We start from the raw sequence: 72,089 nt of genomic DNA, 5'->3' as shown, positions 1-72,089 counted from the left end.
TTTTCAGACCCCACGTGGTCTTTCGCTTCTCAGGTTAAACATGATACATAAGTCACTTAGATAACTTAAAAATGTTTTGGTTTGGCTTTTTTCAGTGTTTTATTTGTTTGTGAGTAAATGGGTTTGGCAGAGATTACAGCTGAATAAACGTCAAACAGAAAACTGATTAAAGAGAAATGTGAGATGAACGAGAATTTACGACAGTGTCCTGTTATACTTTAGATAGCAATGAGCATTGGGCTGAGATTATTAAACTACAATGAGATATGCAACACAATCTGTGTGTATCGGGCAATTTGTGTCCTTGTACTTAAGGTTTCATATTTGAGGTTGAGGAATGTTACGTGTAGTTTTAGTCATTTATTTGCACAGAAAACTTTTTCAAAGACAAAATTTTCTCATTCCTGAAGGTGAATTAAATAAATTGTACAGAAATAAATTTGTATTGAATTATTTGTACAATAGTTTTTCAGTTGCCTTTTATGTATGTGTGAATTAAAACAGAGGCTTGTGTAGCCTGTGTTTTACACATCAATCAATGATTTGTGTGTTTTTCACACAAATCATTTTACACATTTATAGATCTTAGTTTCCACTTGTGGATTGCACATGTAAGGCTGTTCAGATTCTCGTCTCACAACTCTTCTCCTATCCTGAGTCCTTATCAACTCTCCCACCCACTTTTCCCTTTTTGGACCACATAGGGTCTCAGACCTGGAGCCGCTCTTTGTCTCATCCACATAAAGATGCCCACTGAAAACACAATAGATTAGATTCCTTCTGCTGTATTATTCTAGTTTGTAGATCACTCGCTATATAACCACTTTAAGAAGCCTGGGAGAAATGAGGCAGGCTCAGGAAGAAAGAAACTGACCTGAACATCCCTGTAAATGTAATAAAGTCTAAAGAATTTCAGCCAAAGAGGAGGGAGGAACATGAATAACTGAACAATGGTCACTGAAGTTTGAGTGTTACCGATCATCACTGGTGGTAAACCACACCCACACACAACCAAATGGTTGTGTGTGGGTGCGGTTTTCAGGAGCCCCTACTGACAAATCAGGAAATGGATACTTCTGTGGAAGAAAATGCAAATATGACTTCATCAATGTCTCTTCACGAGAGCAAAGAAACTCTGTTTCATTCATTCTTTTTAACATTCTTGTTTTTTCACATATTTTTATGTATCTGATTTCATTTTAATGGTTGTCAGCTCTACAGCTAAAGTGTGCAATTTACATCAATAAAACAAGGATTTTAAATAGAGAAATGTCAGACCTTTGAAAAGTAGAAACATGCATATGTACTCAGTACTTGGGATGGCCCCCTTTTGCATGAATTACTGTCTCAATGTGGCATAGCATGGATGCTATGTAAAAAAAAAAAATTATAAATAATATATATTTTCAATTTTTGCTGCAGTTTATAAAAATTTGTGCACCTCAAAAAAAGAAATTATGAAGACACTCAAAATAAATTTCCTGTGGTTGGAAACTATTTTGTGCAACTGTTTTGCATTTACAGTTTTGAGTGATACACCTCCTGACATTTCTGTAGCTAGAAAAATGAGCAAAAATAAAAATGAATTTCTTTGTCATTTATTGCATGTTTTAGCAATTCATTTAGTTGCTGTGGATGTGCATAGTAACATACAATGCATAAATATTTGTTAACTTGGGGATATACAGTATACAACCTGGCCGGCTATGCACTGGGGCAAGAGGGGACAATGCCCCCTTAAACAAACGTCCTGCCCCCTTAAGTCAAACTTTTAGAAGTTTAGAAAGAAAATAATAAATTACCCACAAACTAATTATGGACAAGATTTACTACAGTAGCTGAAAAATTTACGGTGGCCCTGAGAGGCCAAACAGACTGCAACTTCAGAAAACACCAGCAATAAGAAAAACACTCCAAAAGCACACAAAACACAACGGAAATAAGAAAAATGACAACGGAAATAGGAAAAAAGAAGAACAAATAGGAAAAACGAAAACACAAAATAGGAAAAACCACAACGGAAGTGTTTCTGGGGAGACAATAACCCGACGGACCAGTTGCAGGAACCCAGAATCAGAATCAGAATACTTTATTAATCCCGAAGGAAATTATAGAAACAAAACATGGTAGGTGTGTTTTATTATGATTCATATAATACTGATGACGGATTTTAGGCTAATAGTTTTAGGCTAACACACTTATCTCTCATCTTTCCTCACAAAACCGATAGATCCTCCACTTCTTTTACAGTTTTTTCTGATGGCTTTAACCCTAACTGTGATTCTTATAGCACAATTCCTAAAACTATTAATACTTATAGCAAAACCACTCACTGAGTTTGCAAAACTAAAAGCAGAAACACTGCTTTGCACTCAGTTTGCAATTTTGTAACACACACTTTGCAAAACTGTAGGCACAATTCACTGCACAACACTCTTTTTGCAGAACTTTAAACACAACTCACTGCTTACACTCAATTACCAAATTTCCAACACACTCCTAGCAAAATTATACACATGTATGGCTATCATTAACACAATTTTGCCAACTGTCTGGCACACTTTCACATGTGAAAACTGTTTTAGATAATTAGTCCACTTTGAAATCAGCCTAAGCACTATAAACAGGCCGCAGGTAAGCTGTCTATGTGGAGTACAATGGAAGGAGCAGTAAGAGTGAGAAGAGTGAGAATCAGAGGAGGCCGAGGGAGAGGACGTGGAGGTGAAGAAGTTGGAGGAAGAGGATGTGGAGGTGAAGAAGCAAGAGGGTTAGAGGAAGTTAGAGGAAGAGGACAAGGAGGAGCAAGAAGAGGACGAGGAGGGGAAAGAGGAAGGGTAAGAAGAGTAAGAAACAGAATAACTGATGACATCAGAGCTACAATAGTGGACCATGTCATCAACCATGGGACGACCCTGAGGGAAACTGGCCAACGGGTTCAGCCTAAACTGAGCCGCTACACTGTGGCAAGCATCATTACAGTTTTTTTTAATTGGTTTGGTACTATTTTCACAACTAAAGTGTGCATTTTCAAATCTCTCAGTACAAAACTCACATTTGATCACATTTGTAACACCACTAGTCATTCTTTCAAATCTGATGTCATGAGTTCATTGTATTTGCACATATTTTCATTCCAGTTAATCATTGTTGCAGAACATATGATCATTGTGATATATTCTGAGAACATTTGCTTTACTCACCCAAACAAAACAGTAAGATCTTTTTTCAACGTAGTACTTTTACCAATCATTTCATACAGGAGCAAATAATACAAGGTAAGCGTTTCAAATTGTCCTTGGTGATGAATGAGTGTAACTGAACTGTAAAACTTTACACAGCAAATATTACACACCAAAATTATATATATATATATATATATATATATATATATATATATATATATATATACACAGACACACACACACACGAAAAAGGGAGAAAAAGCAACAAGTCATTTACATAAGCACAATATATTTTGTATTTTATTTTCATCACTTTTACACAATTAATCAAGCCGGTCATTAACATTGGGCCATAAATTTTCATCAACATCACAGTGGATGTCTTTGTTGTTCAGGCACCGTGGGAAAAATCTCCTGGCAAGACGAATCCAGGCTTGACATTGCTCAGCAGTTATATCACCACAAGCTTCACACATGGCTTGAAGAAGGGAGACATGCTCATGGGGATGGCGATCATACACCTTCCACCTCCATGTAGAGAAGAATTCCTCAATTGGGTTGAGGAAAGGGGAATATGGTGGAAGATAGAGTGTCATGAAGCGAGGATGTGTTTGAAACCATTCCTGAACCAGCTGTGCATGGTGGAAGCTGACATTGTCCCACACAACAACATAGACAATGTCTTCTCCCTGACAGGCCTGCTCCAGTTCATTTAAAAAAAACTATCAGGTGTTCAGTGTTGTATGACCCTAGAACTGGTCTACAGCCTACCACACCATCTTCAGATATAGCTGCACCCATTGAGATGTTTCCTCCACGTTGTCCAGGGACTTGGATGGTAGCCCTTTGTCCAATAAGGTTACGTCCTCTGCGTCTAGTTTTTGCCAGCTTGAAACCGGCCTCATCAACAAAAATATACTTGTGATGATTCACAGCAGCGTCCAGCTCCATCACCCTCTAAAATGATAATTTAGTTAGTTTTTTTTTACAACTAATAGTTGTCAGTACTGTTACAGTAATTGCATGCCAGTTTAGTGTTGTACCTGAATATATTCTGAACACAGTTGTTTCACCCAGACATTGTTCCTCTCAAAAGCAACCAAGTAAATTTGTTTCATGGAAACCTGGTGCTTCTTCAAAAGCCGGGCAATCGTTGGAAGGCTAATTGATGGCACATTGGCAAAGGTGTCATTGTTGTTCTCAATAGCCTGTTTGATTTCAGACAGCCGTATGTCATTCCTTGCCCTGACCATTTCCACCACAGCCAACTCCTGCTGGTCAGTCAAAACACGTGGGCGACCACCACCAGGTTGTCTCCTGTTAATTCTGAGGACAATCATATACTGTCAATATTGAAGTATTACAAATTACATTACTGTAAACTGACAATTACATGTTGTTCATCTATACAATAGAGTACTATATTTTAGAAGTGAAGTTGCTATAGCAGACATACCGGTTTTCTTGGCGAAAAGTTCTGATGATAGAGCTGAAAGTTGACCTTTGTAAATTAGGCTGTACCAACCTGGCAGCCTCAGCCATGGTAAAGCCTCTGTTAACCACATGGTCAACAATGATGGCCCGGACTTCATTAGAGATGATGGTGCGTTGTCTTTGCCTACATTTCTCTGAAGACCACCTCTCTGTCGAGGAGCACCACCACCTCTTGCTCTTGCAGCAATGTGTAACTTACAAATGACCAGACAACAATCAGTCAAGTTGAAAATCCATGGACATAATGAAGGATTCACTGATTAAACATTAAGATCAGTTGAATTAAATGATAGACAAATGTATTAAACTGAATAATAAGAGGTGCAAATCAAAAATTTGATAGTGATAACATTATGAAAGGCAGTAACTGTGAACAAAACATTTATTTAGATGAAACACTTATTTTGTGCAGTGAAAAGGATATTTTGTCATTATGTGTATTGTACTGACACAATTGGAAATATGCTGAAATGTTTGAAAAAGGTGCACTTTTGATGATCTGTTGTGATATAAGTACTAAGAGTTTTGAAAATGTACCAATTGCTTGTGAAAACTGCGCCAAACCAATAAAAAAAAACTGTAGGACATTTCGAAATGAGAATCGGTAAGTACTTTGTAGTACTGCCATACTCTAATGAGAAACACAACAGTACCATACATGCAAAACTACTGAAATTGTTACTTTACAGAATTGCTAGACGTCCAGATGTTGGGGGCAGAGGCAGAATGTTCACTCCAGAGCAAGAGACCCATATAGTGAACATGGTGATTGCAATAATGCAATAAGACTGCGCGAAATACAGCAGCGCATAACTGATAATGACACCATCTTTCAAAATATACACAGTGCAAGCATTTCTGCACTAAGTCGTGTACTTGTGCGCCACAGAATAAGAATGAAGAAAATTTACAGAGTTCCTTTCGAGAGAAACACAGAACGTGTAAAGCAACTGCGATATGATTATGTGCAGGTAAGCTAGTGTCATTGGTTCTGAATTTGGAAGTGCATACTGTAGTGCTGTGCATGGGCCTGATGTGTTGCATTTGTTTTGTCTTGTCCAGAGAGTGATGGAACTAGAAGCAGATGCAATAGGACATGAGCTACTTTTTGTAGATGAGGCCGGTTTTAACCTCAGTAGAACCAGGAGACGTGGCAGGAACATTATTGGATACCGTGCCATCATCAATGTCCCAGGACAACGTGGTGGTAACATAACCAGCCCAATTTTTACTCTTTAAGTGTGCGCGTGTGTGTATGTGTGTGTGGGTGGGGGGATATATGTGTATTGAGAGTGTGGGGAGTGAGTTGGAGGGTGGGGTGGGCTGCTTTTAACTATGTAAAGCACTTTGTGCTACATTTTCTCTGTATGAAAAGTGCTTTATAAATAAAGATTGATTGATTGATTGATTGATTGATTGATTGCAGCTATAAGCCAAAATGGTGTTGTTCACCATCATGCAACCATAGGCCCATACAACACTGCACACATTATTGCATTCCTGGACACCTTGCATGACATGCTCACTGTTCAGAGACCAGAGCAGACCCGATATGTCATCATATGGGACAATGTTAGTTTCCATAGGGCTGCTTTGGTCCGCAACTGGTTTACAGACCACCCATCCTTCATGGCACTCAACCTCCCTCCATACTCTCCATTCTTAAATCTCATCGAGGAGTTCTTCTCTGCCTGGCGCTGGAAAGTGTACGACCGTCATCCTCATCAACAGGTAGCCCTTTTACAGGCAATGGAGGAGGCATGTGGAGATATTGACCAGGCATCATGTCAGGCCTGGATATGGCATTCAAGGAGATATTTTCCCCGGTGCCTTGGACTGGAGGATATCGCATGCGATGTGGACGAAATTTTGTGGCCGGACCCAGAAAGACGACATGATGTAGGCTGATTGTCTTTTTTTTTTTTTTCCTTTTTTTTGTGAAATTCCTATTTTGTGTTCTGACTTTGTCTTGGTTTTGATGAGTGTGAATAAACACCAATACTTGAAGTTTGGATCCTTGTATGTTTACATGATACTATGACAAAAGTGTGACCTCAAATTGACATCTGTACACAGAGAAAGCAAAAGCCAGATGTATTTTGTATTCATACCATCAGTGTGCAGTTGGCGCATTGTGTGCTTGTGTGTACTGTTTGATACGAAAACACCATTTTTACGAAGGTGTGAAGAGTTAATCTAGCTGTGTTCGCTTTTGCAAGAGAACTACAATGTTTTGATAATTGGGTGACAGGTTTTCTTATTTGTGTGTAGAGTTTTGCAAAAATAGCCAATAGTTACAAAAAATGTGCTTAAGCAATCAGAAAAAACTGTAATTCAACAGCACGGTTTTCTTCATTACCTAAAAAAGAGATCCCAGTTTCTGGAGATCCACTTCAGTATTAGACTTTTATTAAATCATTTGAACACAACATAGAAATAAAAACCCTGGAGATGTCTTTATTATTTGAAACAATACACAAAAGGACAACCAAGAGAACTTGTGAGCAGTTGCCTAAACGTGACTTCAGAAGCAAGATTCAGAAAGGCAAAGTCTTTATTACAGCAGCATTTTGGCAACCAACATAAACTTGCCATGGCATACACGAACAAAGTTCTTTATTGGTCTTTAATAAAAGCAGAGGACACGAAAGCTCTTAAAGCCTAGACAATATTTCTCAGAGGTTCTTGTAATGCTATGGAAGATATCAGTTATAGGCAGGAGCTTGACATGCCTGCCAACATGCTAGCCATAACAAAGATGCTACCCTACATGCGGAGAGATACGTGGAGAGTGGCAGTCCATGACTTTCAGGAGGAAGTGTAATCGACAAGCTACATTTAAGGATATGGTGGATTTTCTGGAAGAACAAGTGAAGATTGCATCTGACCCAGTGTTTAGGGACATCAGAGATGTCTGCACGACAAACAGAGACACAAGAAAACTTAAGTCACAAGTTCACACAAGATTCAAGGAAGGTTATTTTGCTACTTCTGTGACAGCATTTGAAAAGGAAAATTACAAAGTTAAGGAAAAGGAAAGAGCCACAGAAATGAGGAGTTGCTTGTTTTGCAGAAAATTGTCAAGAGTTGGAAAGAAAAACACAAAAAACCAAATTGCTTTTCTAAAAGAAAATGTAGTCTGTTTTGGGTGTCTTTAGTAGAGACTGCAAAAAGCACCTCAGTTGCAAGACGTGTTTTACAGTTTTTTCTGATTGCTTAAGCACATTTTTTGTAACTATTGGCTAATTTTGCAAAACTCTTCACACAAATAAGAAAACCTGTCACCCAATAATCAAAACATTGTAGTTCTCTTGCAAAAGCAAACACAGCTAGATTAACTCTTCACACCTTCGTAAAAATGGTGTTTCCGTATCAAACAGTACACACAAGCCATCATCTACTAAGCACACAATGCGCCAACTGCACACTGATGGTATGAATACAAAACACATCTGGCTTTTGCTTTCTCTGTGCACAAGGTAGGCTATGTCAGTTTGAGCTCATACTTCTGTCATAGATCCATAAGCATAGAGGGATCCAAACTTCAAGTACTGGTGTTTATTCAAACACATCAAAACAAACACAAGTGTTTATTTCCAAGTATAGGATTATTTGCAATCGCCATAATGACTATATGGGTTACTTGGTCTGCAGTGAACATGCTTCCTCTGCCCCCAGCATCTGGTCATCTAGCAATTCTGTAAAGTAACAATTTCAGTATTTTTACATCACTGGTATTGGTGTGTTTCTCATTGGCATATGGCAGTGCTACAAATCTTTGTGCGAAGTGACTGTACTAACCGATTCTCATTTCAAGATGTCCTTATGGTACTTGCTACAGTGTAGCGGCTCGAGTTAGGCTGGACCCGTTGGCCAGCTACCCTCAGGGTCATTCCACGGTTGATTACATGGTCCACTATTGTAGCTCTGATGTCATCAGCAATTCTATTTCTTACTCTTCCTACCCTTCCTCTCCCCCCCTCCTCATCTTCCTCTCCCCCCTCCTCATCTTCCTCTTGCTCCTCCTTGTCCTTGTCGTCCTCTTCATCCTACTTCTTCACCTCCACGTCCTCTTCCTCGGCCTCCTCTACTTCTCACTCTTTCTGCTCCCTCCATTGTACTCCGCACACACAGCTTACCTGTATTATAGTGCTTAGGCTGATTGCAAAGTGAACTAATTATCTAAAAAAGTTTTCACATGTGAAAGTGTGCCAGACAGTTGGCAAATTAGTGTTAATGATAGCCATACATGTGTATACTTTTGCTAGGAGTGTGTTGGAAATTTGGTAATTGAGTGTAAGCAGTGAGTTGTGTTTAAAGTTCTGCAAAAAGAGTGTTGTGCAGTGAATTGTGCCTACAGTTTTGCAAAGTGTGTGTTACAAAATTGCAAACTGAGTGCAAAGCAGTTTTTGTGCTTTTAGTTTTGCAAACTCAGTGAGTGGTTTTGCTATAAGTCTGAATAGTTTTAGAGATTGTGCTACAGGAATCACAGTTAGGGTTTAAGCATTCAGAAAAAACTGTAAGCATCCTCAAATGCTACACATCTGTCAAAAGAAGATGAGCAAAGAACAAGAACCAAAGGAATAGGCTCAAGACCGTGCCATAGGCTCTATTCAGACGAGTGCTCTTACTGGCACACACATGTTCACTGCAGACCAAGTAACCCATATAGTCATTATGGCGATTGCAAATAATCCTATACTTGGAAATAAACACTTGTGTTTGTTTTGATGTGTTTGAATAAACACCAGTACTTGAAGTTTGGATCCCTCTATGCTTATGGATCTATGACAGAAGTATGAGCTCAAACTGACATAGCCTACCTTGTGCACAGAGAAAGCAAAAGCCAGATGTGTTTTGTATTCATACCATCAGTGTGCAGTTGGCGCATTGTGTGCTTAGTAGATGATGGCTTGTGTGTACTGTTTGATAAGGAAACACCATTTTTACGAAGGTGTGAAGAGTTAATCTAGCTGTGTTTGCTTTTGCAAGAGAACTACAATGTTTTGATTATTGGGTGACAGGTTTTCTTATTTGTGTGAAGAGTTTTGCAAAATTAGCCAATAGTTACAAAAAATGTGCTTAAGCAATCAGAAAAAACTGTAATAGTGCTTATGAAAGTTAAGTCCAAGATAGCAATGTAACATTGTACACCTGTGCATTTCTTGACCCAGGCAGTACTCTGTATCATTTGGCACAGTGAAGCTGATGAATAAGCTTGAACTTTCACGGAAGAAGAGCCAACATTCTGCTGAGAACTATGGGACAATATGAAGTTGTTGAAACTGATTATTTCTGATTCAGAAGTTGCTGAATCAGAAACTCTTGTATGACACTGGTATAAATTGACTGAAGATTGTATGTGGCGTTCCTCAAGGTTCTACTGTATATTGCTAATTGTAAATTTGTTGTCTGGTATGCGTTAGGACCTGGAGATAAATGTTAATTTGTTCCTTGGTTTATGGTGCCCACTTGTAATATTAGTTGGATCGCAGATAGGGGGCAGGGTTTAATAAGAATATTTTCTTCTTACTGCTCCTTTTCACGCATGGTTGCAGTGTTATACTGAGAGAAAGCATGGTTTGTGTGTATGAAAAAACAAAACTGTTGAAACTGTTGAACCAAGTGTGAAATAAATAAATGAAATGTGATCATTTAGAAATCATTAAATGGCAGAAATCATTGTCGTGCAAACAAGCCTGCATAACTTAATAAATACAGAATTTGAAAAATAACAAACCTAAAAAGTTACACTAGGTAGTAGTTACATGTTCTAATGAGTTTTGGAAAACAACCATTTGACTAACAGGTCTGTCTCACCTGGCTCTTGTTCCATCTCTGTTCTGTCCTCATTCTCCTCTCCATCTCCCTCTCTGTTACTCTCTCTCCCTCTTTGTGCTGACAATCAAGCCAAACACCAACATCATCAAATACACAGTGGAAACCAGATATTTACATACTCTTCAAACACTTTTGTAATAGTAAAACATCAAATCAGACTAAATGTTTATTTATTTATTTTTGATTGATAAATATAAAAAACATTTGTTAAATTTAAGAGTGAAGAGAGAAATTGTATGTATTTCTTAATTGCAAATGGCACCAAATTGTATTCAAAATTGAGCCACACTTATGGAGCTCCACGATTCTTTTCCTGGTGTTTTGGTTGATATCGCTTGATTTTCCCGTGTCAAAAAAACAGGCTCTGTGTTTTGCCTTATATGCATCCACAGGTGTGCCGCCAATTTACACACATGGACTCTACTAACCTATCAGAAGCTTCTTCAGCTCAGAATGGAATCGTCTGGAGTTTTCTTATTAATTAAAGACACAATAAACTTGGGAATATATGTATATATTTAATATATACACACTAAATTTGATGAAAGTGCAAAAAATAGACCTCTCTCTCTTTATTCTGACATTTAACTAATTCAAAAAGATTTCAATATTTATTTATCCAAAAGAAAGTTTTTACTCTAAATTGATGTTGAACAGTAAAAAAAAGTTCTTGTTTTTCCCTAAAGTGTATGTAAATATCTGGTTTCAACTGCGAATATACTGCTGTGTATTGAAATTCCTGTTGTTTTCCATAGAAATATTTTGAACAACACACAAACCATAATATATAAAATAACATTTACCTGAGTTTTTTCTTTGAAAGAAGCCCCTTATGTCCATTGTTATGTTCATCAGTACATAACTGAAACCGATTTAGAGTGCTTTATTTAGCCGTGGAGGGTAACAACTGAAAATATGAAGTAAACACACATGTAAGCCAAGACTCTCTAAAAAAATACAGCATTGTTGTTTGGCTTTTCATTTTGCCATTTATTGATTCACTCGAAGAGCAAGTAACGTAACATGGGTCAAGTGATCAGTTTGATATCTTTTGTGATACACCATCATATTTACATTATTTGTACAGTACAAATGATTTGCTTTGGTACCTGGTCAAACTTAAGCTCTCCTCTGTCTGCCTGGCTGCACTTCTCCTACAGCAAATTCGCAGGCAGCAGCTTCTCCCCCCCCTCAATCACAGAACTACCTGCTTGGATGTTATCACTCCATAAATGTTGGAGTTCTAACTGTATTTTCATAAGTTTTACAGCTTTGCCTACTGGTAAAACCCCCCTTATGGCTATTTCTTCTACATGAAGTAATTTAGCAATAAAGAATTAAATGATGGAAAAGTTTCTGTTTTTCATGTATTTGTCAGTGTATAGTTCTGTGTTTATGTGTCTATCTGTAAATATGTATATTTCTTTCCTTCGCTTTATGTGCCTGGAGAACTTACAAATAAAACAACACTTTAGAAAATTACAACAGTGACAACAGAAACCGCAATGTAGAAATTCAATATGAAGATATACATTTAATAACAAAATGAAAAGGGAAACTGCTCAAAAGCAGCTACTCACCATTTTGTAAATGCACAGGAAAAGAAAATTACTACCAACTAAAGGCCCTCCTCTTTAGTCAAAACACTCTAACTGGCTTCTTTGTCGTGAAAGCACTCTTTTATTCAAAGAGATTCTTTCAGGACATAATAAAATTATCTAGTCCTGTTAAAGATACTTCATTACAACCTCAAATGAACATAACACACTGTATTATTATTTAATCAACAAAAACAAAGCCAAATGCAAAAGCAGTGTGCAGAAAACTAACCACACCCCATGACTCAACAGCTTGTAGATCAGCTAACAGAAATAACTTGAAGTAATGTTTTCTGTATGACTTTGTCTGTCTCTCACATTGTTGGGGAGGAATTATGGCCCAGGCTCCTTTACAGCATCATCAACTCGATTGACACCTGGACTTTAACTGGGTCACTGCAGGATGATTGTCTTGTTGTTGTCATCATGTTCTATGTAAAAGAAACCGGTAACTAAATTCCTTAATATTAAGCATGTTGTGTCCTCTGCTTACCATCCAGAATCCAGGGTGCAGTAGAACGATGGCATCAGACCCTAAAGGCAATGCTACGAAAGTACTGCCTAGAGGATTAAAGGAGTTGGGATGAGAGGATCCCATTTGTGCGGTTTGATGCTCGTGAAGCTGTTCAAGAGTCACCCACTTGAAGTCCAGTTGAAGTAGTATTTGGCCACACGCTTCAGGGGGCCACTCACTCTGAAAGAGAAATTTGATTCCTAAAGAGAGCACCAAAACATTTGTGACTAAGTATGTGCAAAGCTTTCGTTAAAGTTTTACTCAGGCCTACGCTCTGGGTAAAAAGCAACTCGCTGTTTCACAGCGGAATATGAAACACAATTATGATAAAACTTCTGTTAAGAGAGATTTTCAAGTAGGTGACCATGTGCTTGTGTTACACCACTCCAGGACAACTTGGTGTAAACAGCAAACCGAGTTTATTTGGGTACCTCAGAACCGTGGCTTTTACATACAGAACCCAAGCATGCTCTTTTCTTTTTTTACAGAACATTTTCCTTTTCTTTTTGCCGTGACTGCCCTCTACTAGTGGAAACATATAGCAGCCAAAAAAACCCAAACATATAGCTGAATTGCCCAAATACCAAAAGATTTAGGCAATGTTTTAGACATATTTTAGCTTTACACTTTACCAAGTGCTACACTTTCTCTCTTACATGTTTTGGGCTCAGCCTTGTCTGCTAAGTATGATGGGCCTTTTGAGGTCCGTGATAAAATAGGAGAAAATTATTAGGTAATCTGTACCCCTGATCATAGACTCAAGTCGCGTGTCTGCCATATAAACATGCTAAAGTTGTAACACTGTCTACCTGCACTAGATTCAGATGGTGTGTGTGTGTGTGTGTGTGCTCCTATTACAACCTCGAGTCAACTAGAGGTGGAGAGTATGGATGATGCTGATGGTTTAAAAATGAATTATCCCAGCTGTTCTAGCCCCCATCTTGCAAACTCAGAGAACTGAAAAATAATAGTGGCATTTACCATAAACAAGAGACCAATACAAAAAAAACTTCAAACAAATCAAAATTAGCCTCATGGGCTAAAGCACAACTAATATTACTCGAGAATATCAGTTAAGACAAGGTTTCGCTAACAGCTCACAGACAGAAGCATACAGGGCAATCTGCACACTCAGTCCAAAACAGCAGACCCTGAATGAATGTTCTTCAGGCTTTTAAAGATGCAGGTGTGCCCAATTGCTGATTGGTCTGGCATCCCTCAGTTGGTCCACTAGATTTTCCCTGGAGATAACCACAGGTTCAAACAGACAGTTGTCTTTGTGGTTTGCCACATTCAAATCTGCTTGAAAGAAGGTTGGCTCACTACTTCCAAGGTGCCGTAACAAGCCTTTGTAACATTTCCATTCTTGTTCAGTCTTTTGTCCAGTGCCACTGGAAATGTTAATAGTTAATAGTCCCATTTTTAATGTTAATTACTCACCTTTCCATTTTATTGTTGGTGGGTAAACCGAAAATTTTTGTCCACGTAGGCCTCGATGAAAAGTTCAGTGTACTAATAATAATTATATGTAATGACAGCATAACCACATATAAACGTTTCCTGTCGCAATGAAAGCTACGTTATCTGTCCGTGCGACGCAAGGACTCAAATACCGAAAGATCAAAAGTGGGTTGGCTCCATGTCATGTGACTCTTGTCCCACACATCAGTTTGCATTGAATTAACAAATAATACTAATTTAATTCTAATAATGAAGCAAAAACTAGAAAATGTTAAGGCAATGTGTGACTTTGTTATTTCATGTATAAAATATAATCAAAATAGTATTGGCAGAAATATTTCTACGAGTTACAGTATGAAAAAAAATTATGAAACCTGTAATCAAAAGGCAAGATATTGTATAGGTAATTCAGAATATTAATGTTAAAGACAATGAGTGTCAGAGAAAAAGACAAAAGCATATTGCTTAAAATATATTGTAAAAGATGTGATTAAAGACTTTCATATAAATTATGAGAATTGAAAATTGTGTTTAAACTTCTAAGACTACTATTACTTAGAGTAACTTGAAAATTAACGAACAAGAAGGAAAATATTATTTTCTATTGAACAAGTGAGTTGAATTATATTTTCAATGTTTTTGCAGTTAACATATTTACTGAGACAATCAAAAATGAGCATGGAACAACATCTGTTACGTGCCATGGTACCCAGCTCTTTATTTTCTCTTACCTTTCAGGTGTCAAGCCTCATTCAATACTCAATACACTCAATACAAAGGTAATTGGCACGTCTCTATTGGCTGATCTGGGGAACAGTAGACCAATCACTTGCCTGGGATAATTTCAAAAAACCAGCTCCCAAGCCAGCAGGTTGGCTTCAGACTATCTTTGAACTTTTGTTAGTAGGTGTCTGTGTGTGTGAATAGAGTGTTTGGGTGTGAGGCTGGACAGATAAGATCGGGGTACCCCAAACACATTCAACTGAGCTTTAAGTGTTAAAAACACTAGGTTAGGCAGGTGATGACACCTTTGTATCCTGTGACTGACCTTATGTGTCAAGCAGTTACACAGGCCTTTTGTTTTGCATATTATTTTATTTCCACTTTAGGGAAGCTGTTGGCATCTTTTTGTTTTAGTAATGTCTTTGATCTGGCTCAGCCGCCCGGTTCTCGTCCCCATCATTTTTCTTTTGTTAAGCTTACTGTTATCAGGGCATGGTAAATGAACAGTAAACCTTGCCTGATGACTAATCTTCCCGTTTCCCTATCACTGATTTATTTGGGTTGTCATGGAAGAAGTATTAAACAATGCCTTTTATTAGAATATAAGCATTTAAATGCAGTAATTGTATTTGAATTAGTTAAATATGTGGGCAACTCTGACCATGACAAGACTGCATTTGCTTTAAGAAATTAATAAAAAAAATTTAGACATATTGTTGTCATTATTTTTACTCTTCAATTTAATGTGTTTTTTCTTTAAGATAGTATCAGAAGTTGCTCTTCCACCATGAAAAAAAAAAAACAACTGCATGTATTCTTTTACTACATCCATGATTCTCCTCTGTGGTCTTCCTCATTCATCCTGTTTGGAGCTTAATGTTCAACATCCTTTATCTATTAAAATTACAGAAGTAGAAGAACATAATCATCAGAGCAGGAATCATGATAAATGATAAATAGATTACCAGTACATAAAAACATAACATTTGCATAATTTCTCTGATAACCCTGCATTGGATGGGTTTGTTAACGGTGGGCTGAAATTGTACTACAGTCTGCTGATGAGGAACTTTTTTGAGTGTTGAATTAAATGTCCTACATAATCTGTATATGAATTGTCATTAAAACCATAGAAATTCTTACTTATAAAGGAAAGAAAAGTGTGACAATGCCCATCAACATATAGGATATATTTTTTTGAAACATTACAAAGATACATGTAATTCTGGGTTCACCTGAATTACAGATTAGACTGGTGGACAAACAGAGATGTTGTGTACAACTGGTGACAGCATCAGTGACAGGGATGCCAAAAGGAAGAACAAATTAATCAGCAAGGCTGGAAGCAGAATTAGGAGGCGTCATAGTCAGCGAGGGTCAGAGATCAATGAACAAATTGCCAACCTTCATGGATAATGCATCACCCTCAAAAGGATTCAAAATTTGGGCCATGAAGAACAGTTCAGGAAACCTATTTTATTGTTTTGTCTGTGAAACTGTAAATGAAATGTAAATTATGTTAAAGGCAAACACATTTGTAAGCCATAAGAAACAAACATGCTTTGCATTATGCCTTTAAACATCTGTATAGACTTGATAAAATATTTATTAATTGAATTTGCTAACATTGGCTCCCCGTGTGTTTCAGGATCGATTTTAAAGTTCTTTTATTGGTTTTTAAATGTCTTAATGGTCTTGGGCCTTCTTATCTCTCAGATCTGCTTTTACCATACGAACCCTCGCGGACCCTGAGGTCCTCTGGTGCTGGCCTTTTAATTGTCCCTAAAGTCAGGACACATACTCACGGAGAGGCAGCTTTTCAGTGGTATGGTCCTCGTCTGTGGAACAGCCTGCCGGAGGAGCTCAGGGCCGCAGAGAACGTACATGTTTTTAAGAATAGGCTCAAGACCCACCTTTTTAATTTAGCTTTTATTTATTTTATGCTTATTTATTCTATCCTGTTATTCTATTATTAATTTAGACTTTACCTAATATTTATTGATTTTATTCTTATTCATTTTTTAATCTTAATCTAAATTTATTTTATCATTTTACCCTGTATATATCCTATTGTGTCATATCTCCAGTGTTTCCTCAGAGGGCGCTCTCTGCACCGGGGCTGTGATAGACTGTGGCTGCTGGGTTTCTGGGGGTCCTCTCAGCCTGGCTGGGGGGCTCCTTGGCCTCCCTCCTGCTGTGTGCCCAGCCTGGAGGGTGCGGTCTGTGACCAGCTCCCGGTGCAGACGGCTCCCTGTTATAGTGTTTCCTCACTTGGCTCATGCGAGCCCAGCCCAATTTTTACTCTTTAAGTGTGCGCGTGTGTGTGTGTGTGGGGGGGGGGGGGATATGTGTGTATTCACATCATTTATGTTAATGAGAGTGTGGGGAGTGAGTTGGAGGGTGGGGTGGGCTGCTTTTAACTATGTAAAGCACTTTGTGCTACATTTTTTTTGTATGAAAAGTGCTTTATAAATAAAGATTGATTGATTGATTGTTTGACATGTCTTACATAGTGAGAGTATTTCTTTTACTGATGATATTTCAATGATATGTATTTTCTATGACTAAATGCTCTATCTAACACATGGCAATAACAGCAGATGTGACAATTTTGTAATTTGTTGTATAAATTTGATATTATTTTAGGCAGTATATTTTCTTAGCCTTTGTCATACTCTGTTAACACAGCAGTCTCAGAAACCGTACAGTATATTTGGCTGTGGATCACAGGGTGAAGAGTGGCAGCCTAGAGTCAGAATCCAGTGAAATATATGTGTCACCTCTTACAGTTTTCCTGTATTCTGAGGTCAAAGATGAGGACATTAAAAGTACAGTAGAGTATATTGGGTAAATTTTATTGTTAATTTTCTCTGAATCATACAGTAATTTGGGCTGTGGATCACAGGGGGAAAAGTGGAGATACACTAAAACTGGGAGTGGATTGTGAAGTAAAATAATGTCAGGACTATGGAACGCCGGGACTGCCATAATGAATTAATTAAATACACCATTAAATAATTAATTAAATGTGTCAATAATTAATTAAAATTGGAATTAATTAATTAAATAAATAGTTATGACACATTTAATTAATTAATTATTGACACATTTAATTAATTAATTATTGACACATTTAATTAATTATTGACACATTTAATTAATTATTTAATGATATATTTATTTATTTCATTTTGGCAGTCTTGGCGCCTGGCTCTCATCATGAAATAATTTTATTTGTCAGCCTCACCCATCAAACCCAGGGGGCGGGGTTAACGCTGCCCATGCAGCTTCTCTAACATTTGATTGGTTGCCGTGCAAAGTAAGTCAAAACAGGTCGATCCTAGATAATCGATTGCTTGTGTAGACTTGGGGCAGCCAGGTATCCCAGAATGCAGATCAAATCACAGGCAGCAATGGTGGTGGTGTAGTTTTAAAATACCCCGTTTTTCTGTCACCAGCTACACTTTTAACAGTGTTTTAGCCGCGAATGTCGCAACGTATGTCTGGTCAGGTTGTCAACATAGAACATGTTTGCAAAAGTGCTCAGATGTTTTCAGAGATTTCACTAGCTCTGCTAACAATTAGCATGCAGAGTGCACCGAGGGGGTAACGTTAACCGGTTTGTTTACATATTCCACTCTCCGTGTTCCACATGTTGCATTCGCAGATTCTCATTTTCACCGAACGATCGTCTCTTTCCGCCTGGTCTTGTATCTCTGTGCTTCTGTAACATAAATAACGAGCTGACATTTTTCTCACGAAACCAGCGATCAGCTCAACAGACCCTCAGTTTACCTGCATGCATTCTCCTCCTCATCTGCCAGCTGTTTAACACCTGCTAATTCAAGAAACACGCCTACGTTACCTGGTGATAGTCACAGTTTAACTGGGCAGCCGGTGCTCGATATAAAGCAATGTCAGCGCATTTTTCTGCACAAGATAAGTAAATATAGTGTTTTCCCCGAGTGCAGAGCTGCTGGAGCTTGTTTCCTTACAGAGCACTTTATAGGCGAACAGCTTCATCAGCGGCTGATGTCCAATCACCGGCACACAGCTTTGAAACCTCAGCTGAGTTTTAGCTCTCAGTGGTTAAACGCTGGACTTCATTCACTCAGGTTCTGTCTGTCGGTCACGTTTACTTCGCTGTTTTATTTACAACTGAGCAAATCGGTTTGGCTGAGGTTAAAGTTACGTTTCATAACTGCATAGTTTCACAGACGTTTAATGGTTCACTGGCACATGTGTTAGACTGAACTGTCATCTAAATATCATCAGTTTTTTAATAGTTATTCAACTGTATTCTAAGCACCAGCTGTCTGTTAGAATGTGATGATTTTTTTTCTCTCTCTGTTGGCAGAGGTATAAAAATGCGCAGGAAAATCTTACGTGCATGGCAAACTTCACTGACGATATTTAGGGAGGAATAAACAAACATCAAACATAAATGAACCATTTGCCTGTCTCCATAATTGAGAGTATTTTCTCTTCTTATGTCAACACTCTCTCTCTCTCTCTTTTTTTTTTTTTTTTTTGCTTTTTCGGTCATGTTATGTTTACCTGTCAAAGGCTTGTTACAAACTATGAAACACATCGTGCAGACTTCTGGATGTTAGAAGAAAACTAATACTGCTCATGAATGAGACTAAAGGCAGGAAGGTGTCCTTTAAAACTAAACATGTTAATAGGACCTCCCTATTTATATCATAGTTTATGATATAGCACGTGTATTTCAGTAATAGCCTGCTGATTTCAGTGTAGTGGTGAACAGTCGCACAGCTCACGTAGGCGTTATCTGTGATACTCCTTAACTATAATTTATCCAAGTTAACTTCAGTTAACCATTCAGACAGTTCTTTTGCAATGAAAAACATAAACACCCATGCTGCCGGGAGGTTTCCTCAGTGCCAGTTGTTAACATTATAGCTGCTTATGCAGTAACCATGGTAACCACAGACTCTGAGCGGCTGGATCGACGGAGGTCAGACAACAATTTTACATGTATGATCTTAAAACAGGACACAGCCACTATACGTGCTGGCCTCATATCAAATGTGAAGGCAGACTGAGTCTATGTTTGACGTTTTTTATATCTAATCTTCCTTTTCAAACATTTAAACAGCAGCGAGTCTGCAGCTGAGGGAATACAAACTCAAATTGTCAGAACAGGTTTTCTCGTTTCTTGGATTCATTTGGTGATTTATTAAATGTATAACTGTTATTCTAATCTGCTGCTGAGTCTCTTACACTTTTCTTTATGCTATATATTTTCACGTCTCTGGAATAGTTGGAAGTTAGATAGTCAGCTGGGAAACTTTGTGTTAACTCATGGAGCTGAGGATATCGTGGATATGCTGACCTCACTGCGTGGTGTACAGAGCGAGGTCAGCATGATTAACACATTAGAACATCAGGAAATAAAACACCGATAAATATAACCTCAGTAAAAGAAGTCAGCGGGGGTTACTACAGCTGTGTACCGGGGCCTGCGCTTTGTCGGTGGGATTGCTTGCGAGGCGAGCGGGTCTATCCCACGCTTTGCCGTGAGACTGGGCAGACATCTCCGAAATCATCGAAGCAGTTTTGCAAAGAGGCTGTATCTTGACAAACCGACCAGACACGTGAAGATTAAACCACTACATTCTCGGCTAAAAAAATATTAAAACGGTATTTGGTGACACACAAACAGGGTTTTTCAAAGTTCAGTTGTGTTAGCTTCCACATGCCGGTTGTTGTGTGCTAGAAACAATGGCCACCAGGCCAAAGCAATGGTTTTGACTCGATCAGCGTTAACCCCGCCCCCTGAGTTTGATGGGTGAGGCTGACAGATAAAATTATTTCATGATGAGAGCCAGGCGCCAGGACTGCCAAAATGAAATAAATAAATATATCATTAAATAATTAATTAAATGTGTCAATAATTAATTAAATGTGTCAATAATTAATTAAAATGTGAAATACATAAATAATTAATTAAATGTGTCAATAATTAATTAATTACATGTGTCATAACTATTTATTTAATTAATTAATTCCAATTTAATTAATTATTGACACATTTAATTAATTATTTAATGGTGTATTTAATTAATTCATTATGGCAGTCCTGGCGTTCCATACAGGACACAAAAGACTGCGTTTCTAAACCGGGCTTCACCCATACCGTAATATGCGTAAGAGTAGTGCAACCACATTTTCGGTGAGGCTGGCGGTGCAGCTAGCTTGACTGTGACTTCGTAAGTGAGGGCTCACTCATCAGTAATCCGGTGGATACAGCAGTGTGTACAGGTAAGGCCATTTAAACGGACAGAATGACTATTAAAAGTCAGCGAGTATCAATAATGTTAATGTGGTTATGTTAGTAATAAAGCGAGTGCTAATATAACAGCTTTAAGATGCATTTGTAGATATTACATGTTTTACCGTCTTTATGGTGCTAGCTTAAAGTTACGGTGTAAACGTTAGCTTATATTGGAGTAAAGCTGTTACTGTTTAAACGATGTTAGGACAGAAATATTAGCTTCTGTCATGACTGATGAAGTTACTAATTAATAAAGTTTCAAGTAAAGCGATTAACCGCAGCCACAGATTGACAGTAAATATCTTGATTAGCTTCAATGCGTCTAATAAATACGTGCAAGTTTCAGTGCTTCGTTTAAACTGTATGATACTTATACTGACCCAGGGTCAGTGTAAAATACAATCCTAGCTGTGTGAACAAAGCCTGGCTCCTTTAATCCTGCATGACAAACCTCAGGATGCAGGTTATTATTACTCTTTCCTGCTGGCACACCTGTCACACCTGAGAGTCAGCTTACAGTGACGTGGACATCATGCAAAGACTGGCAGACTGTGTAATACTGCAAATGATCAGTGACTCAGGTTAATACTAAACTTTAAACAGTACCTCTGTGTCTCTCTCTGTGTGCTGAACATTTAGAATCAGATTGAGTCATACTGTATCAGCTGAAACTGTTATATGTAACTATCAGTATTTTGTATTCAGGTGTGGGGAATATACCTATGAGTGCAGTGAAGCAACATCCCAGATTAATCTCTGGCCAAAGATATCGTATTTAAATCAGACTACTGAACCAGCCACATCAGCCTTTTGTGATATCTGTTTAAAGTAGACTAAAAATGGTAAATGGTAAATGGCCTGTATTTATATAGCGCTTTTCTAGTCCCTAAGGACCCCAAAGCGCTTTACACAACCTGTCATCCACCCATTCACACACTGGTGATGGCAGGCTACATTGTAGCCACAGCCACCCTGGGGCGCACTGACAGAGGCGAGGCTGCCAGACACTGGCGCCACCAGGCCCTCTGACCACCACCAGTAGGCAACAGGTGAAGTGTCTTGCCCAAGGACACAACGACCGAGACTGTCCAAGCCGGGGCTCGAACTCGCAACCTTCCGATTACAAGGCGAACTCCCAACTCTTGAGCCACGATCGCCCCCCCAATGAAAATGAACTACATGTTCTTGAGAAGGCAGCACGGTGGCACGGTGGTTAGCACTGTTGCCGCACAGCAAGAAGGTCCTGAGTTCAATTCCAACATCAGGCCGGGGTCTTTCTGTGTGGAGTTTGCATGTTCTCCCCGTGTTTGCGTGGGTTCCCTCCGGGTACTCCGGCTTTCTCCCACTGTCCAAAGACATGCAGCTTGTGGGGATCGGTTAATTGGAAATTCCAAATTGCCATTAGGTGTGAATGTGAGTGCGAATGATTGTCTGTCCCTGTGTGTTGGCCCTGCGACAGACTGGCGACCTGTCCAGGGTGTACCCCGCCTCTCGCCCTATGACAGCTGGGATAGGCTCCAGCGCCCCCCGTGACCCTGAAAAGGATAAGCGGAAGCGAATGGATGGATGGATGGATGGATGGATGTTCTTGAGAAGTGGACTGTGAGCACAGAAACACATGTTCATACATACAGCTGTAGCAAGCTTACATTAATTTTATTACTCCGATGTCTGTCTCTCTGTTAGTCCTCTGACAGACTGCTGACCTATCCAGTTGTACTCTTCCTATGACTACTGGGACAGGCTCGAGCCCCCCACCCTCCCACTGTGAACCTGAATTGAATATTCAGAAGAACTTGAATGGATAAACTGACATTTGTTTAAATAGTTCTAGAAATCTGAGCTGTTGGTGTGTCCTTGGATTGTGTGGTAATAATATTAGAGCTGGCAATCTTTCCTACTGAATCTCTACTATGAGTCATGTTACCTGAGATTAGGGCTGCTCGATTATGGCAAAAATGATAATCACGATTATTTTCACTGAAATTGAGATCATGATTATTTGACGATATTTATTTAACCCTTTAAGACCTACCATAGAACCAAGTCCGCCAGAGCTTATATAATTTTTTTACATGTTGTAGTGCCATTTGTGGGAGCATTTCAAGTTGCTATACATCAATACAACTGTTATAGCCCATATTTTAATAATATGTCTGCATTAAGTCCATAGTAACTACATTAATTGCAAACAAGTGCAATAAACTACAAAAAAATTGAAAATCGTTTTTGTTTTTGTTTTTTACATATATTTCTACTTGGAGAAATTTAAGAGGTTTATCCCTCAAAACTTTAAATACAAAAAAGTTGCAAAAAATAGTTTACAACAACAGGAAATTTATTTTGAGTGTCTGCATAGTTTTATTTTGGAGATACAGCAATTTTTATATACTGCAGGAAAAACAAAAAACAATCCTATGATGCAAATTTGCAAAGAAAACAGCGGGTGCATCAAAATAAACTATTTCCAGTAGGGCAATTTGAGTTCTAAGCATCCCAGAAACTATTCAGAAAAGTCAAACATGACTTATAAAAACACTAGTATAGGCTTTTAAGGCCTACAAGTAAAAAACTACATTTTCCACGAAAATGACGTCACTTCCGGTTCCGGGCAGGAAATGCGATAGTTCGCGTTGACGTCTTTTTCAATGTGGGAAGTGTTAAGAACAGCTGATCGGATCGGCAAAGCGTGTTTCTGGAATATTATGTTTTTGTTCCTGCAAGCGCTTTTTATGCAATTTTTGCAAAGCTTTATGTGGAAGGAAACCGTGACCGAGGACAAGCTGATGGCATAAGATGTAAGTACAACTCCTCCGGTTTCATATGCAAAACAAATTATTGCGCTAGCTTACGCGGTTCAGGTTCTACAGGGATTTAAAAATAGTTACACAAAACAGAGCATGCTGCTCTGACCGGCTTTAAAGGGTTGACAATAACAATGTATTGAATAATGACTTTAAAAAAATAATATAAAATAGTGTGCAAATACTGATAACAGTGCAAATGTTTGCAATATAAGAAATAAATGAAAAATGTAAACATCTATGTTTAGTGAACTTTGCAGTGTTGCTCTGTGGTGCCAGAGCGTTCTCACTCCCGAGGCGTAACATGCCGACGTTTTGTCACGTCCCGCGGCGTTCCTGAGGAACGCGAAAGGAGACCTTCGGCGTTCTTATGGTACGCGGCGGGTTATGGCTGGAATCCAGTGCAATGACGCTCCCGCGGTAGTAGACGTTCCAGCCCTGTATTCCAGCCCTAAACCTAACCTTATCCCTAGCCCTGACCATAACCTTATTCCTGACCTTATCCAGGACTTTAATGATGTTAAATAGCGTGTTTCTAAGCGATTTGAAGAAAAAGAGCGAACATGTGTAGGTTCAGTCCAGACGGTTCTCATATTTCCTCTTTTTCCGAGGTCGTCATTTAGGAACGTGGTGGGTAGCCGAAAACGTAATATGGTGACGATTTGTCACCTAGCGTAAAATGTTACGCTTTGGGAGTGAGAACGGGTTGGTGGTGCAGCTACTACACCGTAGCAAAGTTTACACACTGTGTCTACTTGATCCACGTCTGACTCCGCGAACCCACAATGTTTCCACACCACTGAAGTTTTTTTTACCTCTCTTTTCAACCAACTGCAGTCACTCTCCTCTCCAAATAACTTCTGCTTAGCTTTCCGAGCTTCCCTCGGGTCCTCTTCAGACGTGTGTTCGAAATGGAGAGCGGTGCGCTTGATTTACCACACGGAGCAGCGCGAGAGTAAAGCATGAGGGAGGGGCTAATAATCGGCTCAGTCATTTTTAATGATCGTTGAAAGCCCAGATCGTAATTGTGATTAAAATTCGATTAATTCAGCAGCCCTACCTGAGATTAATTCTATGTTTACCTGTCAGATCTAAACTGCTTACAGTTAAGCAACATATTCATATTTAATTTAAATATGAACAAATTATCTTTTGATTGCTGGCTCAAAGAGTCTTTATGGAAATCCTGTTTGGCTTTTTGTAATTTTAATTGTCTTTCCAATTTGCCAGAACACTTCTCCACAATCACTGTCCATATGGGTCAGTGGGACCAAGAAGCACTCTGCTAATGTGTGGACTCTGACCAGCAACATCCAGCAAGACCCAGACAGCGTTTTCTATCTCCCAGCTGGAGTTTTTTGTTTGTCTGTGACTGGAGAGTCAGTTTTTTGTTGAGCTTCACACTTGCAGAGGTAAGTCCGTTTGCAGAGATCCCTCCCACCCTGGCTTTTATGTGCTAGATTTCTTATCTGAAACAGTAATATTTCAGTGACAGCTGCTTATACCACAGGTTAACACACGCTACTGATCCCTGATGGGAGAATCATCACCTCTGCCAACAAAGAAGCCTGGTGGATGTTTGTTTACAGTCTGATGATGGGACATCATGCTCTGCATCTTCAAAGTTTGCCTCCTCATTATTATTCATACACAATAATGTGAAGTATGCTCATATCTAGTATAACTGAACAAACATGGTGCTCTTCATTTATGGAGGCTGTTGAGTCTGAATGTTGGATGTTGTGTATCTCGTGTTCTCTGGGCTTTGTTGTCCTCAGTCTTTTTGCAGGATCAGAAAACAAAACCAGGAGGCGCGTAAATGTTTCTTCTCCAATTGGATGATGATAAGACTGTGACACGGGATGCTACCTTTAGTCTTGTGATGAAGCAAAGCTCAGGAAGAAGTGGGATTAAATGGTACCCACATGTGTGCTGCTGAGAAGGATGTACAGGGGCACCTGCAGCCAAATCCAAGCCGCCTCAGGTTAGTTGTAGTTGCAGAACGCTATAGGACTGAGACAGCAGTCCACAGTACTGTAATGATGATTCTGACTTTGGTCATGGTTGCAGAATATTTTAAATAATATACAATCTTATTTTTTGTAATTCATTTTTTTCTGAATTGAAAATACTATATTGTATTCATACAGAATCAGTATGGTATCATTGTTTGTCTGTTCACTGATTGCTGAAACTAAGAGCTAGTTTGATCTATTTAGATCTAAAGTATCCCAACTCGAGCTCTAATGTTTCTTCACCCCTGTGTGTGTGATTTCCTACATGCTGGCAGAGCAGCAGTTTGTGCTCACAGATGATGATGGTGTGGAGAGACGGTGGTGTTTCCTCAGAAGAACTAGCAGAGTCACAAAGGACACGAGTCCATCTCACCACCTTGACTTGCTGACTGATGCTCGTCTGCACTGCACAGAGGAAATCAACTGACTGAGGTTTGTCCAGTGCAGTGTTATGAAATGTATATATTTTTTTATGCTTACAGATATGTTTTTCTTGACAGAGGGGCTCTGCAGAGGTTAGACAAGGCAGAGAAAATGACAATTATGATCTTTCATTGGAGGCTGCAAATAAACCGTACACAGCTAAAATAGTTGTCAGTTTTAGACTTGAATGTTCTTTATACAGGCACATGTTGTACATAGTATGATTAGAGCAGCAAGCCAAATGCTCCTGGTGCGACCTAGATCTCGGCTTAAGACCAGAGGTGACCGCGAATAACCTCCCTCAAGCTATTCGTGCATCTGATTCAATTCATTCTTTTAAATCTTGATTAAAAACATATTTATTTAGCCTTGCTTTCCCAACCTCCTAGACCTCGCACTTTTAAGTGTACTGTAACTTACCTTTTTTGCTTTATTAATGTTTCAAACGTTTTAACATTCAGCCTTTTGGGTTGTGCCTACTATGCCTGGTGTATTATTGGTTAGTTATGTCTCCGGCCTGTTAGTGTATTTTATTTGTATTTATTATTGCTCTTAACTCGTTCTGTGAAGCACTTTGGCATACCTGTGGTTTTTAAATGTTCTATATAAATAAAATTGTATTGTATTGTATGTGCTTTACATTTTACTATGATTTACTGGGATATTTGTTGCCTGATGTTCAGCAGGAATGGAGAAATGGAATCAAAAGGAGATGTTTTTGCTGACTTTGTAATGTTGTGAGTAAATCTTCAATATTATTTATTTGCTTGGTTATTTTAGGAGTGCTTCTGAGTGGAGGAGAGAGGAGTCATCATCCAGCTTCAAAGAAAACATCCAGGTAAAGTGACGTGGATCAGTGGATAAACTTGACTCCCCTTTAAAGGAGACACTCTTAGAGAGAGACGATCTGAGCCATCCTTAAACGATAGTGTTTTCAAATACACAAACATTTCTAAAGGACAAAAATGAACATCCCACTTTGACTGCAATACAAATAAATCTTTGCATGTGTGTTTTCAAACTCTCAGATGGGCAGGATATCACTATTGGACTGTGTAACCTGCCGGAGCAGCATTGAATGACCACCACACATGAGCATGTTCCTGCAACATTCAGCATCTGATCCTTCATCTGTGTGCTGCTGCTTTTGGTAAGTAGAGTTACCTAACTACAGTAACTCTAAACATATGCCATCCATTTCTAATGGCCTGGTTACTTCCTGTCAGTTACTTTAGAAACCATGTGGTCACCTGACCTAACACTGTTTCTTCTTCTTCCCCTTAATGTTGAAGTGTCAAATGTCAAACAGCTGGAGAGGAAACTACACCAGTGTACTGAGATGTTTCACCAACACGTGCCAGACGCTGTTCCTTCATGGTGACATTACCAGAGTCAGTCCCGCCCACCTCAGGACCTCGCCATTGATCATGATGATTATAATGATGACAGCACGCGGAAATAAGACTGTAAAAATCCACGACCAGAATGTTTAGATGCTTTCTAATGCATACTGAGTTTTTGTCTCTCTCTTTTTTTTTTTTTTTTACCTCATCTGTTACTAACAAAGTTCACCAAACTCACACAGTTTACATTCTGTATGTTTCCATCTTTACCAGCCACACTCTAACTGCAATTAAGGAAATAATCCTTAGAAATCGTTGTTTTTCCCTTTTGTAATTGATGATAATTCAGTGAATATACTGCGCTGCTTCCTTTTATTGCGTCACACATTGTTTCAAGTTTTTCAGTGTCCAATTATTTTTTACTGCTGTTTGAATTCCCAGTATGTTTGACCCTGTAGACTGTTTGATGGACTGCTTGTCTTCCTGTTTGTAACCACCGCCTGTTTTTGACTAAAGAGTTGGATTTTTGACTTTAACACAGCCTCTGCGTGTCCTCCCTTTGTGTCCTCTTCCTCTGTGAATGTGTTGCATGTGTCACAGATTCATTTTATTAACAGCTTTCCCACAGTGAGTTGCATCAGCATGCATTCACAGCACATTTCAGAAGGATTCAGATTAATAGAGTGATCATATAGTCAGAATTATCCTGACAGAGTGCCACTATAAATTACCTTTCATCAGGTAAATTTTAAAGTTCAGTATTTCAAAGCAGGACTTATGAAGAATCATATTGGCATTAGGACTGTAAGAATATGTACTTACAAAGTCTAATTTTTCTAATTATGTTAGAATATTGGAAGACAATCAACTTTTAGTGTTTTCTGAAAATTTATTATTTTGAAATACAGGGAGTGCAGAATTATTAGGCAACTGAGTATTTTGTCCACGTCATCCTCTTCATGCATGTTGTCTTACTCCAAGCTGTATAGGCTCGAAAGCCTACTACCAATTAAGCATATTAGGTGATGTGCATCTCTGTAATGAGAAGGGGTGTGGTCTAATGACATCAACACCCTATATCAGGTGTGCATAATTATTAGGCAACGTCCTTTCCTTTGGCAAAATGGGTCAAAAGAAGGACTTGACAGGCTCAGAAAAGTCAAAAATAGTGAGATATCTTGCAGAGGGGTGCAGCAGTCTCAAAATTGCAAAGCTTCTGAAGCGTGATCATCGAACAATCAAGCGTTTCATTCAAAATGGTCAACAGGGTCGCAAGAAGCGGTACGTTTGGTGAGCCTTTTTAAACAAAGAGCACATACAGTCACAGATAACTAAAATGATGCGATTATGTTTAAACATAATGAGTATTCTTAGCTTTGGAACTTAAAATGGACTTTTTACCTGATCTAATGTTCTGAAATAGCCTAAATATCCTGTTAAATGAAAATGTGGCTTGAAAAATGGCAACTTGCCAAAATAACACCTATTAAACACTGACTTACAAAAGTTCTCTCTTCTTTCCATCGACATGTTTTACATCTGACAACAAAACAAAAATTAATCATTTGTCTCATGTGAGTGGATGATGTTGACAAAAAAAGAGATTTTATCTCTTCTGTGGGCTGAAATTGTACTTGAGCAAACCCTGCTTCACACCGGGATGTAATCGAAGTTAGCCCACCCTGAGAGGTGGAGCTACAAGGACAACGCCGTCACCTCTCACAAACAGCATGGGGATGTTTCTCTTGGTAGACTTGTAGAGTTCTTCATAAGTCTCCTCATCGATCTCCACTGTCGTCACAGTCTCCTCCACATCACCAAGGATCATGTTCAAGTGCTGATCGTAAGCATGAAGTCGGCCTCTGAGCTCGCGGTCATTCCTCATCTTGACGTAGATTCGCTCATCTAGACTGAGCCTGATCAGATCAAGTGGCTCCTCAACTGTGTTTGTAGTTGGTTGCTGCTCAACTTCGTCCGCCATGATGTTTGAGTCTGCGTCGAATGACCGAACCAGTATATATATATATATATACATACATATATATATATATATATACATACATATATATATATACATATCACCCAGCACGCCCCTGCGGGCGGTTTATCCTTCAAGCTCGGGTCCTCTACCAGAGGCCTGGGAGCTTGAGGGTCCTGCGCAGTATCTTAGCTGTTCCCAGGACTGCGCTCTTCTGGACAGAGATCTCCGATGTTATTCCCGGGATCTGCTGGAGCCACTCGCCTAGCTTGGGAGTCACCGCACCTAGTGCTCCGATATTCATGTAGCCCCTTCCGCCGGGGTTACTTGCGTAGTAGCATTCCAACAACGCCCTGTTTTCATCTCTTGCCCACCGATGCCTTCTTGTTCCAGTAGCCCACTTCTCGTCAGGGTGCCCTGGTTCCTCAACACCTGACGCGGACCTTGTTGATCCGGGCGACATGCCTTCATATTTATCTGTCTCGCTCATGTCTGCGGTAGGCTCGCTTAGCATAGGGGGTCTAGCCTTAGGACCCTTACTGGATACAGACGCCCCAGGCAGGAATCGAACTTGCGATCCTATATATATACATATATAAAACACCCAGCACGCCCCTGCGGGCGGTTTATCCTTCAAGCTCGGGTCCTCTACCAGAGGCCTGGGAGCTTGAGGGTCCTGCGCAGTATCTTAGCTGTTCCCAGGACTGCGCTCTTCTGGACAGAGATCTCCGATGTTGTTCCCGGGATCTGCTGGAGCCACTCGCCTAGCTTGGGAGTCACCGCACCTAGTGCTCCGATTACCACGGGGACCACCGTTACCTTCACCCTCCACATCCTCTCGAGCTCTTCTCTGAGCCCTTGGTATTTCTCCAGCTTCTCGTGTTCCTTCTTCCTGATATTGCTGTCATTCGGAACTGCTACATCGATCACTACGACCGTCTTCTTCTGTTTGTCTACCACCACTATGTCCGGTTGGTTAGCCACCACCATTTTGTCCGTCTGTATCTGGAAGTCCCACAGGATCTTAGCTCGGTCATTCTCCACCACCCTTGGGAGCATCTCCCATTTTGACCTCGGGACTTCCAGGTTATACTCGGCACAGATGTTCCTGTACACTATGCCGGCCACTTGGTTATGGCGTTCCATGTATGCCTTGCCTGCTAGCATCTTGCACCCTGCTGTTATGTGCTGGATTGTCTCTGGGGCATCTTTACACAGCCTGCACCTGGGGTCTTGCCTGGTGTGATAGACCCCAGCCTCTATGGATCTTGTGCTCAGAGCTTGTTCTTGTGCTGCCATGATTAGTGCTTCTGTGCTGTCTTTCAGTCCAGCTTTGTCCAGCCACTGGTAGGATTTCTGGATATCAGCCACCTCCTCTATCTGCCGGTGGTACATACCGTGCAGGGGCCTGTCCTTCCATGATGGTTCCTCGTCTCCCTCCTCTTTCTTGGGTTTCTGCTGCCTGAGGTATTCACTGAGCACTCGGTCAGTTGGGGCCATATATATATACGTATATATACATACATATATACATACATATATACATACATACATATATATATACATATATACATATATATATACATATATATATATATATACATATATACATACATATATATATATATATACATATATACATACATATATATATATATACATATATACATACATATATATATATATATACATATATACATATATATATATATATATATATATACATATATATATATATACATATATATATACATATATATATATATACATATATATATATATATGTGGGGAAAGCACATATATATATATATATATACAAGATCCGGGCCATCAACACATACGCCCTGCCCGTGATCAGGTACCCTGCTGGGGTAATAAGCTGGCCAAAGGAGGAGATAGAAGCCACTGACATAAAGACAAGAAAGCTCCTGACCATGCATGGAGGGTTTCACCCCAAGTCCAGCACCCTGAGGCTGTACGCTAAGCGGAAGGAAGGGGGCCGGGGACTGGTGAGTGTCAGCACCACAGTCCAGGATGAGACAAGGAACATCCAAGAATACATTGGGAAGATGGCCCCAACTGACCGAGTGCTCAGTGAATACCTCAGGCAGCAGAAACCCAAGAAAGAGGAGGGAGACGAGGAACCATCATGGAAGGACAGGCCCCTGCACGGTATGTACCACCGGCAGATAGAGGAGGTGGCTGATATCCAGAAATCCTACCAGTGGCTGGACAAAGCTGGACTGAAAGACAGCACAGAGGCACTAATCATGGCAGCACAAGAACAAGCTCTGAGTACAAGATCCATAGAGGCTGGGGTCTATCACACCAGGCAAGACCCCAGGTGCAGGCTGTGTAAAGATGCCCCAGAGACTATCCAGCACATAACAGCAGGGTGCAAGATGCTAGCAGGCAAGGCATACATGGAACGCCATAACCAAGTGGCCGGCATAGTGTACAGGAACATCTGTGCCGAGTATAACCTAGAAGTCCCGAGGTCAAAATGGGAGATGCCCCCAAGGGTGGTGGAGAATGACCGAGCTAAGATCCTGTGGGACTTCCAGATACAGACGGACAAAATGGTGGTGGCTAACCAACCGGACATAGTGGTGGTAGACAAACAGAAGAAGACGGCCGTAGTGATCGATGTAGCGGTTCCGAATGACAGCAATATCAGGAAGAAGGAACACGAGAAGCTGGAGAAATACCAAGGGCTCAGAGAAGAGCTCGAGAGGATGTGGAGGGTGAAGGTAACGGTGGTCCCCGTGGTAATCGGAGCACTAGGTGCGGTGACTCCCAAGCTAGGCGAGTGGCTCCAGCAGATCCCGGGAAAAACATCGGAGATCTCTGTCCAGAAGAGCGCAGTCCTGGGAACAGCTAAGATACTGCGCAGGACCCTCAAGCTCCCAGGCCTCTGGTAGAGGACCCGAGCTTGAAGGATAAACCGCCCGCAGGGGCGTGCTGGGTGGGGGGGGGGGTATATATATACATATATATACATATATATATATATATATACATATATATATATATATATACATATATATATATATATATATACATACATACATATATATATACATACATACATATACATATATATACATATTGTTATGGCCCTGTCCATAATCTGTTTTGGTGGCTGTTGTTGTCTGTGCCTTTAAGTCTTTGCAGGTCCCGGAGTGGATGAGCTGACGGCTGCTGATTGGTCCCCTGGCCATGTGATCTTCATTCAAATCCCTCACCAGCAGTTGTCCCGGGGCAGCCACTGACAGCAGCAGCAGACCTGACCCTGGCCTCCAAAACCTGAGACTTTTGTGCCTGTGACTTTGTGCGACTTTTTTGGAGTTTTGTATATAGTGTGTACATTAGTTTTCATTGTAAATAGCCTTGTAAATAGCACTGCAACAGAAGGGGTGAGCTGCCTTATTGTTTTTCCTTGCACTGTTTTCTCCTGTTTATTTCAGTTAGGGAGTTAGGTGTAGCGCTTGTCTTTTGTTTGATTTGATTTCACATAGGGTTGTAGATAGCACCTCCTCCTGACTTAGCTTGTTTTGTTTGTTATTTTGGCCTTTGTTCACCCCGGAGCTTCATTTTTGCAGTGGAGAAAAATAAATCACGATTCACTAAGAAATTGGTTTCCCTTTGTGTATGGTTTTGGGGACCAGGGCGGGGCATTTCTTTCAAACTTGTGTTGCGTTCCTGTACCCCTAGACTGGGGCGTAACATAAAGTGGGGGCTCGTCCTTTTTTTTTCTTTTGCCATCCTTTTTGCTCATTGTATTTTGTGGGTTGTCTGCAGTTTTTGGTTGGCAGTTTTCTTGTAGTGTTGGGGGTGATCTAGTCACAATGACTTTTGATGTGGATGATTTTGCACTACAACCCACCGTGGATAAGTTGGATCGATGCACAAAGGCGGATTTGTTGTTGGTGGCAGATTTGTTTAATGTTAGTGTGCCTTTACATGCTAAAAAGGCAGAAATTAAGCAGTGCCTGACAGCTCAGCTGGTGGATAAGGGGGTTTTTGCGGAGTCGAAACCTCGGCCGGTTGAGGCGACTGGAGGTTTGGTGGTGGATGCGGGAGCAGAAGCTGCTGCAACCATCCCAAAAGCTCCCAGTGGACGGGTGTCGCCAGGGGCGGAGGCTCCTGCTGCCATTCAGATCCCAAACGTTAGCCCAGCCGGACAATCAACAGGATTGGTTACGGAGGATCTTGGGCTCGCCCTTCGCCTGAAAGAGGTGGAGCTTGCGACTAAGTCCAAAGAAGTTGAGCTTATGCATCTCCGCATAAGGGCTATGGAGCTGGATCCTTCCCGGCAGCGCAATGTTACCTCTACCCCAGTGAGTAAAATTGTGAATAAATCTTCTGATTCGTTCTCCTCTGACCAATTTGATGCAAGCAGGCAAATTGCTTTAGTGCCACCTTTCAGAGAAAGTGAAGTTGACTCTTACTTTAATGCCTTTGAACGCATCGCAACCACTTTGAAATGGCCCAAGGATGTGTGGAGTTTGTTGCTGCAGTGTAAATTGGTGGGGAAAGCACAGGAAGTGTGTGCGAGCTTGTCTATTGATGACAGCCTGGATTATGAAATTGTGAAATCCACTATTTTAAGGGCTTATGAGCTAGTTCCAGAGGCATATCGCCAGAGGTTTCGGTCGTGTGAAAAATCTGCCAACCAAACACATGTAGAGTTTGCCAGGGAGAAGACTCTCTTGTTTGATAAGTGGTTAGCTGCAAGTAAAGTGAAGGACTTTGCTCAGCTAAGAGAATTGGTCCTGCTGGAGGAATTCAAAACGTGTCTTCCAGAGAATGTTGTTGTATATATCAATGAGCAAAAGGTGGATTCGTTGTCTAAAGCTGCTGTTCTCGCAGATGAGTTTGTGTTGACCCATCGCGTTGCGTTTTCAGCTGTGCGCCGTGAATGTGCCCCGTTGTCGAAACCTGCGAGGAGTTTGAGGGTTTCTCCTAAGCGTCAAACGCGCCCTGATCAGGTCCCCATGACTGTCCGAGAATGCTTTTATTGCCATGATACTGGCCATCTCATTGCCAGTTGTCCGTCGCAAAGAGCAAACTCACACATGGAAAAAGCCAAAAAGCATTGGTTTTGTTCAATCGGTTGCTACTCCTAATCCCGTCAGTGATGAACCAGGAAATGACAGTCTTGACAGCAGTTACCGACCATTCATTTCACAAGGGTTCGCCTCACTGACTGGAATAGAGGAGGATCGCGTGCCGATTGTAATTTTGCGCGACACTGGGGCTGCCCAGTCTCTCATTTTGGAAAGAGCGTTGCCTTTCTCAAGTAACTCGTTTTGTGGTGCTGATGCTCTCGTGTGGGGAGTGAAAATGAGTGTGTTACGAGCTCCGCTGCACAGAGTCTTCCTACAGTCGCCTCTCGTTTCGGGCCCGGTAACAGTTGGGGTGCGCGCTCGCTTGCCCGTGCAGGGGGTTACTATGATTCTGGGGAATGATCTAGCCAATGGGAAAGTTTTCCCGATCCCTGAAGTAATTGAAAACCCCGTCGATGATTTTGATTTTGTTTCCGAGCCTGCTGCTGACAGTCTGCCCTCTGTTTTTCCTGCCTGTGTTGTCACACGCGCCCACAAGCGTAAATATGGTGATGTTGACTTGTCTGACTCTTTTCTATGTTCTGAAGCTGTTCCTGAGAAAGCTGAACTGCCTGTGGAAAAAGCTGAAAAATGTGTGTCTGATAAACTGCTACCCGCTACACCTGACCTGTCTTTTGAGGTAAACAAAACAGATTTCATTCATGCGCAACAGAATGACCCGACTTTGGCCAAATGTTTACTTGCCGCAAATTCAAGCGATCAGAATCCCCGTGTCTACAGCATTGAAAATGATGTGTTAATGCGCAAATGGCATCCTCCCTCCTCTAGTGATCTTGGCTGGAACGTATTTCAACAAGCAGTTGTACCGCAAAATTTCCGACACCAAGTACTCAGCCTAGCACATGACAGTTTCTCTGGACATTTAGGAATTAGGAAGACCTACCTTCGTATTCTGCGTCACTTTTTCTGGCCAGGTTTGAAGACTGATGTGACCAAATATTGCCGCTCTTGCCACGTTTGCCAGGTCAGCGGAAAACCCAACCAGGTTATTCCTCCTGCTCCATTGCATCCAATCCCAGCTTTAGGCGAACCATTTGAGCACATAATCATCGATTGTGTAGGTCCGCTTCCAAAAACCAAGTCAGGACATCAGTACCTCTTGACTTTAATGTGCGCCGCCACACGCTTCCCCGAGGCTATTCCGTTACGCACTATCAAAGTCAAAGCCATTGTCAGAGCATTAGTAAACTTTTTCTCCCTTTTCGGTTTGCCTAAATCAGTTCAAACAGACCAAGGGTCTAACTTCATGTCCAAGATATTCGCTCAGGTCTTAAAATCGCTATCCATCAAGCATCAAAAGTCCAGTGCATATCACCCCGAATCACAGGGTGCTCTTGAGCGTTTCCACCAGACTTTGAAAACCATGATGAGGAAGTTCTGTCTCGAGTCAGGAAGAGAGTGGGACGAAGGTCTGCCACTTCTCCTTCTAGCGGTGAGGGAGAGTGTGCAGGAGTCCACGGGTTTCAGTCCCGCAGAGCTGGTGTTTGGACACACAGTGCGTGGTCCCCTACGGCTGCTTAAAGAGAGATATCTGTCCGACACAGCTACCCCCGAGCAGAACGTATTAGATTACGTAAGTTGTTTTAGGGAGCGTCTGCATAAAGCATGCAAAATTGCACGCGAGGCTCTTTCCGCGTCTCAGGAAAAAATGAAAAGGAAATTCGACAAAAAGTCCATGCAGAGAAAATTTGAAGTGGGTGACAAAGTGTTGACTCTCCTACCCGTTCCTGGATCCTCTCTCCAGGCAAAGTTCTGTGGGCCCTATACTGTCCAAGAGAAACTGAGTGACACAGATTATGTTATAGGTACCCCAGACCGTAGGAGAAAGCATCGTGTGTGTCATGTTAATTTGATGAAGCCTTATTTTGTTCGTGATGCAGGTGTAAACTCCTCCTCATCCCCCGCTGCGCTGTCTGCCGTGTCGGTAGTTGAGCCAGCATCTCCGTCTCAGTATAGCCCAGAAAGTGATGGCTTAGCTTTCGTTTGTGCTGAGGGTTGCTCCCGACTCAGAAACTCTGAAATATTGGATAATTTGAAATCTCACCTAAGACATTTAGATGAGGCTGCCCAGACCGATGTGTGTTCTCTGATCAATACTTACCCATCTCTGTTTGCTGACACTCCGTCTCGCACTACTGTCCTCGAACATGACATAGATGTAGGTGACCACCCTCCGATCAAACAACACGCTTATCGTGTGAACCCTACCAAACGTGCACTTTTTCAGCAAGAAGTTTCCTACTTGCTGGAAAATGGTCTTGCTGTCCCTAGTTCGAGTGCCTGGAGTTCCCCATGCCTTCTTGTGCCGAAGGAAGACAAAACTCCACGTTTTTGTAGTGATTTTCGAAAAGTGACCAGTGTGACCAAACCCGACTCCTACCCTCTTCCCCTCATGGAAGATTGTGTTGACAGGGTTGGCTTCGCAAAGTTTGTCACCAAACTGGACTTATTAAAGGGTTATTGGCAAGTTCCCCTCACTCCGCGTGCATCTGAAATTTCTGCTTTTGTCACTCCTGACCACTTCCTCCAATACACCGTCATGCCTTTTGGCCTTCGAAATGCCCCTGCCACATTTCAACGCCTTATGCACATTGTCTTAGGTGGTGTCACAAACTGTGAAGTGTACTTAGACGACATTGTAGCCTATTCAGAGACTTGGTCAGATCACCTTGGAACACTCACGGAGATTTTTGAAAGATTACAAGAGGCATCCCTTACCCTAAATCTTGCCAAATGTGACTTTGGTAAGGCCACTGTGACTTATCTAGGGAAGCAGGTGGGTCAGGGACAGGTGCGCCCCCTGCTGGCTAAAATCCAGGCTATCCTAGATTTCCCTGTGCCTCGCACTAGACGTGAGCTTCGCCGGTTCCTTGGTATGGCCGGCTATTATCGTGGCTTCTGTAAGAATTTTGCAGATGTAGTTGCACCTCTCACCAGTCTCACAAGTGTGTCAAAACCATTTGTATGGTCCCCCACATGCCAGAATGCTTTTGAGTCTGCCAAAGCTCTCCTCTGCAGCACACCAGTACTTGCCGCTCCTGTTTTCACACATCCGTTTAAACTTGAGGTGGATGCCAGCGCCAACGGTGCAGGTGCGGTACTGTTGCAGGAGGATAGGCAGGGTGTTGATCACCCAATTGGTTACTTTTCGAAAAAATTCAACTCCCACCAACAGAAATACAGCACCATTGAAAAAGAAGCTCTCTCTCTATTGCTTGCTCTACAGCATTTCGAGGTCTATGTCGGTTCCAGTTCAGCACCCGTCATTGTTTACACAGACCACAACCCCCTCGTGTTTTTGACCCGAATGCAAAATTCCAACCAAAGGCTCATGAGATGGTCCCTCTTAGTACAAGATTTCAATCTGGAGATCCATCACAAAAAAGGGACAGAGAATGTACTGGCAGATGCGCTGTCACGTGGTTTTCGGAACCCCTAAGCGCCAAACATCTTTAGGGGAGATGTTTGGTCTTGGGAAGGGGGGTGTTATGGCCCTGTCCATAATCTGTTTTGGTGGCTGTTGTTGTCTGTGCCTTTAAGTCTTTGCAGGTCCCGGAGTGGATGAGCTGACGGCTGCTGATTGGTCCCCTGGCCATGTGATCTTCATTCAAATCCCTCACCAGCAGTTGTCCCGGGGCAGCCACTGACAGCAGCAGCAGACCTGACCCTGGCCTCCAAAACCTGAGACTTTTGTGCCTGTGACTTTGTGCGACTTTTTTGGAGTTTTGTATATAGTGTGTACATTAGTTTTCATTGTAAATAGCCTTGTAAATAGCACTGCAACAGAAGGGGTGAGCTGCCTTATTGTTTTTCCTTGCACTGTTTTCTCCTGTTTATTTCAGTTAGGGAGTTAGGTGTAGCGCTTGTCTTTTGTTTGATTTGATTTCACATAGGGTTGTAGATAGCACCTCCTCCTGACTTAGCTTGTTTTGTTTGTTATTTTGGCCTTTGTTCACCCCGGAGCTTCATTTTTGCAGTGGAGAAAAATAAATCACGATTCACTAAGAAATTGGTTTCCCTTTGTGTATGGTTTTGGGGACCAGGGCGGGGCATTTCTTTCAAACTTGTGTTGCGTTCCTGTACCCCTAGACTGGGGCGTAACACATATATACATACATACATACATACATACATATCACTGTTAACCTTTGCTGTATTTTTCACAGTAAAATACCACAAAATGCCCAGTAACTTACCTGAAAACATTTCTACAGTTAATTACTGTAATTTGCTTTGCATTATGGGTATATTAAGGTTATTTACATCTACTTACTGTATTTTTTAAAATTGCGGTAGTAGTTATACCTACCGTTAACACTTTGGCAGTAGTGCTACTGTATTATGTGATTTGAATGGTTCATCATACTGTTTGTGTATTTTTACTCTTTCAGTGGTTGGTTGCAATAGTGCATTACATTTAAACTCTTTCACTGCCAACCACTTCCAGATTTTCCTCCAACCTATGCCATTTGTCAGTATGATACCAGTGAAAGTATTATGGTTTTGACTTTTTAGGGGACTTGCCTGTGTGTAAGGTTCAAGAATTCTGATCATCTAATCTGCTGCATGCAGTTGTATGCACATGCACAGCTGCTGCAAATGTGTGCTTGCCACTGCGTTGCCAAAGGCGAACTTCAGTCAGTGGAGAATATTGTTATAATTTGGCGGAGGCTTCTCAGTCGAGCAGTAACTGAATTGCTCATTTACTGAACGTGCAACATGTACAGAACTCTTCTGGGAACTAGTCAACCAAACTTAGTGAAACACACCCTGAATGCATGCTGGCCCCGCCCACCCACCTACCTCTACCAACCACCACTCCATATCCTGACTGACATGACCTGTGATCCAGTGATTGACAGGAAAGGAAAGACAGGCCAACTTTGTTAACTCTTCGTTACGATATGCTCGAGAGGACAAAAGATTTTGCACCTTGTTATTGTTGGACCTCTGTGTGGAAACTGCAAACGGGACGTAATAAGGTAATGCAAAGGACTCTCCTACCTAACATACTCGTTTATTAATTTTTAAGAGCATATATTTTTTGTGTGTGTGGGGGGGAGGGGGGGCTTAAAATCGGTGTTAGCTTGGTCGAAATAACACATTAGCGGAATTATTCTGGAAAAAAATAGGTTGTGTGTGTTTTTTTTTCTTTTCTTATTTAAATATATATTTAGATATATATTTTCCACGGGGAGGGGCGAGGAACACAGGCGCAACGACAGTCTTTGTCTTTTTCCCGCCGAGTGTGGTGCATTGTCCTCCTGTTCTGTTCTATGACTATTGAGAAGCTGGCCACGCTAACAGTGGGACATTTAGCTTCAGCTAAAGCAGCAGGTAAAAATACACATTTAATGAGAATAAAGAAAGACAACTTTTTTGGGGGAAATTTAGAGACTGCTAAAACAATCTTATCCAGTTTTGAACTTGCTCATGTAGGTTAGCCTGCTTTATTTAATTTTGTGTGAGCTGCAGTACACAACATTAAAAAGTTAATATAACATTAGGTTGGTGGCGCCAGGAACTCCAACCTAAGTTTAATATTTATTATTTTTTTAAGTGGGAAGGGGAGCATGTTTTTTTTCCTTTAATACAACGTCTTCCAGGGTCTTTTTCATAGGAAAACCATGTAACGTCTGTGTTAGGTTGGTCAAAAGAGCAATTAGTTGAATTATTCTGGAAAAGATGGGTTGTGTGTGTTTTTTTCTCTTATTTACTTATGTAAATATATTTTTCAAGGGTTATACACGTATATACACACATACATGTATACACATACATATACATATACACATATATACACATACACACACACACACACACACACACACACACATACATACATACATACATATCCTTATAACCTTTGAATACGTATTACTACAGAAAATAGCAATAAAGTTTTTCTGTAATCACCATTGCAGGTCAGTACCAGTAACTTGTAACAATGATTTATTTTTACTTTATTTATTTTTTTAATTTTTTATTTATTTTTGGTCATCGTGTGTTAGTGGCCAGAAAGGCAATTTAATGACCAAATAACCACTGAAATGCCCACAAAAATGATCAAAATTTCTATTTCAGTGTGTGTGCTTCTGTGTGCATCCTCAAGCAGCAAGATGTTCTAACCACAGTAGAGTGGTTTTTGTAGGCACACTTTCTACACCTGGTGCAGGGGGCTGCTGTTCCAATCTTGGAGGTGCGCCTTTTGCACCTTCTTCTCATTTTGTTGATGGGGTGTGGGTCATACTGTGGTTCAGACTACTGTATCTTGAGATCAATGGCAGAAGTGGCTGAGAATCAAGGGACAAGGCCGTCTTGCAATTGTTGAGGTCACCAGCATGTGCCCAAGCTCTTCCGGGATCACTCTTTATTTGTAGGTTGTAGAGGACTCCCCCACTTCTGTGAAATTGTTTCTGATGGGACAAAGGCATCGTATCCCAAGACATCCAGGAGATTGGAGAAAAGAGCCAGCAGCCATCAGTTAGTTGTCCTTCAACAACTCGAGTTGCCAACATCCTCTCTAAGTTATTCAAGCTGTATTTGTGCCTACTGTAGTCCAGGATTGCTTCTTGCTTCCAGGCTTCCTCTATTCCCCATCACACACAGGGATCTGCTGGTTCCCTGTGTGTTGTGGTCAAAAGAAGCACATTCCTCCATTGCTTTGGCATTTGGGATATCACCATGGTAGTTTTGGTGAAGCCAAAGACAGGCAACAAAATATTCCTCTGTTGCAACTGAAGGAGCTGGGAAGGTAGCTCTAGGTTGTTTCCCCTGTGCCAGTTTTCATCTGAGGAGTTCCTCTGCCAAGGTTACCGAAGTAAAGACATTGTCCTTGGAGCTCCTCTGTCAGTTTGAGTCTGAACCCCTTTCCCTTTTTTACTTCCAGAGAGCTTCCAGTGTTGTCATCCCACATGCTATGTATTGCTTTATTCTGATGTAGGCTCACATTTCCACTTCATCTATAACCCTCCAATCCTCACACCTTTGCCTCCTGTGCAGGTTTGTAAGGGTGCACAGCAGCTGAAAGATCTCCTTTGTCATTAAAAAGTCAAAAGTAGATCTCAGGCTGCTAATGAAGGGAACTGCATAAAGGATGAGCCCTGGTTTGATACCAGTGGTTACTGGATTGTAGAGCAGTCTCTCTTCAGTAGTGGGATGCCCCCCAACCCTCATCAAAGAAGAGGATTCAGGCACTGGCTGGTACTCATCATCAGCGGTGATGTAGTCAGCCTCTTTGGAGATTGTCTCCTCATCTTCTGGAGAGGACGTTTTCTTTATCTTGGGCAGATGTCTTTTCTTCAAGGGCAGAGAACTGCTTGCTGTCCTTGCTCTCTGACCAGATCATACAAAAAGTGCTTGAAGCAGTTATGACCTTCTTGCCATATTGTCAGAATAAATGATCTGGAAGCTGTTAGGCTTACTTACAGAAGTAGCACTGTCTGCACCTGCATAAACTCCAGGCCACGCTGCAGCTGCACGTTTGAACTCTGCAAAATGTCCGGTGATCAAGGCTGGACTGGGACAAAAAAAAAAAATCAGCCCGGGCATTTTGACTAGAGACCGGCCCACCAGGATAAAGATTGAAAATCAAATCAACTCAAATCAAATCAAATCACTTTTATTGTTACATCACATGTGCAGGCACACTGGCACAGCACATGCGAGTGAAATTCTTGTGTGCGAGCCCCACAAGCAACAGAGATGTGCAAACACAACAACACAAACGAGCAAAATACAAGAATGGCCAACCTGAAACTAATAAATATATGTACAATATATAATAGTGTATGCATTTCTGGATGTGTATACTAAATATTTTCCTACGTGTGTGTGTGTGTGTGTGTGTGTGTGTGTGTGTGTGTGTGTGTATACACATTTTTACAAATTAAATAGTAAAAAATAATAATAATAATAATAATAATAATAATAATAATAATAATAAAATATATAAAATATACAGAGTTGAATATGTGCAAAACAAGTGGCATTTATATACAGTGTGGAGTGCATAATGTTGAAGTTCCAGTAGTGAAGCTGAGGTGTCTATGAAGTGTTCAGCAGTCTGATGGCCTGATGGAAGAAGCTGTCTCTCAGTCTGCTGGTACGGGACCGGATGCTGCAGAACCTCCTTCCTGATGGAAGCAGTCTGAACAGTTTATGGCTGGGGTGACTGGAGTCCTTGATGATCCTCCCCGCTTTCCTCAGGCAGCGCTTCCTGTAGATGTCTTGGAGGGAGGGAAGCTCACCTCCAATTATCCGTTCAGAGCACCGCACTACTCGCTGGAGAGCTTTGCAGTTGTAGGCGGTGCTGTTGCCATACCAGGTGGTGATGCATCCAGTGAGGATGCTCTCAATGGCACAGTGATAGAAGGTCCTGAGGATGCGGGGGCTCATGCCGAATCTTTTCAGTCTCCTGAGAAAGAAGAGGCGCTGCTGCGCCTTCTTCACTGTTTTGTTTGTGTGTACTGACCACGTAAGATCCTCAGCCAGATGTACTCCAAGGAACCGGAAGCTGCTCACTCTCTCCACAGCAGCGCCGTTGATGGTGATGGGGGTGTGTACTTCTCTGCACCTCCGGAAGTCCACTATCAACTCCTTTGTCTTTGCGACGTTGAGGGTGAGATGGTTGTCTTGACACCAGTGGGTCAGGGCGCTGACCTCCTCCCTGTAAGCCGTCTCATCACCGTTGGTGATAAGACCCACCACTGTAGTGTCGTCCGCAAACTTCACAATGATGTTGGAGCTGTTAGTGGCTGTGCAGTCGTAGGTGTAGAGTGAGTACAGGAGAGGGCTCAGTACACACCCCTGTGGAGCACCAGTGTTCAGTGTGATGGGGGATGAGGTGATGCTGCCCAGTCTGACCACCTGGCGTCTGTCAGACAGGAAGCTAAGGATCCAGCTGCAGAGGGAGCTGCTCAGTCCTAGATCCTGCAGTTTCCTGTCCAGCTTCGAGGGAACGATGGTATTGAATGCTGAGCTGTAATCTACAAACAGCATTCTCACATACGTGTCTCTCTTCTCCAGGTGTGACAGGGCAGTGTGTAGTGTCAGGGCTATGGCATCATCAGTGGACCTGTTGTGGCGGTATGCAAACTGTAGAGGGTCTAGTGAGTCGGGTAGTGCAGAGCAGATGAAGTCCCTGACCAGCTTCTCGAAGCATTTGCTTACGATGGGGGTCAGGGCTACAGGTCGCCAGTCGTTCAATGAGGAGATGGTGGAGGATTTGGGTACAGGGACGATGGTGGCCATTTTGAAGCAGGCTGGGACTACAGACAGAGAGAGGGAAAGGTTGAAGATGTGCGTGAACACTCCAGCCAGCTGAGCCGCGCATGACTTGAGGACGCGGCCGGGAATCCCGTCCGGACCAGTAGCTTTGCGCGCGTTCACCTTCCTGAAGCACTTCCGCACATCCTCCTCAGACACAGTGTGCGCACTGACGTCATCCGCGGTGCGCACACTGTCCGGTCTCATGGTGTTCGCTGCGTCGAATCTAGCGTAGAATACGTTTAGATCCTCACACAGAGAGGCCGTGGTCTGCGGTGTGCTGGTTTTCCCTCTAAAGTCTGTGATCGTGTTTAGTCCCTGCCACATACTCCGAGGGTTGTCAAACTGTTGCTCCACCCTGTCCCTGTACTCACGTTTGGCTGCTTTGATCGTCTTCTGGAGTTGGTAATGTCCGTGTTTGTAGTCCGATGTGTTTGCGGAGGCAAAGGCGGTGTTCCGTGCCGCGCGAACATCTCCGTTAATCCAGGGTTTTTGATTTGGGAAGGATTTAACTGTTCTGGATGGGACGACATCTTCCACGCATTTCCTGATAAATCCACAGACTGAGTCTGTGTATTCATCAATGTCTCTGGCGGCCACGTGAAACATTTCCCAGTCCGCGTGATCAAAACAGTCCCGCAGCGCAGACTCCGATTGGTCCGTCCAACAGTGCACCGCCCTCCGGGTTGGAGCTTCCTGTTTCAGCTTCTGCCTGTAGGCGGGCAGGAGCAGGATGGAGCAGTGATCTGATTGGCCGAATGGGGCGCGGGGGAGGGCTTTGTACGCATCCCGGAAAGAGGTGTAACAGTGGTCGAGTTGCCGGTTTCCACGTGTGTTGAAAAGGATGTGTTGATGGAGTTTTGGTGAGACTTTCTTCAGGTTTCCCTTATTAAAGTCTCCGGCTGTGATAAACGCTGCCTCTGGGTGTGCGGTTTCCTCACTGCTGATCGCGCTGTACAGTTCCCTGAGTGCACGGTCAGTGTCGGCTTGTGGGGGAATGTAAACAGCCGTAATAATCACTGCTGTAAATTCCCTCGGTAGCCAGAATGGCCGGCACTTAATCATCAGGTACTCCAGGTCCGGTGAGCAGAAGGATTTGACCGGGTGCACGTTCGCATAATCACACCAGCTGTTGTTGATCATGAAACATACACCACCGCCTCTGCTTTTCCCAGTAAGATCCTGTGACCTGTCCGCGCGGTGCACAGAGAACCCCGGCAGTTGTATTGCGGAGTCCGGTACTTTGTCCGATAGCCAGGTTTCTGTGAGGCAGATCACGCAGCAGTCCCGCATCTCTCGCTGGAATGAGATCCGTGCTCACACGGCTTGTTCTCCAGAGACTGCACATTAGCCAGTAATAAACTGGGTAATGGTGGTCTGTAAGTGTGCCGTCTCAGTCGAACCAGAACGCCAGATCTTCTCCCTCTGCATCGGCGTTTGCGGCCTCCAGGGCCAGAGAACAAAGGCGTCTCAGGTGAGATGAATGGGGGTCTGCAAACGGAGCGTCTGTGTTGCAAAACTTGAACTCCGGAAAGTTATAAGAAAGACCGTCTTTTATGTCCAGTAAGGTTTGTCGGTCGTACACAAGGAGACAAGTGCTGCTCGTGAAAAAATAAAGGAAAAGTAAAATTAAACACAGAAGAAAGCCGTTGCTTGGGGGAGCTCGCGACGAGGCTGCCATACTCGGCGCCATCTTGATATCAAATGTGACGTCATTCAGGGGTAAAACCGCAAAGGATTCTGAGAACTTGTGGCAAGAGGTACTAGCGCACGCAGGCTTTCAATTGAACTCAGTTACACAGCGATAAAAAGAAACCCAAAAAATGGCAAGAAGCTGTTGTATTATTAACTGCAATAGCCGGTCGCATGACAGCCACGGGAAGCCGACGGGTAAAGAGATCATTTTTTTATATCGGATTAAGTCGTTGAAGAGAATTTTTTTAAGCCATGTTTCCGAAGTAAGAGCCGACGGATGGTCTGGATATATCAAATATTGTCATGTAACGGTGTGTGGCAGGCAGGAAAATAGGACCCAAACGCAAACTCACGGGAAAACAGAACTGAACTCAAAATGCAGCTTTATCGCTGACAGGTAGTGATGGGACGTTCTGTATCGAGGCTTCGGAGCGTGTGTCGAGTAATGGAGGGGGCGTTTCCGCGAAGTGCGTATCGAGGCTTGCTTCGTTTATGGGAGGAGCTCAAAATGATGACGTCCGAAGCCTCGCTGCCCGGCTGTACCACGTGACTGGTTCATTAAGTGGTTCGAACTTTGCCGCGAGATATGACAGCGATATAAACCCCTCAGACTTCATTCAAAAATGTGGGTGTTTGATGGAGAGTTGCGGTTAGTGAGAGTTTGTCAGGAGAGAATGGAGCCAGCTAAGAAGAGGAGGATGTCCTCCCCTGTGTGGGAACATTTTGATCTTATTCCTCCCAACAAGGTATGTAAATTTCTACAGAAGATGTATTTTCATGATACTGATGGTGCAATACAATTTATGTTGAGCTGTCTTGACTTTTGTACAAGGTGAAGTGTTTGCTATGTGCCAGGGAGCTGGGCTATAACAACAACAACACCTCATCCATGCTTAGGCACTACAGAGCTTTGCATGAGAATAAGGGGGACACCGATTGTGGAGCAAGACCAGGTGAGCGATCAAATGCAATGATAATATAGGATGCAGTAATGTTACTAAATGATATAACAATATTATACAGCTGTTATAAGTTACGTGTGTGATATTTATATTTGTGCTTTGTCTTTATTGTCTTTCCTCAGGAGAACAATCTCAAATAGATGAAGACCTGGTCAGCATGGTGATTGAGGAATCCCAGCCATTTAGCATTGTGGAGGACAAAGGATTCAAAAGATTTGTTAAATCATTAAATCCTAGCTATGTTCTCCCCACTAAAAAGGTCATAAAAGCAGTGAAAATTTAGTTTTTACAGAATAAAATGTGAACAGGCAGGACTGAGGCTCAAAGCCTCAGTGTGTAGCTGTCCATACCTCAACGTTACAAAAGCACAACTACTGTCCACACCCCAACCATACCTCACCTCACAGTAAATGATCATTTCCATTTCAAGCATTTCCAAATAATCATTTCCCATACTGCCACTATAAATATACACAGTATACTGCCATCACTACAATATACATGTTTTACACACTCCTTTTGTTGTTGACATTTACAGGCTGTGTGCAAAATGCCACACTCTTCAAATTCATGCCAGCTATTATTTTTACGTCCAGTAGGTGTCCTGCTAGAGCAAATGAAGCTTCATGAAGCTTCGCGTTGGGGTGAACCAATTGGATGAAAAGCTTCAGTGCTTCATGGGGCTTCATCTGCCCATCACTACTGACAGGTGACAAACGATAACAGTGATACAAAAGCAATGCAAAACTAAACTGGGAAGAGCTAATTGTAACACATACCAGAAGACACGGGGAGACACACACAGCATGAGGGACGACGCGACGCTGACTCAGAGAAACACAGGGCTTAAATACACAGAGGGATAACGAGGGAATGAGACACAGAAGGAGAGCACAGATGGGAGTAATCAGGCTGGACGAGACAAGCAAAGCAGGACACATTCACATAAGACATGGACCATCAAAGTAAAACAGGAAGTATCATACAGAGACGCAAACTTGACACAGTGAAGAAAGCAACTAAGAAACACAGAGACATAAACCATAAGGCAGAGGACTCTAAGACCCAAAATACGCAGAGGGAAATACTCAGCTTGGAACACAAGAAACTAGACTAGAGGGAGTAACAAAAGACCAACCATGAGAACATAATGCACAATGCAGAGGGACAGAAAACAAACTCAAACATGCAAAGACACACAATTACACAGAACAGAGGGGACACAGAGAGACATGAAGGGCAAGGGATCAAAACTAGAAGCCACAGAATAAATCACACAAGTACCATATTACAAACATCACAAGGAACTAGAAACGCTGGGTCAGGGGAAACATGGAATAAACACAAAGAGAGACGAGGGCTCAAAAATACACAGAGGGGCACACAGGGGGTAAGAGTCACGAAGGGAAAACACTTAGGGAACAACACAACAGGACAACTCAGGAAACATGGCCTAAATAAGGAACGAAATACAAAAATACAAGAAACTAAGAATACTGGGCCCACATGGCCCAGGACCCTGACAAATATAACGTCCCAGAACACTCCAGCTCACAGGTTAGTCTGCTCCAAGCATTCCCACAAAGGTCAGAGTTTTGTAGTAGTTAATACGTCATTTTTCTTAACATAATTGGTGATATAGGTTACAAGCAAGTCTGGCGCTGAACAGAAATTGTCGCACTATGCTCCTTTGTTTATTGTGTTTATTGTGCATAAATAGTGAATTGTCCTGACACAATATTGCGTTTCGCTTCTGTTATTACCATGGTACATTGACAAAAACATATACTTTTATTCACAGGATAAAACAGTTGTTTTGTATCACTAATTGTCCAGTATGATTACAGCATACAATATTATTGTCACTGCTACATTTCTGTAATGCATACCAGAAATTATTTCCACTACTAATTAATTACCGTTGAGCTCAAAGGTTATATTAATAAACGGTTAACGAATGTGTATTTATGACGACGATTTGTGAGACTGGTAAACTTACCTTTGTTCGTACGATGGTCTTTACTTTCTACACGGTGCATTTCAAGGTCCTGTACCCATTCGTCGGTAAACTGTACCTGGGCTTGTTGCAGTGATCTGAAGTTACTAAACTTCATGAGTGTGTGCACTCACTCAAAGAACCGTATAATTATAAATCTGAGCGTGGTGAAAGTTGGGCAGCACGCTAACGTCCTTTGTCCACTCTGTGTGCTCGTAAGGGTCTGACCCTTTCACTCCTTTGATTTTTCCTCGTATCTTTTCTTTGTCTTTTCGTCGAGTCTGTCTTTGTACGGACCGACATTGTTCTCCTTTTGTTTTGTACATTCCTTTTTTGTGCGTCAAAGAAAAAACAAGAAGGCATTGGAACCGGAGAATGAACGTTTGCGGTGCTGCAAATGCTTGCATTTGATGCGGTACTTGGATTGTTTTGCCACGAGTTCCCGGCATGCAATGCGCGAAAATCACGTGATTGCTAAACAAGGGGGAGGGTGCATCCGGCCTCCTCGGCTGTAATTGGTCCAGCCCAGAGTCGATCATGACCAATTGGCCAATCCAACACCTTTCATTATATATAACCTTCCTAAAAAAAAAATAAAAAATAAAAAATCCATCGGCCCATAAAAACAAAAAATCGCCAGCGGCCCACCAGGCAAATGCCCGGTATGCCCGATGGCTAGTCCAGCTATGCCGGTGATTGAGTTTTGGTTTTTCTTGGTCTTTTGAGTGTTAATATTTTGGGTATGGTCTCTTTTTATGAAAAATACATCAATAAAAGTGCTTTTAGCATGTGCTTCAAAGCAACGTTTGACTGGGAACCTCAAAGCTCAATAGCCTGCATCAATAGAAATTCACTGCAGCCTATGTAATGTTTGATGCATCATAGAATAGAATAGAATATTCTTTATTGTCATTGTCACAAGTACAATGAAATTGAAAGATGTCTCCGGTCAGTGCAACATCACGAAAGATAAATACTTAAAAACTATAATAGATAGGATATAAAAGATAGAAATACATATAAAATACAGTATTCTCATACAGTAAATACACCCAAGCAATCCAGGCCTAAGGCCCCATACAGACACTCAACATACGACCTAGTTGATATATCACTCAAACAATCAATCACTCAGTCAATTTGTTAGCGCATCCAACAAAACATGTCTGAAAGCATTCCAACATCAAGGGCACAAATGACAACAGGGGCAATGAAAGTCATCTACTTTTAGTAGCATTGAGACATGATATTGCAATTGGGTAGAAACTGTGTTTGAGTCTGTTAGTCCTTGTGTATGTTGTTCTATACCGTTTACCTGAAGGCAGCAGTTCGAACATGGAGTGTCCAGGGTGTGAGGTGTCCTTTTTGATGTTATGGGCTCTTTTGAGGCAGCGGGAACTGTGTAGGTCTTTCAGTTTGAGGAGAGGGCAGCCGATTGTCCTTTGGGCAGCGTTGATTACTCCCTGGAGTGCTTTCCTCTGAGCCACTGTGCAGCTAGCGTACCATATGCCTATGCAGTACGTTAGTATGCTTTCGATGAAGGCTCTGTAGAAAGACACCAGCAGTCTCTGTGTGATGTTGTTCTTCTTGTTCATCATAATTTATTCCAGTCTATCTTGCAAATACATGTTTGTGCTACATGTCATGCACAAACACAAACTATTAGATCCTTAAGATAAAACCTATGTCAAAATTGTGTCATTCTATTGGTCTATTCGAGTGTGTTAAGCCATCAGTTTCCTTATTGGAAACTAAGAATATTACATGAAATTGCTTGTTTGGCCAAGAATGGGTAAATGATGTTATTTGGTAAAAAAAACAAAAAAAAACATTAAAAACTACAATTTTCATGTGTCAAGTTTAGAATGAAAGCAATTTTACCTAAATTGCCTGATTTAGTACTGTCAATAACAAGGAATCAAAAAAGTGTTTATAATGGGTTTCAACTGGCCAAAAATAGCCACAATAGAGCCAAGAGTAACAATTTGATGTATAGTGTATATTATTGATATATTTAAGCAGCTGAAGTAAAAATAAAATAAAAAAATATCTGAAAAAATCTAGACCCTTTGGAAGTTTAATTCCATTTGCATTAACACAGCAAAAATGGTTGAAAAAAGAAAAGTGAAGTGGCCACAAATGGCCACCATAGAGCTTAAAGGGTGCTTGAACATGTAGCTAAACATTTTGATCCAGATAACTGAGATCAAGGCCCTGAAGATTACTTCAGTGAACTAGACCACACTCTAGTGGAGTTGCCACATCCATCCAAAGAATGAAAGCTAAAGTTGTTTCACAACTTCAGTCACAGCCTTCAAGAATCAGACATGACTACTGTGGGCTGCACCGGGCACTAAGAGAAGAATCCCATTGTCGTGCTGATAAGACCACATCAGTGGTTTCAGCATTCCAGTTAAAACTCTGCTCTCTTCTGCTGAGTGCAGTTCAAAGTCCAACATTTACAAGTGAGTAATTAATAAATAGACAATGCAACCAACAAGTAATATAAACTGAAATAAGCGTCAGATAAAACAAAGATACCATAAACTTTGGCATTGGAAAGATGCCTGCAGCAGTTAAAATGAACCTTTGAGCTGCTTTGATGTTCATTATTATTTTATCGGTGGCTCCTTTTGAAGCACTGGAACTGGGTGTTTTCACACAGACTCCCAAAGCAACAGGATCTTTAAAACTTTTAATAAACTGGACTGTGACGACCCATGAAACCTGATCTGCAGTTGCTCATCATCATGGACAGCTGGATTTGGCTTGTTTTCATTCTGGGTAAGAAAAACTGAGCCTCTCGGTTTCTGACATTACCAGAGCCATTAGTGTGTTGAGTCACGAGGTCATAATTGCACAATAACTCACTCATTTTGAGTTTTCAAGTAAAGTTTATATGTATGATCTATTAAATTACACAGACAGCTTAGGATAAAATGTATTGTTTTTTGTTGCTCTTCTCAAACAAAATACAAGCATCGATTTCATATAAGCATGAATATGAGAATAATACTGATAATGTGTTATGTCTAAGTTCATTATTAATGAATACAAAATTAATGAGTATTATAAACTAGTTAGAATATACGGAGCCCCTGAAAGGTCAGGTATTTATTCATTTTTTTGTTTTTTAATTTTACATTTCTTTTGATCCACGTGAACAGTAAAATCTGTCCACACATAAAGTCAGGCTATATTGCTGATACTGTCTTCCCGTCTGGAGACATTTTACTGTGTTGTTATTGTTTTGTTATACAGAAATAATATTGACCTCCGACAGATACTGTTCTTGAAGCTGTGGTCAGTGTATGGACTTCTGCTTATACTGTGTGTGTTCAGTGTGTCACAGTCACTGTTATCGTCACAGACGTAACTGTAAAGTCAGTCACAGCTGCATTATTTAATAGGAAGGCAATAGGCAGAGTGTTACAGGCATAGCATGTATGAAGCATGTGAACATAATAATAACCACTGCAGCCAAAAAGAGTGCCTGACGAGCCCAGTTGTAAGTAAGCTGTTAAGACTCGACTGTACACTGTGTTTGTGTTTTCTTCCAAAACAATAAGTTTGTTGGAGCAGCATTTCAACGCCTCTCTCTGTATCTCGCTAGCAAAGTTGACCCAGACAGCTTGAATCCTGGAGAGAAGACTTACAGGAGAATATCTCCCTTGAAGAGTGGGAGAGGGCTTGCGCCAGGGCACAATCACAAAAAGTGAACACTCGTTTAAATCTCTTGCAGTACAATTGGTTAATGCGTACATATATGACTCCAGTCAAACTTAATGCTTTCTACAGTACTATCCCGGATGTTTGTATAAAATGCGACGAGGAAAAGGGCACACTTCTCCATTGTTTGTGGCAGTGTCCTGAAATTAGGAAATTCTGGGAAGAAGTGAAACAATGTACTGAAGAAATATTAGAAATAAAACTGCATTTAGAACCAAAACTTTTTTTGCTGGGCATCTATCCAGCTAACTGTAATATAACAAGGAAACATAGCTTATTTTTAGACATAGGGCTGCTGATGGCTAAGAGAGTGATTGCCATTACTCGGAAAGAGGTAGATAGACCGAGAAGAAGTAAATGGATTTCAGAGTTAACATCTACCCTGCCCTTAGAAAAGATCACCTACGCAGTCAGGGGTAAGCGGCGATACTTTTATAGCATCTGGGGCCCCTTCAAAAACTTGCTTGCTAATAAAGACTAGCCCCACTTGGTGGAAATTGTTGGGAAGGATTCATAGGTGGCCCTCTGCTGTCCATTCGGGAATATGTTTAATGCTTGACATTGAACAACTACTTTCTAATTTACATTTAACATATACCTGTGAGGGTGCATAATTTATGGGAGATGTACACAGTTATTTTTTTGTCTTTCCCTTGTTTGTTTGTTTTGCTTTTGTGTGTTGTTTTTGTTGTTTTGTCTTTACTGTTTTTTTTCTCATCCTCTCCTATATGGTGTTATGTGTATAAAGGCAGTATGTGTAGCTTGTAGTTTCTGTAAGTTTAGCTACTTGTTTTGTTACGTTTCATAGATATGTACACTCCTATGTTCAAAATAAATAAAGACACTGTTGGGAAAGAAAAAAAAATTGAACCAGACAACAAAGTAAAGGTAGTTTTCGGCTACGAGACCAACACGGAACCCGACGTATTAGCCAGGTCCCTTTACTACGGTTCGGAGCCACGGACCTGTGTTATATACGCACGGAATAGTTTTCTATACAAGATCGCTGCAAAAAGTGCAGTCTTACCTAATGTCCACCTTATATCAATTTCCTAAGACCCGAACTCTTTCATGGCATGCATTTTTAATTTGTCTTTGCTATTTGTGCTGATTGGGACCTGATGAATGTACACTCAACAAAAATATAAACGCAACACCTTTGTTACTGCTCCCATTCCCCATGGGATGGACGTAGAGACCTAAAATTCATTGCAGATACACAATATAACCATCCCTCCCAAACAGTGGTCACAAAAAACAGTCCAAATGTGTGGTAGTGGGCACATCTGCTATATTGAGATAATCCATCCCACCTCACAGATGTGCCACATCAGGATGCTGATCTGACATCATGAGTAGTGCACAGCTGTACCTCAGACTGCCCACAACAAAAGGCCACCCTGGAATGTGCAGTTTTTTGCGCTATTGGGGGTCTGGGGACCCAGAACCGGTCAGTATCTGGTGTGACCACCATTTGCCTCATGCAGTGCAACACATCGTCGCATGGAGTCTATCAGATTGTCAATTGTGGCCTGTGGAATGTTGGTCCACTCCACTTCAATGGCTGTGCGAGGTTGTTGGATATTCGTGGGAACTGGTACACGCTGTCGTATACGCCAGTCAAGCACATCCCGAACATGCTCAATGGGTGACATGTCCGGTGAGTATGCTGGCCATGCAAAAACTGGGACATTCTCAGCTGCCATCTGCCCTGAACAATGTGAACCATGATTCATCCGTGAAGCGCACACCTCTCCAACGTGCCAGACGCCATCGAATGTGAGCATTTGCCCACACAAGTCTGTTACGGCGACGAGCTGGAGTCAGGTCAAGACCCCGATGAGGACGACGGGCATGCAGTTGAGCGTCCCTGAGACGGTTTCTGACAGTTTGTGCAGAAATTGTTTGGTTGTGCAAACCAATTGTTCCAGCAGCTGTCTGGGTGGCTGGTCTCAGACGATCTTGGAGGTGAACCTGCTGGATGTGGAGGTCCTGGGCTGGTGTGGTTACACGAGGTCTGCGGTTGTGAGGCCGGTTGGATGTGCTGCCATATTCTCTGAAACGCCTGTGGAGACGGCTTATGGTTGAGAAATGAACATTCAATGCACGGGCGACAGATCTGGTTGACATTCCTGCTGTCAGCATGCCAATTGCACGCTCCCTCATTGCTTGTGGCATCTGTGGCATTTTGCTGTGAGACAAAACTGCACATTCCAGGGTGGCCTTTTGTTGTGGGCAGTCTGAGGTACACCTGTGCACTACTCATGATGTCAGATCAGCATCCTGATGTGGCACACCTGTGAGGTGGGATGGATTATCTCAATATAGCAGATGTGCCCACTACCACACATTTGGACTGATTTGTGACCACTGTTTGGGAGGGATGGTTATATTGTGTATCTGCAATGAATTTTAGGTCTCTACGTCCATCCCATGGGGAATGGGAGCAGTAACAAAGGTGTTGCGTTTATATTTTTGTTGAGTGTAAAAACAAAGAATTTCCATATATACAGTGGGGCAAAAAAGTATTTAGTCAGCCACCGATTGTGCAAGTTCCCCCACTTAAAATGATGACAGAGGTCAGTAATTTGCACCAGAGGTACACTTCAACTGTGAGAGACAGAATGTGGAAAAAAAAATCCATGAATCCACATGGTAGGATTTGTAAAGAATTTATTCGTAAATTAGGGTGGAAAATAAGTATTTGGTCACCTCAAACAAGGAAAATCTCTGGCTCTCACAGACCTGTAACGTCTTCTGTAAGAAGCTTTTCTGTCCCCCACTCGTTACCTGTATGAATGGCACCTGTTTGAACTCATCATCTGTATAAAAGACACCTGTCCACAGCCTCAAACAGTCAGACTCCAAACTCCGCCATGGCCAAGACCAAAGAGCTTTCGAAGGACACCAGGAAAAGTATTGTAGACCTGCACCAGACTGGGAAGAGTGAATCTACAATAGGCAAGCAGCTTGGTGTGAAAAAATCAACTGTGGGAGCAATCATCAGAAAATGGAAGACATACAAGACCACTGATAATCTCCCTGGATCTGGGGCTCCACGCAAGATCTCATCCCGTGGGGTCAAAATGATCATGAAAATGGTGAGCAAAGATCCCAGAACCACACGGGGGGACCTGGTGAATGACCTGCAGAGAGCTGGGACCAAAGTAACAAAGGTCACCATCAGTAACACACTACAACGGCAGGGAATCAAATCCCGCAGTGCCAGACGTGTTCCGCTGCTGAAGCCAGTGCATGTCCAGGCCCGTCTGAAGTTTGCCAGAGAGCACATGGATGATACAGCAGAGGATTGGGAGAATGTCATGTGGTCAGATGAAACCAAAGTAGAACTTTTTGGTATAAACTCAACTCGTCGTGTTTGGAGGGAGAAGAATACTGAGTTGCATCCCAAGAACACCATACCTACTGTGAAGCATGGGGGTGGAAACATCATGCTATGGGGCTGTTTTTCTGCCAAGGGGACAGGACGACTGATCCGTGTTAAGGACAGAATGAATGGGGCCATGTATCGTGAGATTTTGAGCCAAAACCTCCTTCCATCAGTGAGAACTTTGAAGATGAAACGAGGCTGGGTCTTCGAACATGACAATGATCCAAAACACACCGCCCGGGCAACAAAGGAGTGGCTCCATAAGAAGCATTTGAAAGTCCTGGAGTGGCCTAGCCAGTCTCCAGACCTCAACCCCATAGAAAATCTGTGGCGGGAGTTGAAAGTCTGTGTTGCTCGGCGACAGCCCCAAAACATCACTGCTCTCGAGAAGATCTGCATGGAGGAATGGGCCAAAATACCAGCTACTGTGTGTGCAAACCTGGTAAAGACCTATAGTAAATGTTTGACCTCTGTTATTGCCAACAAAGGTTATGTCTGTGAAGGTTCTCAGTCATCCAGGTCATCGTAGTCAAAGGAGCTTGCAAAGAAAAGCGTCTGGACTTCTTTAAGTTGCTTGAAGACGTTTCACCTCTCATCCGAGAAGCTTCTTCAGTTCTAGTTTTCTCCAAGCATGACATCCCGGTGTATTTCAGACCCAGCAACACGCTCAGACAGAAACTGGTTCACCCGAAAGACAAAACGCCAAAACACAAACTTAACAATGTGGTGTATGCTGTACAGTGCAGCGAGGAATGCTCAGACCTCTACATTGGAGAGACCAAACAGCCACTTCACAAGCGCATGGCACAACACAGAAGAGCCACCTCCACAGGACAAGACTCAGCAGTCCATCTGCATCTTAAGGATAAAGGACACTCTTTCGAGGATGCCAATGTTCACATTTTGGACAGAGAGGACAGATGGTTTGAAAGAGGAGTGAAAGAAGCCATCTATGTCCACTGTGAGCGACCATCTTTGAACAGAGGCGGGGGTTTACAACACCAACTCTCTGCCATCTATAATCCAGTTTTGAGATCCCTTCCCAGACGCCTTAACGCCCACTCACATCCTGGGCCATCTGACCTCAGGAATTCGCATGATAAGGTGGGGCCAGGTTTCACAATGAACACACCCGAAACTCTGGCTGATTGGGACCCACGCCCAGTTTCACACCTTGGCTCAGGCGATTAGAGGATCATCAGGGGGTCCTTTTGTCCCTCTGTGGGGGGTTACTCCCACTAGGTTTATATCTGGGACTCTCCACCATTTGACCTTAGAACTGAAAAATATCAAATTATATCCAAATTATATCAATCACGGTAGCCAAGTTTATATAGGTTCTCCTCGTGTATCGTGTGGAGTATGTGATGATGGGAATTAGGTGAATTATGTGGGATCAATAAGATGTTGAGCAGGGGTAGGAATTACAGTTTTTGCCCGTTGCTTGAACACATTTGGCAAAACGTCGCTCATTGTGCCAAAACTCTAAACACAAGTAAACATGACACAACACTGGGAAATATACCATACACATCTGTGCCAAAATGAAACTCCACTCCCAAAACCTAAACCTAAACTCTGCTGTCAAAACCTAACATTCCTCTGTCAAAATGTAACTCTGTTGACAAAATGACACATACTTGCATCATATGCAAACACTTACAGATCAGGGGGAACACACTAGTCTTCTTTACATAAAACACTGCAGTCCTTGATTTCCATTGTGTATTCAGAAGGCACATTTACAGGAGACACATTTCCAAACAACCAAAAACGCAAATAGACCTACTCAATAGTGTACATCGCAGTACCATGAATTCAGATAAAGCAAAAAAAAAAAAAAACCACAACACAATAATACTGCAATAGAAAAAACACTATACTGTAAACACAAAAAACCATGACAATTGTGCATAAGTGGGCTCATGGATCCCGCCGTCTGTTGGGGTCTGGCCACAGGACCTCATCAACATCGCAAGCAGTGTCCTCTCCCGCTGGGCACCGGGGAAAATATCCTCTTGCATGTCGAAACCATCCATGGATTGCTGTCACCTGAATGTCGCCGCAGGCCTGTTCCATTGCCTGCAGAAGAGGCATGCGGGCATGTGGTTGGCGGTCATATACACGTCATCTCCAAGCCTAAAAAAATCCTCAATAGGGTTTAAAAATGGTGAGTAAGGGGGCAAGTATACCATTTCAAATTGATTGTGGTTGGAGAACCAGGCCTGGACCAGAGCAGCCCGATGGAAACTGACATGATCCCATATCACCACAAACCTGGGCTGATCTGCTCTGTTCTGTACAACTATATCATGGAGAGCATCTAGAAATGTGAGTATGTGTTGGCTATTGTATGGACCTAGTATTGCATGATGGTGCAGAAGCCCTCGAAGGCATATGGCGGCACATAATGTGATGTTTCCCCCGCGCTGCCCTGGGACGTGCACAATTGCCCTTTGGCCAATTACATTACGACCCCGTCGTCTTGTTTTGCTCAGGTCGAATCCAGCTTCATCAATGAAAATGTATTCATGAGGCTGTGCAGCTCCATCCATGGCCGAGATTCTCTGAAAAAAAGGGGAACATGTCACTGTACTACAGTGCTACACATACGGCACCCTCACCCCATCACACAGGTACCTGTGTAGCTCTCAGAATAGATCCATGTGGTACTGATATGGTACATATTCAGCTGCTACTGGACTTCACCAATACTCTATTGTAAATGTAAGGGACAGTTACACGTACCCGTACATATTCAGCTCGAAGTCCTTTGACCCTGTCACTGTTCCTCTCGAATGGGACTCTGTAGAGCTGCTTCATGGTGATGCTGAGTTTACCCAAGATGCGTCTGATGGTGGTGATGCTCACATGGTTTATGTTGCTGAACACTCGCCTGTCTTCAAGTATTTTCCGTCGTAGCTGGTGGAGACGGATGGCATTGTCTGCCCTCACTAGGTCCACAACGGCAAGTTCCTGCTGTTGTGTGAACAGGCGTTGCCGTCCTCCCCCAGAAGGTCTTCGGGTCATTCTGGAGGAATACAACCACATATTGTCATCGGTTTGCTTATTTTTCTTACAGTACTTTACTGTATGTACTGTGTCATCCACTGTACAACACTGTACTTCAATATAAGGAATCAGCCACTTTGGCTGCAAAAGGAGCATTAGCACCCCGTACACTTGATATGGTAATGTGATATACTGTAGAACAGTGCTATAAAACCATCTGAGTAGAGCAGAAGGTATGGAGGTGAAGACATACCTGTTTTCTAGTCGGAATGTTCGTATTACAGATGCCACTGTGAAACGGCTTAGATGTGGGTGGACTCTCTGCCCAGCTTCCCTCATAGTCAGGCCATGGTTGATGACATGGTCCACCAAAGTTGCTCTTATTTCATCAGAAATATGGGTCCGTTCATGGCCTCTTCGGCCTTCTCCTCCTCTTCCTCCTCCTCCTCTACCTCTTCCTCTTCCTCTTGCTCTCCCTCCATCCATGCTTGCAAAGTTCTTGAAATGGCTACGCTGAGGGCTTTTTGTAGTTGGCTAATTGGTGTTCGGTTTTGCAAGTACATGCCTTCAGGTGTGTATTTGAGTGGTTGCAATTATCCGATGTGTTTTGTATTTTGGATACATGTGTTTTCCGAATGGCACCCTGAGATTTCATTTTGTGAGCGAAGTGTCTTATGTATGAAATAGAGTGTAGCATGCAGGACCATGTGTGTTGCATAAAGGGGTAGGTGTGTTGCATAAAGGAGTAGGAGTGTTGCATAATTGGTACTGGGGTGCAAAGCAGCGCTTTTGTTTAAGGTATGGGTACATGTGTTTGAGGTATGGTAACAAAAGCTTCACGTTGTGTTACTTTAGTCTGAGCATGGGTTTATAGTTTTCAAGCAACGGGCAAAAACTGTAATAAGTATGTTCATACTTCTTCCTACTCCTTTTCAGACCAAACATTGTTACATTATGTCAGACGATTTTGTTTTATTTCATTATATATTTTTTGTTTATCTGAACACATACGTGTGGGTGTGTGTATATCTACATATATATTCGTATCTGTAAATGAAAATATATGTAGTGTGTATATATTGTTTTTTGTTTTATATGTCTGAAACAAATAAAGATACAATACAATACAATACAATACAATACAATACAATACAATACAACTGAAGAAGCTTCTCGGATGAGAGGTGAAACGTCTTCAAGCAACTTAAAGAAGTCCAGACGCTTTTCTTTGCAAACAACAAAGGTTATGTTACAAAGTATTGAGTTGTATTTTTGTTATTGACCAAATACTTATTTTCCACCCTGATTTACGAATAAATTCTTTACAAATCCTACCATGTGGATTCATGGATTTTTTTTTTCACATTCTGTCTCTCACAGTTGAAGTGTACCTCTTGTGCAAATTACTGACCTCTGTCATCATTTTAAGTGGGGGAACTTGCACAATCGGTGGCTGACTAAATACTTTTTTTCCCCACTGTATATATGGAAATTCTTTGTTTTTTACACTCAACAATATATATATATATATATATATATATATATATATATATATATATATATATATTCCGATAGAACAGTGGCAGTATAATGTCCTTGTAAGGGGATATCAGGGGATATTTTGTGCTTTGGTCTAGACAACTGAAAATGTGATGTCCACATATGTGGACGCCAGGTCCTAGGAGGTTAAGATTTAAAAATGTAGTGGTATGGCGAGTAACCTTCAATATCAGTAATAAATCACACAACAATAGTACATTCATGTAGTTGTATAAAGCATGATAATGTATTAAGTATTCCAAAGTATTCAGAATACGTTACTCTCATTGAGTAACGTAACAGAATATGTTACAAAATATATATTTGGGGCATGTATTCTGTAATCTGTAGTGGAATACATTTTAAAAGTAACCTTCCCAACACTAATGATGACATACTAAGATCAGGTATAATGAAAACCATACGTGCTAAGTATCAGCATTCATAGCGCTTTTAATGAACTAACTGATCATTGCCCTTCTTAGGTGTTTCTCACAGCTGTTCCTTTACCCTCCTTCACAGCTGGAGCAGGGTTAACTACACCAACAGACATCCCTGATACTGCTACTACTGCACTACTTCCTACTGATGTTCCTGATGATTCTACTACTGCACAAAATATAACTACTGAACAAAGCATTACTACTGTAACTCCAGGGGATATCACTACTATAACAACAGTTCCTAACAATACCACTTCATCTAATACTTCTAATTTGAGCACCACAACACAAGATACAGTTCTAACCACTGACCTGGAAACACCAGATTATCCAGAAACTCCTCCTACTAGTGCCAGTCCTGTTCTTACAACTACAGATTTTACCAGGCCTGATACGACTGATACTGCTACTACTGCACTACTTCCTACTGATGTTCCTGATGATTCTACTACTGCACAAAATATAACTACTGAACAAAGCATTACTACTGTAACTCCAGGGGATATCACTACTATAACAACAGTTCCTAACAATACCACTTCATCTAATACTTCTAATTTGAGTACCACAACACAAGATACAGTTCTAACCACTGACCTGGAAACACCAGAGTATCCAGAAACTCCTCCTACTAGTGCCAGTCCTGTTCTTACAACTACAGATTTTACCAGGCCTGATACGACTGATACTGCTACTACTGCACTACTTCCTACTGATGTTCCTGATGATTCTACTACTGCACAAAATATAACTACTGAACAAAGCATTACTACTGTAACTCCAGGGGATATCACTACTATAACAACAGTTCCTAACAATACCACTTCATCTAATACTTCTAATTTGAGTACCACAACACAAGATACAGTTCTAACCACTGACCTGGAAACACCAGAGTATCCAGAAACTCCTCCTACTAGTGCCAGTCCTGTTCTTACAACTACAGATTTTACCAGGCCTGATACGACTGTTAGTCAGATAGCTGATACTACCTCCAACCCCATGACTGATCAAATGAGTACTACTCACTATTCTCCCATGACTACTATTACAAGTGATACTAATACAACTACTCCTTACACAAACACCACTGCTACTTTCTACCCAACTAGTGATGCAAATATTGCTACTTACAGTACTCCTACTACAATTGGTACGAATGCTACGAGCCCATACACTGACAGTACTTTACCTCCTAATCCTACAACAATTCCTTCAGCAAACACCACTCATTATGATTCAACTACTATACCTATTGCTACTGCTAATACTACTACGACCACTATATCCCCAACTACGTTTACCCCTCCTACCACCACTGTCCTGAAATGTGATAATGGAGGGAAACCAGAGAACGGTGTCTGCATCTGTCCTGATGAATGGACTGGAGTAACATGCTCAGAAGGTAAGAAGTTTTACCGACTAGAGTCTGATGGGTCAAAAACATTCAGATGAGAACGAAAGAGAGAATGCCAGAGATCAAAAACTATAATTTGCTCAAAATGTCTAATGTACCAGCTGTAAGGATTTCTACAACCTGAAATCAAGTTTAGCATGCATTATTTAAAAGTCCTTTTTTTTCTTTTGTGATTAAAAACAAATAAAATTCCTAGTATTCTAAAAAAACAAACGGAAAAAATATTTATTTTTTAACAAACTTTTCGTAGAAAACTTCTGCAAAGAGCAGCAGTTAGGAGGCTTCAGGTTCCCTCGTACACCCATCGGCTGGTTTGCGTATTCTGAGGAAAAATGTGAAGTAGGAACGAGTGGTAGTAAGTCATCCACATCTTCCCCTCAGTCCAACATCACTCCATCACGTAGACTCTAGTGTATTGATGTTTATCTTTCTATCACCATTTCCATTCAGCTGGTAAATCTAAATCTTCAGCCAGATGTTTGTCCATGAATGGATCACCAGGTTTCAGCCCTCCACAGATCTTCCAGTGTGACCTGACGCTCAGCGACATACAAAAAAATGTAAGAACAGCAGTTTTTTTTTCTTCTGAAGAAAGATTGAAAGTGTCATATGGCTGAAGTTTGAGTATTTCTCTGTGAGGTAATCCTGTAGAAATGCAGCTCTGAGGTAACATGCAGATGATTCCAGATTCAGTAAAGAACCAGATGAGTAAAATCATGTCTTTCTTACCTCAGCTTACAAGTCCAGCTGATTTAGAGACACTGGCGACCAGCACTCAGATTCTGACATCAAAAGCAGAAGAGCTGACGGCTGAAAATGTTACAGCTGCGGCTGAGATTGTCAACACACTGCTGCTGTCTGCAAACGCCACAGAGGTACAAACATTCAGCAAATCGTAAGGGGCAAAAAAAGAAAGTAAGATGTTAATCTCAGTTCATATTTGTGTCTGTGCAGAGTGTCAGAGTGTCAGCAGTAGCAACAGTCAGTCAGCTGCTGAACGCCACTATACCAGATGATACCAAGGAAAACAACGCAACTCTGGGGTAAACTAAATATGTAAATAAACAAATAAATAAGCTCATCAGCAGTGAAGCTAAGACTGTTAAAAACTGCTGTAAAGGTGGCACTATGGGAAAGATCATTAAAATATTCATCATGAAACTACAGCCATGCTAGCAGTGCTGAGGTTAAACTGAAATACAAAGGAGCTTTGACCAAAGTGCTAACATCAGCTGTATTTATTTCCCTAAAGTTCTGTCAACCAGATTTAACTCATATTCAGTGATAATTCACTTTTTTCTATATTAGATGAACAACCAGTCTAAGCAGCTACATTATAAAGAAATATTTCACTGTGACACTGGCAAAAAGCTGATTTTAAGCAATGTTTGCCATGTTCACCATCCTAGTTTGATTGGCTATTTTGTAATTCCTCTGAAGTGTGATGCATTTTAGCATATAAACAGGAACTGGCAGTTGTCAAAGTTGTTCTGTTTTAGAGACAAAATATCCAACTCACAGATGAATAATAATTGATTCAGGAATTTAAGAGCAGTTTTAAGAGTGTCAGCAGTCTTAGTCTTTCCTGTTCCAATTCAAACTGTAAAGACCTCCAATTGTAAATATTCTCATTAGACCTTAAATATCTGTACTATTCAGGTGAGTTTCCTTTTGAGATGAAAGTAATAAAGGTAAAGTTGAAGCTCTAAACTGACACTTATAGTTCAGGGGGAGTGCCAAAAATGGACTGGTACAACTGAATATTAGAAACTACAAATCTGATTAAGACAAACAATGTTTTGTGTTTCTGCGTTTGTTTGTGTTATTATTATTTGTTGTTGGGTTGTTTTTTGTTTTTTGTTTTTTTTTGGGGGGGGGGGGGGGGGGGGGGGTTTTTTTTTTTAATGTCCAGGCTTACGGTGACTCTGGACCAGCTCTCAGTGAACCTCAGCCTCAGTCAAAATACATCTCAATCTCAAGTGGTTCAGCCGAACTTGGTGGTCCAGTCGGCACAGATCCCTGCTGCAGACACTCACGGAGTCCAGTTCACCTCTCTCAGAGGTCAGTAAGAAACTGTGTCGAACAGCAGTGATCATCCCGTGGACTGGTTTTTATTAAATTATAAAGCATTCTAAAGCAAATACCTGCAGGTTTAATCAAATATTGTAACTGACAGATCTAAAAGCAAAGATTTGAACACCGGAGAGAACAGATTGGCTTCTACTTTGTAGTTTATTAACCAGGTTATGATTTCTACTTCACTTGAGCTTTCAGCAGTTGAACTCTTGAGTGAACTCTCAAGGTTGACATGTTTGCCCAGTTGACGGTTCTAAAGTCCAGCTGTGGTGATTTCTTATCTTCTGTATAAAGCAACTTTATTTGTGTCCTTTGATGGTTTTACCATTGAAACTGGCTGCTGTTGTTGTGCTCTGTGTCCTGTTCACTATTTAGTCTTTTTACTGCTGTATTTTCAACACGTGTGATGGACTCATGTTTACCGTGACTGAAAACACAAAATAGTTTTGAGACCTCAAAGCTTGTGGGAGGATTATAAACCTGAACTCAACTTAATGATGTGAATAACTTGGCCTCACTCTCTAAATTTGCATGTAATAATGTATTTTTTCAGACTCAAAACACAGAAAACAACAATAAAAGAAAACTGATAAAGTCCTCAGAAAACTTAAGTTAAGAATCTACCCGAGATTCTGTCTGCTTTTGTCAAATAGTATCACTTTGATCCAGTAAATTTGCCATTGAATAAATATGATCTGAACTCTTCTGTGGGACAGCTCCCAAGAATATTTTTATGGCTGAAGTCCTTGGCTGGTGGTTCTTTATTGCTCTGCTGAAAAATAAAAAAAAGCAATAAAATTGTCAAATACATCAAGATTTAAAAAGTAGTGCTCAGTTCAATTCTTCGAGACTATTTCAAAGTTACAAAGAGATACTAGAAGCAAGTTACTTTCTCCAGTCAGATAAAATAAAATGAAATGATCTTGTTTTCAAAAAATGGTGTTGTAAAGAAATTATCTTAAATTTGTTCTTAACTTTCATTTTAATCTGAACTTTAACTTTAAAATTGAAGAACCGACAGTAAATTTGTACATTTTTAATATGTTCACTGACATGCAGTCATCTTGTCACTACAGGGATTTCTGGGAATTTTTTGCCCAACAGAATTCATCTGAACACAAACGCAACACAGGTCGTGATGGAAAACAGTTTCATAGCTGATGCCCTCATTTACATACGATTCCTGCCAGGTGAGTCTGTCTTTTTAAAGCTGAAAAATCCTCTAATTTTAACAAGTTCTTACTAATAGCAGTGGATTCTTTTCTCTCATGTTAGGCGAAGATGTCAGAAGTCGTCAGACAGACTTGAACGTCTCTCTGGTTTTGTTCTCTATCAGAATGATCGTTTCTTTCGTTCAAAACTCTACATGAAGCGACGGGCCACCATAAGGGTCCTGTCAGCCAGCGTCAGAGGGCAGGAACCCAACATGGTGCCACAACATGTGGAGATGTTGTTCAGACCAAGAGTAAGAAATCCAGTATCTTCATTCATATATAAATCTAATGACTGATGTCTGCTGGTTATAATTTAATATCTTCAGCACAGCTGCAGTTCTTCCTGCTGCTAATGGGGTAAATTGGTCACAAAAGCTAACTTGTCCAGTCACACTATTGTTCTGTATATTTTTGAGAAGGGGTTTTGTTTTCTTGTTTTCGTGTGAGGAATGGATTTAAATGCTTTAAGTTGTAGGTACTGCAGGAAAAAGTTTGCATGTTATGCATGTTAGTTCTGTATGGAGTGGAAGGATTTTTGCCAGGATATTATTATAAAAAATATGTTGTAGATGTGTTACCTTTAACAATCTGTATGTTAAAATACAATGATGTCATGTTAATATCAAATATACAATATCAGAATTGATTCAAAGCAAACACAAATACTGTAAGAAAAATATCAATGGTGTTAACAAAACAAAAGAAAAGCAAACAAACTGCATTAAAAATATGCGTTAAGTCTAAGTTATCTAAATTAAAGGGCTGTCTGTGCGCTGCTGTTTCAGAACATCAGTGGAACGTCTCTGTACGACTTCTCCTGCGTTTTCTGGAACTACAGTCAGAAGGACTGGAGCACCAGTGGCTGCTCTAAAGGAAACACTTCAGATGGACTAATTAAATGTTTCTGTAACCACACCACCAACTTTGCTGCTCTCTGGGTGAGTATCACAAATCTGCAGACTGAAAGATGAAGCCACAGTTTGTTGATTCTTCATCAACCATTGCAACAATACAGATATTTAGTGAGACTTTTGATCATATCTGTGTTTCAGTCATTCAGAGAGAACTACGAGTATGCAGAAGCTCTGGGTGCAATCTCCATCGTGGGACTCTCTCTTTCTTTTCTGGGTTTGATTGTGACGATCATTTATAACGTTAAAGAAATGTAAGACTAGACCACCCCACCTCCGTTTTTATGTGTCATTTGACAAAAAAGTGTAGTTATCTAACAGGTTAAAATGTATTTGACTGCAACTAACATGCAGCAAACATGTTAGAAACAGAAGTGTTAGCTACAGAGTCAAAAATTGGTCAAAAAATTGGTATGACAAAAACTGAGCCATAAATCTAGATATTTCAATGACTTCCCTACTCTTCTCTCAGTGCTTTGTTTACTTTATTTAATTTTATTGTAATTGAGAAAATTTTAATTACCCTCTTGCTTTTATCCAGAAAAGGAATCCTTTAGTTCTTAAAAATTTTAAATTATTTTTAAATTATTTCTAGAACTTTTCTCCACATTTTTACAATGTAATATTTTAATAGTTTTAAGATCCTTCTACTACTACCCTAATGGTCGTGTGGGCATCTTCCAATCATACCTTCTCAAAGTAGATAAATTAGATTTCTGGTCTGGATGCTGAAGTTAAACAGAAGGACCAAATTGCTCCTGGGTTCTCCTTGATGTGAAACCAACACAGTTTGTTGTCCTGTGAAAAATAATTGGAAAATAACACCATCATTCAATCACCACTAGGTTCCAGAGGATACCCAAGGTCTGACCAAATGTCCTTGGATTATATCTCCTCTTTAACTTAAATCAAAGAAGGAAAAAAAAAAACAGAGTGAGTTTGAAAGTATTTGCAAAGAAGAATTTCAGAAAATCTCTCAATTGGGTGAGCAAAGCCTGTGGATTCATAATTACACAAACAAACTAAAGACTGTAACTTCCGCCAAAAGTGCGAACAAACAAAACGAAGGAGGTCTGAATTATATATAAAATAAAAACAAATTTAAAAAAAAACATAATATTTTGGAATGAAAGAAAACAGAGAAAAGATCATAATAATAATAATAATAATAATAATAATAATAATAATAATAACATTTAAAGAAATAACATGAATGCAATTTATTGTTTTGAGAAAAGTCAAAATTTTTAAGGAGATTTTTGCTTTGTATGACAAAAATAGCAATTAATTTTTGCAACATCACAATCTTGTTTTCAGCCTTTTATTAATTGATTATTTTTTATGTCATATTTAAAATTACATTCACGTGTATTTCTATTTTTTTTTTTACAGTTTTCCTGTAAGACTTCATATTATCATTTGTCACTTTTTCATTTTCATCTGTAGTTTTCAGAATGAACAGAAGAAAAGCCTGATATCTCGGCTGTGCATCTACTTCAGCCTGCTGGCCTTTATCATCACCTTTGTCTCTGGAGTCCAAAACTCCAGCAGACAAATTGACATTGAGGTGCAGACTGACGATCGGACCAATGAAATCCTTGACTCGGATGAACGCATAGAACCAGACCGCGGTTCGTGTACGGCTGTAGCGGCTCTGCTGCACTTCCTCCTGATGGCCACCTTCATGTGGAACAGCGTGAACGGTACTCAGATCCTGATTCAGAAAATACGCCGCAGTCTACCACCTCACTGGACTCTGCTGGGCATGACTCTGGGATGGGGTAAGACATTTATAAAGTCGGGACTTAAATCTGACAAGCTGTTTATTCTTGAAGACCCTTCAATCTGTCCCAATTAATTAATTATTGTGTTAGGAGTGCCAGCCTTGTTCATGGGCATCACACTGGGGGTGACCTACAGAGTGGACAATCCTCTGAGATACAGACAGGAGGAATTGTGAGTAATCACACAAACCACATTTATCTACTTTAGACTGACCTGTACTTCAATATGAACAAAAGTCACATTTTTACCAATATTACAGTGTTGTTGTTGCTGTTGTTGTATGATGCTACTCACAGAGATTCAGTTTGATACAACCATTCTTTTCGATGCGCCTATACAGCTTTTTGTAATTTATTTTTTTTATCTTTACAAACTTTATTATAATTCCTCTTAGTTTTGATTAAAGTTTAGACAAAGTTATTTATTCATATTATTTGTATAATTCCTTTTCATGTCACTGAAGTTGCTGGCTGGCAGCGCTGGATAAGAACAAACACTACAGCTTTGAGAAACCTTTGTTTTGGGGTTTCCTCCTTCCAGTCGGCCTGATCTTGATCTACAACATCGTCCTGCTGGTTTATGTGTCCATTAAAGCAACCAGGAAGTCCTGCTTCAGGAAGAGTTTCCTTGAATGCTTCACTCTGGCTGTGTTACTGGGTGTGTCCTGGGTTTTTGGGTATCTGGTCCTCGTCACTTCAGGAACAATGAACCTGGTCTTCAGCATTTTGTTCTGCCTCTGCACAACCACACAGGTAAGGGCTGGACAGCGTCAACACGTTAACGAGCTAACCAAGCTAACGCACTAGTTCCCACCAATGTAATTGAGCATTGCGTGGCACATCCGACATACTGTTTCACTTTGTCCTTACCATCAGGGTCATACTTCACATGAAAACCAAAATAGTTCCAAACGCCAGATCTGAATGAGGGTGGGGGAGGTTCAATTTCGGCTAGTGATGAGGGCAGTTGCCATGTTGCAACGAGCTTAACTTCTGTCTGGCTAGCCTGCGCTGTGCTCAGTGGATCTGCGCTCGACAGTGCAACCTAGGCGGAGTAGTAGTAGCGGGAGCGCTCAACACAGACAGCATCGTCAGAAGGTTATGATTTCTATATATATATATATATATATATATATATATATATATATATATATATATATATATATATATATATATATATATGTATGTATGTATGTATATATATTTTCCCTCTCTATGTCTTCAGGGCCTTCAGATTTTTATCATCACAGCCACAACGCCGACCTTCAGAGCCACCATGTCCCGATCAGTGCAGTACCTTTCCTCAGCCAGCATCTCGTTTAACAATGTGAAGTACCGTCTATGGAAGAACTGGCACAAGAACCACTCGGAGAAATACAGGGGAAAATGAGGTCATAACAAGCAGCTGACCCATGACTTGGGGATGATTTTAAAAGCATCTGTATTCAATTATTTTTAATGTGAACATAAACTAAATAACTGCATCACAGTCAATCAAAAATCAGAGTCATGATCACATCAACAATAAACCTCCAGAAATCTCCTCAAACTCATTCAAATCTGTGGAATAAGCAGAATTAGACTATTTTGTTTGTTTTGTTCATGAACAAGTTTTCCCTGAAATTTTCTGGGTAGGGACAAAAAGCAGATCTGCTGAAGGAGCTCAATTTCCCAGGATGCACAGAGGATGCTCCAGGATGTTGGGCTACTTTGCTGCAGGCAGACTTTCTTTGACCAGACAGAAACCAAAACACTAGCACAGTCACGTGTTCAGGAACAGACTGCAGGTATGAAGACTGGTTTTTATTGTTATTTTAAGCATCAGCATTGCTCTCCAAGTAGCATCGTGTATCAGTCTGAAGTGATTCATGTTGGTAAACAGTGTCTACACTAGCCTTGTAAAAACTAAAGTGACCCAGGTGGAAAAAAGCAGTGACTATTCCTGCTTCCTGAACATTCTAGCCTGAGATCAGACTCGAGTTCAGCAGGTCCGTTATTTATATGTGTGTGTGTGTGTGTGTTGTGTGTGTGTGTGTGTGTGTGTGTGTGTGTGTGTGTGTGGTGTGTGTGTGTGTTGTGTGTGTGTGTGTGTAAATATATGTGTAAAAAACATTAAAAATATGCTTTTCTGAGCCTGATAAGAACTCCGAACAGATTCAATATAATGGTTTGCAAAAGCTGTCAGTTTAGGATGACAGCTGTGTCACTTTAGATCAAATGTTTATAACACTGTGAACTGGTATTTTATGCTTATCTGTGTTGTCTAAATTGTTTTTAATAGTCTCAAGTATCAATAATGTAAAGAAAAAGGAAAAAAACAAAACAAAACAAAAAAGCAAAACAGAATTTGTGGTCTAAATTGCATCTATCTGGTCTGAACTGGTCTTTTAAAGGCAAAAACGGGTTTTAAATGGGTCAGTAATATCAGATTGCTTAATGGAGTAATTCACTCTTAGTAAATGATGATTATTTACAAAAAACACAAATTTTATCATCTGTGTCTGGAATAATTGTTAATTATCTGACAATTTGTTGTTTTTAATCTTTTGTCGGCTGCTTTGATTGATGTCATCTTACAGATGGTGGATTTAGTGCATTAAATGAGGTCTTACACAGTGTAATCTAAGAAAGCTAATGCAAAATGCAACTTTTGTTTATATGAGTGTCAACTGGAGGAAGTTTCAATGTGATATTAATTCATTAAATTCAATACCTGTTTTCATTGAAAATGTGGACATTATGCATTTTTAAGGTTGTATTTTTTTTTTCTTTAGAACAGGCTTTGTTGTGCTCTACGTTACCTTCCTCAGACACAGCCGAAATAATGTCTGGCTCAAAACAGCCTTTATCAAACACCAACGATTTGCTTAGATTTAAAAAACCATCTCAAACAAAGGATCACAAAAGTCCCATCACAGGCCTTCAGGGTAGCTTTTATCAAACACATACTGTCACATGAAGACAGAAACTCTCACCGATAATAAAAATATCCAAGACCATGAAACCAGAAACACAGGATGGGAAAACCTGAAAGCCATCATTAGAAGAACCATCAACAGCAATCGCAAAAGCTAAAGAAAAACAAATCAAAAACAAGAAATCCAAAAAATTCAACAAAACAAGAAATCAGAAGATTACAAAATAAAAAACAAGAAATCAAAGAAAAATCATTTTCAACCAAAAACCTGAAGATTAAATGATCCAAAAAAACTGGGAAAAAAAAAAAAAGAATTATCTTCAACTTCCATACCCGTAATATCAGCTCTATGGTTGAAACCTCTGCTGCCACACCTCTTACTGAGCATTGTGCAGAGAATGTTTCAGCACTCAGCTTGTTTGTGATTGAAGGAAGTGAGGCTTTCCTGTGACCGTCAGGCTGCGGGCTGGGCCTTTGTTGTAATCAGGGGCTGATTCCGTTTGAGGCCTTTGGGGGGAAAATGTTATTTTAATAAATTTTTTAAACTGATCAAAACATATAAAATATGTTCCTTTTTTAATGGATTTTGCAGCAGTTTGAAAATTTCAGTGATGATCTGAGAGGTTTTATTTTTATTTGTTGGTCTCTTTCTGTGTTTTTGGGATTCCCACGCGCATTAAATGGACTGTGTCACATGATATTATTACTGGGGGGGGGGCATTTTTTTTGCCCTTTGTCCATGGAGTGAAAAATGATTGATTTTTATTCATGATGCTTGATTGATTTTTTTTTTTTATATGATGCTATACTGAGTAACTGTATTGAATTTGAGTATAACTATCCTATAATTTCTGAGGAATGTTACAGCACGTAAAGTAGGTGGAAGAGAGGAAAGAATGTGTTGAAAGTTTCACATCAACTATCAGGATGTTT

The 72,089-nt window shown here is 41.0% G+C and overlaps 2 protein-coding genes and 1 long non-coding RNA gene across 3 annotated transcripts; 2 read left to right on the top strand and 1 right to left on the bottom strand.

Moving 5' to 3' along the window:
• Window positions 1-25,789: 25,789 nt before the first annotated feature.
• LOC113016900 (uncharacterized) lies at window positions 25,790-27,161 on the top strand. The gene is made up of 3 exons (XR_003271328.1): window positions 25,790-25,899; window positions 26,206-26,362; window positions 27,134-27,161. It is a non-coding gene; the product is annotated as an uncharacterized LOC113016900 (long non-coding RNA).
• Window positions 27,162-28,979: 1,818 nt separating this feature from the next.
• Window positions 28,980-29,704, bottom strand: LOC113016446 (U6 snRNA-associated Sm-like protein LSm3). Its single transcript, XM_026159280.1, has one exon. It carries the CDS (start codon window positions 29,675-29,677, stop codon window positions 29,369-29,371), a length of 309 nt encoding a protein of 102 aa, XP_026015065.1. The 5' UTR covers window positions 29,678-29,704; the 3' UTR covers window positions 28,980-29,368.
• A 21,769-nt stretch (window positions 29,705-51,473) lies between these two features.
• Window positions 51,474-69,629, top strand: LOC113016437 (adhesion G-protein coupled receptor G7-like). The gene is given in 17 exon segments (XM_026159264.1): window positions 51,474-51,507; window positions 60,893-61,223; window positions 61,794-62,242; window positions 62,505-62,609; window positions 62,705-62,814; window positions 62,989-63,129; window positions 63,209-63,297; window positions 64,167-64,315; window positions 65,407-65,520; window positions 65,606-65,644; window positions 65,647-65,795; window positions 66,330-66,482; window positions 66,597-66,709; window positions 67,902-68,236; window positions 68,330-68,411; window positions 68,704-68,992; window positions 69,465-69,629. Coding segments are annotated over 17 exon segments (2,847 nt in total).
• Window positions 69,630-72,089: the final 2,460 nt, after the last annotated feature.

The sequence above is a fragment of the Astatotilapia calliptera genome, chromosome 23 (assembly GCF_900246225.1).
Source record: "Astatotilapia calliptera chromosome 23, fAstCal1.2, whole genome shotgun sequence".
Lineage (NCBI taxonomy): Eukaryota > Metazoa > Chordata > Actinopteri > Cichliformes > Cichlidae > Astatotilapia > Astatotilapia calliptera.
The sequence above is the reverse complement of the archived record's forward strand: the minus strand, read 5'-3'. Positions and strand labels throughout refer to the sequence as shown.

Excerpts from the sequence above, each read along its gene's own strand:
- LOC113016446 (XM_026159280.1), bottom strand. The coding sequence starts at position 29,677 with ATGGCGGACGAAGTTGAGCAGCAACCAACTACAAACACAGTTGAGGAG.